Here is a 72,089-nt window from a genome sequence, read left to right on the forward strand (position 1 = left end):
AGCTAGGATTAGACTAACATTCCTAGCTAGGGCTAGACTAACATTCCTAGCTAGGGCTAGACTAACATTCCTAGCTAGGGCTAGACTAACATTCATAGCTAGGGCTAGACTAACATTCATAGCTAGGATTAGACTAACATTCCTAGCTAGGGCTAGACTAACATTCCTAGCTAGGGCTAGACTAACATTCATAGCTAGGGCTAGACTAGCATTCATAGCTAGGATTAGACTAACATTCCTAGCTAGGGCTAGACTAACATTCATAGCTAGGGCTAGACTAACATTCATAGCTAGGATTAGACTAACATTCCTAGCTAGGGCTAGACTAACATTCATGCTAGGGCTAGACTAACATTCCTAGCTAGGATTAGACTAACATTCCTAGCTAAGGCTAGACTAACAACCCAAAAGGCAGACTATTATGTATCAGGCATCTACTATGGTGGAAAATGAAGACAGCAGCTGACAACTTATGATAAGGCTGAGGACTGCTGGCAGACTTAGCAAGACAGAGGAAATGACTATTCATTAGTTAAAGGACCAGTTTAGAAAATTTATTGAGGAAACAGAATGGATGTGATAATGAGGATTCAGGAAGTCAGTGAGAATGGAACGGATGAAGCAGAGGGCCGCAGATGAAGGATCCAGACTCTGTAGAGTTTGGCTTGGAGTCTCAGGTAGACGTCCCCGTCAGGCTGTGGTAGTAAGGCTGCTGTGGTGATGACAATCCCCCCCCAAGAGATCCTCGGAAGAACCTTATAGATACTAGCTAGACGGATGCAAAACCTTGATCAGGCTCGTAACATGCAGTGTCATTCAACGCAACATGCACTAGACTAACATTCATAGCTAGGGCTAGACTAACATAACTAGGGCTAGACTAACATTTATAGCTAGGTCTAGACTAACATTCATAGCTAGGGCTAGACTAACATAACTAGGGCTAGACTAACATTTATAGCTAGGTCTAGACTAACATTCATAGCTAGGGCTAGACTAACATTTATAGCTAGGGCTAGACTAACATTTATAGCTAGGGCTAGACTAACATTTATAGCTAGGGCTAGACTAACATTCATAGCTAGGGCTAGACTAACATAACTAGGGCTAGACTAACATACCTAGGTCTAGACTAACATTTATAACTAGGTCTAGACTAACATTTATAGCTAGGGCTAGACTAACATTCATTGCTAGGGCTAAACTAACATTTATAACTAGGGCTAGACTAACATTTATAGCTAGGGCTAGACTAACATTTATAGCCAGGGCTAGACTAACATTCATAGCTAGGGCTAGACTAACATTCACATAACTGTAAACTCTCAGGCAGAGATTGTATTGCCAAAGAATTCCTTCACATAATTCAAACCAGACGCAAAGAGATTCAGGTTCACAGCCAACAGGTGTGTGTGTGTCTGTGTGTGTGTGTGTGTGTGTGTGCTTGCATTGTGATGAAATTCCTGGCTATCCCCGTCCACAACACCCTAGCAAAACTGAAACCTACTTGAAGGTAACAGTGCTCACTGTTGCCCCTAGTGGCTGATTTCCACGTAATCTCCTGACGTCCTCAGATGGATGGACGTCGAATACTGACTTGTACCGTGAGCTACCGGGCTGGAACAGATACCTACAGAAAGCATCTCTGTGTCATTTTATTGGGGTTGAATGTAATGGTGTTATCTTTCATATTGGAACCTGACACCTTGATTCTGTATCTGTTATGTTGTTAGAGGAAAGTTTCCTATCAAAGATACGTCTCTTATACTTCCTACTGAGATGCATTGTGATCATAACTCATTTCAATCTCCTGTTACACACACACACACACACACACACACACACACACACACACACACAACTCGCCTTTCCTGACACAGTTGAAACAGTCCGTCTCTGTCCTATTCAGACACAGTCGGCAAATTTACCACGGTAACTCTTCCTCTCTGTCCGTTGGTTTATAATGAATCTATACACCAGCCTAGCGCTCCAGTCTCCAGCAGAAACAGACCGGCCGTAGGGCAGTTTGGCAAATGACAGATGGGCTGGTCCATTGTTAGCTGAGTGGGCCTGTCTAAATAGTTTTTTCTTGAGCAGAATTATCATTATTTGGCTAATACTGGGGGCCTTGAAGAAAACAATGGGCTAGTTTGGGGGCCTCAAGGAAAACCGGTGTGTTAGAAATGCCCAGGCCGATTTCTGGTCCCAGTCCGTCTCTGGTCTCCAGCCCATAAAGCATTATATTATATTAGATTATATTATATTACACAAATCTCTCCTGTCATTCTCTCTCCGCAGTCTCTATGGGTTTTTTTCATTACTGGTACCTACTAAAAGAGAATGCTAGAAATTAATGGAATGCCTTCTTATCCTATTAGAACCCAATGGCCTGTGGAAAGTATTGGAGGCACACACACACACACCACTTGCCTCTGTCATCGCAATGCGTCATTAGAAGTTTTATACATTTTTGCATTTCTAGAAAAAAATCATGCCGGTGATTCATAAATGCAGATTTTTTTATACAACCATTTTTCTATGAGTATCTTGTTGTAGCTGGAACCTGATGCACCTGAGGGAGGGATGTGTGTGTTAATGTGTGTGATGGACAACAATCAGCCAGGAGCAGAGAGCTCTTAATGGGATGACATGAATGAAACAGATATTGTGAAGTGGCAAACAGATATTGAAGAGGGCCAACAGATATTGAAGAGGGCCAAGCGTGTCATGATGAATGTATTATTCAACAAATTAGATATTTTCACTCATCTTTGGTAAACTTAAAAAAAAAAAAAATGTACAACATTGCTCCATTTCAACTGACACTATTTTTTGTGCATGTTATGGGGAATAGGGTGCATTATATAGGGAATAGGGTGCATTATATAGGGAATAGGGTGTTATTTGGGGTGCTTCCTAGAATGCAATTCAGGCCCCTAGTCTAGGTCAATATATAGTAGGAGGAAGATAGATAGCCTTACTGTCATAGTCAGACTTACTACCTGTATGGCAGTTGGGATAGAGCCTTGAGTGCCGGTTGGGCCCTAGCCTGTCAGAGATGTCTTCATGGGCCTGTTCACAGTACCACAGTGTAGGAGGAGGATACTAGAGGATAACCTTCCTGTCACAGCCTGTGATTTACTACCTATCTGTCTGAAGGGGGGCTCCAGTCTCTCACTCATTCAATTACCACTGTTTTATGACTCGCAGACCATCCACAGAACACACATGCGCACACGCACACACACAGCATCCCCCAGAGTAAACACAGTAATCTCTGCTCAATCAAATACAGCCAGAGGGCCTCATTCAGATGGGATAACTCACAGTCCTGAAGATGCCATGCTGCCAGGCAGTCCCTACTCCCCACCTTTATTGGTTTGTTTGGGCTTTTACAGCAAATAGCTAATAACTGAGTCTGTCTGGTCTCTACCCGCTGCTGCCACAACACAACAATACAAAAAATGGGTCTGTTTTTTTTACACTCATTTTCTCCTGGCTGTCACTGAGGGAAAGAGCTGTTTGGTTGTTCATCGATAATCTGTTTATCAATATGTTTCCAAGCCCACAACCAAACATAACATCATGTAATGTTCTACCGTCTATGTTGGCGATGAGGACAAAACAACAATCGGGATATTGATGATTCCTCAGACATTTTCTTTTTATTTCCTGGCTGTCACTGTAGAAAGAGCAGTTTGTCTGTCCTTCGATAAACTTGACAAAACCTGCCACCGGTAGTCCAAGTAATCACACATTACAAACATCTCGTAGACCATCTATGTTGGAGATTAGAGCAAAACAACAATTATCACTGTCTAGGCTTCTCCTTATTGGTTCAATGAATCTCAATCACATGCTGGTAAATGATCATAACAATCTCCTTCCACACCTTGCAATAACCCTGATGTAATGTTGGCGCGGTGAGACATCCTCCTCCGGGAGTCTCTGCAAACCTAAGAAGGATGCCGGCAATTGAACCTCTGTCGGTTGCCTGACTGCCTCTAATTTCAACCATTTGAAGCACATCTGTAATCTTTTCCTGTTGCATTACCTTCGGGGTGTGTGTGTCTCTCCAAGGATGAGGAGCTTCTGAAAGAACAAATACTCGTTATTGCTTATCTCCTCAAGCGCTGCCGCGCCGACACCAGCCGGTGACGACGGTGGCAGGCCTGTATAGCCTACAGTACAGCCTTGAGTCCCACTCTCTCTTCCATGTTTGTGTGGTTTTATTGGACGATAGGACAGTGTAAAGAAGACAATAAAGGTATGAGTGTGAGACAGAAGGGGACTGGGTAGAGTTTGATCCCATGCCAAATCAGGCCAATCTGTGTCCTGTCCAGGGGGTGTACTTATACATCAAATTGCCTCAAGTTACAACAAGAGATAAGTTCCTGACCAATGGGCTGTTCTGGCTCCTTTCCTATGGGCCGTTCTGGCTCCTGCCCTATGGGCCGTTCTGGCTCCTGCCCTATGGGCCGTTCTAGCTCCTTTCCTATGGGCCGTTCTGGCTCCTGCCCTATGGGCCGTTCTGGCTCCTGCCCTATGGGCCATTCTGGCTCCTGCCCTATGGGCCATTCTGGCTCCTGCCCTATGGGCCGTTCTGGCTCCTGCCCTATGGGCCGTTCTGGCTCCTGCCCTATGGGCCGTTCTGGCTCCTGCCCTATGGGCCGTTCTGGCTCCTGCCCTATGGGCCGTTCTCAAGCGAGGCTACTTACTTTACTTACTACATCTCAGGCTGCTACGTGTTGTTTTCATATTTCAGCTGAGAGTTCCCACTTAGCCACTTAGCAGGGGGGAGGAGAGGTCCCCAGATGTGAGAGCAATGGAGGGAGGGATGGTGGAGCTGGAGGACGACTGGGGGGGAGAAGAGGGAGAGGGGTTTGTTAGTAAGAGGGACCAGAATAAGCTGGCTGTTTGTTATATTGGCCCCCCAGGGACCCTGAGGATAGACTACTAGGAACTCTGGACAGGCTCCATCTGGCTCCATGCTGAGTGGGTCAGAGAGATAACACACACACACACACTCTGGACCAATCACTGGGGGATGACACATCCAGGAAAACGTTCCTCTCTCTAAGATCACATCCTTAAAGTGGGCTATGGGGTAATGTTTCTGTTTATATATATCAATATGGGATCAGCACTTTTCCTTGACCCATGAGACCTGAGATCAGGAAAATACTCCAGTTATAAGAGAACTAAAAGTGTGTGAATGTTTAAATGAGGCCTCTGACTGGACATTGGGGCGGCAGGGTAGCCTAGTGGTTAGAGCGTTGGACTAGTAACTGGAAGGTTGCAAGTTCAAACCCCCGAGCTGACAAGGTACTAATCTGTCGTTCTGCCCCTGAGCAGGCAGTTAACCCACTGTTCCTAGGCCGTCATTGAAAATAAGAATTTGTTCTTAACTGACTTGCCTAGTTAAATAAAGGTAAAATAAAAAATAAAATAAAAATCCTACTGTACCACATAGTAGTTCATGACAAATGGAATACCACGGACTATCTGCTGCTTTTTGGGGTCATTTTTCATTTCGTGAAAGATTCGATCTCACTATTTTGCTGAGAAAATCCCCCATGGTCTGAGTAATTCCCCATGAAACAAACAAAACTACCAACATGTGAGCAGAGAAAGAGGGAGAAAGAGAAAGAGAACAAGAGAGCGAGAGAGAGTTTAGAGAGTAGAGCAGATGGTTTCCCTCCCCTAAGCTCTCCTCTCCACTTTTCCTGCCGCTGCTCGGATGGACAGATCTGCCTGTTGTGAGGAAAGAAGGATCAAATGATTACTTCATCAGCATTCCACGCAGCAACTCACACGGACAACTGACTCTCTCACTCCTCTCCCTGTACATGGCCCCGTACACACTCAGGTTGTACAACTGACGTACAACACATTTGACACAACTGTTTTAATACAGCAGAGAGTTTGTCTGCACAATTTTACGTAAACAAAGGTTGTCAAGAATCAATGGTTGTGTAATCGCTTTTGTGCAGTGAAGCTCTCCGTTGTCAGACACAACAATACCAGTTGTAACACAACCGTTGTGTCAAATAATTAGCATTTGACCTGCTTTGTGTCTTATTTTTATATTCCCCCATCCATCCATCCATCCTTCCATCCATCCATCCATCCATCCATCCTTCCATCCACCCTTCCTTCCTTCCTTCCATCCATCCATCCATCCATCCATCCTTCCACCCACCCACCCACCCATCCATCCATCCACCCACCAACCCACCCACCCACCCACCCATCCACCCATCCACCCTTCCATCCACCCATCCACCCATCCTTCCATCCACCCATCCTTCCATCCACCCTTCCATCCACCCTTCCACCTACCCACCCACCCACCCATCCTTCCATCCACCCACCCATCCTTCCTGCCATCCACTAACCACTAATAAGCTCTAAGGATATAAGGCTTCTTTGTAAATCAAAAACATGAGGCATATGTCTGCCTTTTTTCTCAGCGATTGTTGATGTAGAAGATGTATTTAAAAACTTCCCATTTGTCTTTCCCTGTGGGAAGGGATTGAGGGAGGGGTGAGAGGATGGAAGGATAAGAGGATAGAGGGCAGATGTGGTTGAAGCGGTAGAGGAGAGGAGAGAGAGAGCATGGAGTTGCTTCAGGGGCCAAGGCTTATTTCTAAAATGCACTCTTTGTTTCTCTCTCTCTCTCTCACACACACACACACACACACACACACACACACACACACACAACTGTATTGATTAACAATGTGTTGCTCAAGAGAGATACAAACAAAGTGACTCCCTGCAGACTCTCTACAAGAGCTTCTCTTTACTATGACCTGTGCTGCCATGCAACCAATACATCGGCATAGTTTAAAAGCCTTTTCTTCCCAAACAGTAAATAAATCCATGGGCTGTAAGTGGGATGGAATACAGTTTTCCACTAGCTGTCAGAAGTATTTGAATATTTAATTTGATCCTTTATTTAACTAGGCAAGTCAGTTAAGAACAAACTCTTATTTATTTTACAATGACGGCTTACCCCGGCCAAACCCGGACGACACTGGGCCAATTGTACGCCGCCCTATGGGATTACAATTCCAGCCAGATGTGATGCAGCCTGGCTAATAATAATGGATGGTTCTGGATACAAGTTGAGCTATCAAGTGGAATAGAATAGTCAAATGTCACTGTGAACAAGTCTATCTGAAGAACAGAACAAAGCCCATGCTTTTGAAAGAAAAGTGAGAGATTGTTTCATTATGGTTGTCTAGTAGGCTTAGAGTTAAGGCAATAGACTACGTAGTTACTGTGGATCAACTATTTTAGAGCATATGATCATCTCCGGTTTATGACAATTGATTATTATTTGATGTGGATTAGGTCCTATTAAACAGTAGCCAACTGTCATTGCTAATTCAATCTAAAGATTGATAAAAGCGTCCAACTGAACCTATTTGCCACCCATTTTCAAGATCAAATAAACGTACAGTATAAACACAGAGAGAGAGAGAGAGAGACAGAGAGAGAGAGAGAGAGAGAGAGTGAGAGAGAGAGAGAGAGAAAGAGAGAGAGAGAGAGAGAGAGAGAGAGAGAGAGAGACAGAGAGAGAGAGAGAGAGAGAGAGAGAAAGACAGAGAGAGAGACACACAGTCTTGTAACAAATGTATATTTGCTAATGCACCCGTTTTTCGTTTTAAGGTCCACGCGACAAGGCTCATTCCCAGCTTAAATATTTGCTCGTCATGTAGGTTTAACATCCGCATTGTTCTTCTAGCTCTCTGAGGTGCATTAAATAACCACCTCTCTTAGATTATGTCCCAAATGGCCAATAGGGCTCTGGTCAAAATAAGTGCACTATGTAGGGGATAGGGTGCCGTTTGGGAAGCATATCTTTCATGCTCTCTCATGTAGCGCAGCACAAAGCAGCACTCCAAAAACCAGCACAAATACAACACCCCTCACTGTTTATATCCTCTTTCTTTGATAGATATGAACATGAAGTTTGTGTACAATAAAAATTATACTAATGCTCAATTTTACATCATATTCATTTATGTTTTGTGATTTTTTTTATATTCTTGTCTACATTTACCCTTTTGTGGATCAGTGAGGTAATTTAAGATCAATCTTATATTACATGTCTGTCTGGTATACTCATAACAGCAATGACATTTATATTGTGTGTTTTCCTTTAATCCTGTAACAGCAATGACACACAGCCTGGTATGTGACTGGTGTCAACGTGAAACATGGTCAGTCGCTTTTTTCCAGGAAATACAATTATTTAGACGATGTACACAGGGTGTGTGTGTGTCACAGGAGGCTGCTGAGGGGAGGACAATGGAATGACATCAAACACATGGAAAACACAGGTTTAATGTATCTGATACCATTACATTTACATTTTCCTTTTTTCAATATAAATTATTATAAAAAGATTTTGCAACCAATAGACTGGTATACGGTATATATGGGGGATACAACAATCCCAGCTCTGCAGATTTTGCTGCAACGAGACAGAATCGTTCGATCTGTTTTGATACTGTCCATACGTAGCTGGCTGTTGGTTGCAGGTCCAGGAACAGATGAAGAATTGCAACACATACCTGGAGTTAACTCTGGAGAGAGGGTGATCTGAAAAGTCAGAGTCAATCGATCAATAATATAATAATACTGTAAGCAGAAATGTTTTTCTTTCATTTATAATTTGTGGAAACTATGAGAATAGAGAGAACTTTTGTGAAACGGCACAGTTGGAAAGATATATGGCAAATAGGAATCAAAACTGAATGGTGTTCAGGGATAGATCAGAGGGGTTGAGTGGAGCTGAAGGATGGGACTAAAACAAAATATAACTAATGTAAAATATAATGTGTCTGTAAAATGTATATAGTGTGAATAAGCTGGAAGGAGAAGCCTAAGTGTTATTGTTCATTAGTTTACTCCAATTAGGGAAGATAGGGTTAGGGGAAAATAATAAAGGAAAATATATATAAATAAATTATAATATATCTACATCTATATTTTTTACATAATATATACACTATATTTATACACTACCGGTCAAAAGTTTTAGAACACCTACTCATTCAAGGGTTTTTCTTTAATCTTTTACTATTTTCTACATTGTAGAATAATAGTGAAGACATTAAAACTACGAAATAACACATATGGAATATGTAGTAAGTGTTAAACAAATCAAAATATATTTTATATTTGAGATTCTTCAAATAGCCACCCTTTGCCTTGATGACAACTTTGCACACTCTTGGCATTCTTTCAACCAGCTTCACATGGAATGCTTTTCCAACAGTCTTGAAGGAGTTCCCACATATGCTGAGCACTTGTTGGCTGCTTTTCCTTGACTCTACGGTCCGACTCATCCCAAACTATCTCAATTTGGTTGAGGTGGGGGATTGTGGAGGCCAGGTCATCTGATGCAGCACTCCATCACTCTCCTTCTTGGTAAAATAGTCCTTACACAGCCTGGAGGTGTGTTGGGTCATTGTCGTGTTGAAAAACAAATCATAGTCCCAATAAGCCCAAACCAGATGGGATGGTGTATCGCTGCAGAATGCTGTGGTAGCCATGCTGGTAAAGTGTGCCTTGAATTCTAAATAAATCACAGACAGTGTCACCAGCAAAGCACCCCCACACCATCACACCTCCTCCTCCATGCTTTACAGTGGGAAATACACATGCGGAGATCGTCAGTTCACCCACACAGCGTCTCACAAAGACACGGCTGTTGGAAGCAAAAATCTCCAATTTGGACTCCAGACCCAAGGACAAATTTCCACCGGTCGCCTCCCAAGTGGTGCAATGGTCAATGGCACTGCATCACAGTGCTAGCTGTGCCACTAGAGATTCTGGGTTCGAGCCCAGGCTCTGACGCAGCCGGCCGCGACCGGAAGGCCCACGGGCGGCGCACATTTGGCCTAGCGTCGTCCGGGTTAGGGAAGGTTTATCCTTGTTAGGGAAGGGTTAGGGAAGGGATATCCTTGTCTCATCGCGCATTAGCGACTCCTGTGGCGGGCCGGGCGCAGTGCACGCTGACACGGTCGCCAGATGTACGGTGTTTCCTTCGACACATTCGTGCGACTTGCTTCCGGGTTGGATGGGCATTGTGTCAAGAAGCAGTGCGGCTTGGTTGGGTTGTGCTTCGGAGGACGCATGGCTCTCGACCTTCACCTCTCCCGAGTCCGTATGGGAGTTGCAGCGACGAGACAAGACTGTAACTACTACCAATTGGATACCACGAAATTGGGGAGAAAAAGGGGTGAAAAATCTACAAAAAAACTATAAAATCCACCATTGGTGGATGTCCATTGCTCGTGTTTCTTGGCCCAAGCAAGTCTCTTCTTCTTATTGGTGTCCTTTAGTAGTGGTTTCTTTGCAGGAATTTGATCACGAAGGCCTGATTCACACAGTCTCCTCTGAACAGTTGATGTTGAGATGTGTCTGTTACTTGAACTCAGTGAAGCATTTATTTGGGCTGCAATTTCTGCGGCTGGTAACTCTAATAAACTTATCCTCTGCAGCAGAGGTAACTCTGGGTCTTCTATTCCTATGGCGATCCTCATGAAAGCCAGTTTCATCATAGCTCTTGATGGTTTTTGTGACTGCACTTGAAGAAACTTTCAAAGTTCTTGACATTTTCTGTATTGACTGACCTTCATGTCTTAAAGTAATGATGGCCTGTCATTTGTCTTTGTTTATTTGAGCTGTTCTTGCCATAATATGGACTTGATATTTTACCACATAGTGCCATCTTCTGTATACCACCACTACCTTGTCACAACACAACTGATTGACTCAAACGCATTAAAAAGGAAAGAAATTCTACAACTTGAACTTTTAGCAAGGCACACCTGTTAATTGAAATGCATTCCAGGGGACTAGCTCGAAGCTGGCTGAGAGAATGCCAAGAGTGTGCAAAGCTGTCAATAAGGCAAAGGGAGGCTACTTTGAAGAATCTCAAATATAAATATATTTGGATTTACTTAACACTTCTTTGGTTACTACATGATTCCATATGTGTTATTCCATAGTTTTGATGTCTTCACTATTATTCTACAATGTAGAAAATAGTACAAATAAAGAAATTAACTTGAATGATTAGGTGTTCTAAAACTTTTGACCGGTAGAGTATATGGGGGATTGGAAATGACGGAGACAATTAAATCTATCTGCAATATTAAAGCTGATCCACCCCATAAAAATAAATAATTAAAATAAAGTGCCACCTCCTGTGGTGTGTCTTTGCCTCTCTCTCTCTCTCTCTCTCTCTCTCTCTCTCTTTCTTAAACACACACACACAGCGTCACAGGTTGTCGAACAGAGAGTGAGCGTAGAGCGTGAGAAAGAGAGAGAGCGTGAGAAAGAGAGTGAGAGAGACAGAGAGAAAGAGAGAGAAAGAGACAGAGAGAGAGAAAGAGTGAGAGGGGAAACAACCCTTACAGAAAAAACATTTCGAATTTCACGTGATCACATGTGAAGTGTTCCAAAAACACATGTTTTCATGTGATCACGTGGTCTTATGTAATGTTTATATGATAATGTGACAACATGTAAACCAACGTGATAACATGGAACTATACGTGTTAATACATGTGATCACATATGAAGTGTTCCAAATTAACATTTTCACATGATTTCACATGTGAAAGTTCATGTGAAATCGTGTGATTTTCCACATGTGAAATTATGTTTTTTCCGTAAGGGAACTTGATGAATACTAGAACATGAAGCTTAAGTGACGCTGAAATGCATTGGTTGGATGTTTTTCTATTCAACTCCATTCTCATTGTCCCATAAGGGGGTGACTAAATTAATATTGTCTTAACAACGGTACACACACACTCACACACACATACAGTACACTAGTTGCGGTCGGTGTTTTTATGAGCATGGCCTTATTTCCATTACAGCATATTGGATGACTGTCAGTCATATTCCATTCGCCCACCTCAATGTAAACATTGATAGGTTTAGGCTACTACAGGATACATTTTCTCTATACCTATCATGAGGTTGCTACAACCTATAACCTATGAATGAAAGTTTACAATGTAGGTGCACAGGTCGAGAGAAACATTTGAGTAATCAAAGTGACAGATTCAATTACCCCTTGCACACACGTGCATGCATCTAGCGTGTAATCATTAGCCCAACAGTTCCAAAATATACCGTGGGGAGAACAAGTATTTGAGACTGCCGATTTTGCAGGTTTTCCTACTTACAAAGCATGTAGAGGTCTGTAATTTTTTATCATAAGTACACTTCAACTGTGAGAGACAGAATCTAAAACAAAAATCCAGAAAATCACATTGTATGATTTTTAAGTAATTCATTTGCATTTTATTGCATGACATAAGTATTTGATACATCAGAAAAGCAGAACTTAATATTTGGTACAGAATATGTTTGCAATTACAGAGATCATACGTTTCCTGTAGCTCTTGACCAGGTTTGCACACACTGCAGCAGGGATTTTGGCCCACTCCTCCATACAGACCTTCTCCAGATCCTTCAGGTTTCAGGGCTGTCGCTGGGCAATACGGACTTTCAGCTCCCTCCAAAGATTTTCTATTGGGTTCAGGTCTGGAGACTGGCTAATCCACTCCAGGACCTTGAGATGCTTCTTACGGAGCCACTCCTTAGTTAGTTGCCCTGGCTGTGTGTTTCGGGTCGTTGTCATGCTGGAAGACCCAGCCACGACCCATCTTCAATGCTCTTACTGAGGAAAGGAGGTTGTTGGCCAAGATCTCGCGATACATGGCCCCATCCACCCTCCCCTCAATACGGTGCAGTCGTCCTGTCCCCTTTGCAGAAAAGCATCCTCAAAGAATGATGTTTCCACCTCCATGCTTCATGGCTGGGATGGTGTTCTTGGGGTTGTACTCATCCTTCTTCTTCCTCCAAACACGGCGAGTGGAGTTTAGACCAAAAAGCTCTATATTTGTCTCATCAGATAACATGACCTTCTCCCGTTCCTCATCTGGATCATCCAGATGGTCATTGGCAAACTCCAGACAGGCCTGGACATGCGCTGGATTGAGCAGGGGGACCTTGCGTGCGCTGCAGGATTTTAATCCATGACGGCGTAGTGTGTTACTAATGGTTTTCTTTGAGACTGTGGTCCCAGCTCTCTTCAGGTCATTGACCAGGTCCTGCCGTGTAGTTCTGGGCTGATCCCTCACCTTCCTCATGATCATTGATGCCCCACAAGGTGAGATCTTGCATGGAGCCCCAGACCGAGGGTGATTGACCGTCATCTTGAATTTCTTCAATTTTCTAATAATTGCACCAACAGTTGTGGCCTTCTCACCAAGCTGCTTGCCTATTGTCCTGTAGCCAATCCGAGCCTTGTGCAGGTTTACAATTTTATCCCTAATGTCCTTACACAGCTCTCTGGTCTTGGCCATTGTGGGGAGGTTGGAGTCTGTTTGATTGAGTGTGTGAACAGGTGTCTTTTATACAGGTAACGAGTTCAAACAGGTGCAGTTAATACAGGTAATGAGTGGAGAAGAAGAGGGGTTCTTAAGGAAAAACTAACAGGTCTGGAATTCTTACTGGTTGGTAGGTGATCAAATACTTAAGTCATGCAATAAAATGCAAATTAATTACTTAAAAATCATACAATGTGATTTTCTGGATTTTTGTTTTAGATTCTGTCTCTCACAGTTGAAGTGTACCTATGATAAAAAATGACAGACCTCTACATGCGTTGTAAGTAGGAAAACCTGCTAAAATCGGCAGTGTATCAAATACTTGTTGTCCCCACTGTAGTTTCTATTGGAGAAATTCAGGTATGTTTATCCCTGTTTCATTCCTTTTGCTTAAATTTAAGAAACGTTTTCCAACCGAAATTGCGGAATGAATAAACCCCTGATCACACGCAGACACGGTTGACTTTCATAGCAGCCACATACAAACAGCAGGATCACTTTGCACGTTGTATAATTCCTTCTCGCATCTACGCGCTCTCCTCCTCTCGCCCTTTGCTTGTGAACTTCAGTGCACAAAACATCAGCTGGTTGTGGCCAGGGGAAAAAAACTTTCTAAACCAAATCTTTATATCATAACCGCTAACCTCTACACACAGCCTACATTGTTGTCACCTAATAAGCTAACATCATATTAGTCAACATAGCTATTGGAACTAACACATTAGGAAACTCACTACAATCATGCAGTACAGTGTAGTCAGCAAGCAGTTTAGCGGTTACACCGGCGGGCCCTGTTGGCAATAAATTAATAAAACCGAAAGATTACCTTAACTTGGAAGAATGCCGATGTTAGATAGCCATAGCCAGCTAGCATCCCTTTCGGGTTGAGCCAGGTGTTTGAGTAGGCTAAACTAGCTAGCTGCATTCTCTAGCTAAGTGAAAGTGAAAAAAATACAACGACATATAGCTAGCTCTCTCTCCTGCTTTTCATTCATTTTAAAATAAATACATTTGTTCAAAACTGTTCAACTATTGTCTTTCTCGCTCTTTGAGTCGACTACTCACCACATTTTATAAACTGCAGTGCTAGTTAGCTGTAGTTTATGCTCTGAGTACTAGATTTATTCTCTGATCCTTTGCTTGAGTGGACAACATGTCAGTTCATGCTACAAGAGCTCTGATAGGTTGGAGGACATTCTTCGGAATGTTGTCATAATTACTGTGTAAGACGTAAATATATTTCGTATAGTTTTATCTAAAAAGGATAATTATTTTAATGTTTCACTATTTTTATGAAATTCACTGAGGAGGATGGTCCTCCCCTTCCTCCTCTGAGGAGCCTCCACTGACACACACACACACGCACACACACGCACACACACACATGTCAGTGAGTAATAACATTACAGTCATCATAGCTGCATTGCATTTCAATGTTTGCGTGTCAAATGGTTTTCTATTCCCTATGGGACCTGGTCAAAAGTAGTGCACTATATAGGGAAAGGTTTCAATTTGGGATGCAAACAATGTTCCTTTTTGAAAAATAAATGTTACTTTTTTAAAGAAAATGTCATTTTCAATGTAATTACTCTTAAGCCATTCGGTTGGTCGGTCATGAACGACCCGAACCAACATTGGAGGATTTTACAGGTTTTTTTGTTACACTTATTGAAAACCCACACTGGTATTTGAGCATGAAGACATTAAAACACATGATCTATGACCCAAATGGCACCCCATTTCATTTTTAGTGCCCTACATTTGACCAGGAACCATAGGGCCTCCAGGCACAATATTGGGTGCTGTTTGGGATGCAGCCATTATCGTTGGCCACAGAAGGTTTTGTTCTCGCTTTTATAAAGGTCATACACTCCTACAGTACCAACATTCCAACGTAATTTACACTAAACGTACCACTCCATAAGCCATTAGACCGATCACAGCCTGCACTTTCACACTATGTGAGTTGTCAGAAGGGCTGGGATGTGCGTGTGTGTGTGTTGCTGTCAGAAAGGAAGGGGAACCATTTGTAATGCTAATGAGAAATAGTGAATTTAAACATTTTGCTGGTGCTAATAAAAGAAGATTAGAAGTTTTACATTTTTCAAAGTAAGTCATGTTTTTCACTTGAAGCGAGAAAGAGACCTGTTTCCTCTACCTTCTTGCTTGTATCCGACTATGGTGATACCTTGTACATACCTTGTATGCCCCTGTTGCATCATTACGTATGCTTGACACTGTGTATCATGGCGCACTGAGGTTTATTACGAACACCAAAACCCTCACTCATCACTGTACCCTCTATGTGACAGTGGCTGGCCTTCCTTAGCTCTTCAGGGAGACAGAGACTATGTCATTGGTATGTTTTCATTTACAAGGCCATACTGAGACAGCTCCCATTTTACCTGTGAATCTACATTGTTCAGCAGGCTAATGGCAATTACCTCCTACACTCACAGGAATGTATCTAAGGCCCGTACAGAGCTAGGTAAAAAAGCATCCCAGTAGCTCACTCTGCCCCCTCTACTTGGAACGAGCTACAAAAAGACTTGAAAGCACAGGAGATCGTCTCCTCAAATTATTTTACAGCTAGGGTCAAATCTATTGTGAGAAATGATTTAGTGGGCTGTCTATGTTTTTACCCTTATTTGAACTCTCCTCCCAAACCCTATGTGCCTGTTCAATGTAAACTGATGTTTTTCAACTGTAGTGCTTTGTGTTTTATGTTGTAAGTTACGGAAACTTTGTGTGCGGTTCTTTTGGCCAGGTCTCTCTTGGAAAAGATTTGTTTAATCTCAATGAACCTGGTAAAATAAAGGTAAAATAATCAATTATATATATATATATTTGTTAGTGCATTGTTCTGTTTGCTCTTTCTCAATAACACACACACACACACACACACACACACACACACACACACACACACACACACACACACACACACACACACACACACACACACACACACAAACACACACACACACACAATCAATATTTAACATTGCATTCACTGTGGACACATGCAAGAACTCTTTGTACAGTGCAGAAACAACAGAATTAGTCAGTCAGGTAAATGAAGACCCATTTCAGTTGAATGGATTCAGTTGTGCAACTGACTAGGTATCCCCTTTCCCTTCCCTGCTCCTATTCTCAGACAGCCACGCTTCACACTATTTGCCAACACTGTGTGTGTGTGTGTGTGTGTGTGTGTGTGTGTGTGTGTGTGTGTGTGTGTGTGTGTGTGTGTGTGTGTGTGTGTGTGTGTGTGTGTGTGTGTGTGTGTGTGTGATATGGTCACGCTTCATAGATCACTATAAGCCAAGCATGGGCAGTGTTCAAACAGTTGTGTGTGTTGATTTATTACTGCTTGTTCAGTCAATTGAATCATCACAAAGTGCTACAGATCCTGCTCTATATCCGGATAGGTTTAGGTTTATCAACCTTATCAACTATGTACAGTTGAAGTCAGAAGTTTACATACACCTTAGCCAAATACATTTAAACTCAGTTTTTCACAATTCTTGCCATTCAATCCTAGTAAAAATGCTCTATTTTAGGTCAGTTAGGATCACCACTTTATTTTAAGAATGTGAAATGTCAGAATAATAGTAGAGAGAATGATTTATTTCAGCTTTTATTTCTTTCATCACATTTCCAGTGGGTCAGAAGTTTACATACACTCAATTAGTATTTGGTAGCATTGCCTTTAAATTGTTTAAGTTGGGTCAAACATTTTGGGTAGCCTTCCACAAGCTTCCTACAATAAGTTGGGTGAATTTTGGCCCATTCCTCCTGACAGAGCTAGTGCAACTTGAGTAAGGTTTGTAGGCCTCCTTGCTCGCACACACGTTTTCAGTTCTGCCCACACATTTTCTATAGGCTTGAGGTCAGGGCTTTGTGATGGCCACTCCAATACCTTGACTTTGTTGTTCTTAAGCCATTTTTCCACACCTTTGGAAGTATGCTTGGGGTCATTGTCCATTTGGAAGACCCATTTGCCACCAAGCTATAACTTTCTGACTGATGTCTTGAGATGCTGCTTCAATATATCCACATAGTTTTCATTTCTCATGACGTCATCTCTTTTGTGAAGTGCAGCAGTCCCTCCTGCAGCAAAGCACCCCCACAACATGATGCTGTCACCCCTGTGCTTCACGGTTGGGATGGTGTTCTTCGGCTTGCAAGCCTCCCCCATTTTCCTCCAAACATAATGATGGTCATTATGGCCAAACAGTTCTATTTTTGTTTCATCAGACCAGAGGACATTTCTCCAAAAAGTACGATCTTTGTCCACATATGCAGTTGAAAACCATAGTCTGGCTTTTTTATGGTGGTTTTGGAGCAGTGGCTTCCTCCATGCTGAGCATCCTTTCAGGTTATATCTATATAGGACTAGTTTTACTGTGGATATAGATACTTTTGTACCCGTTTCCTCCAGCATCTTCACAAAGTCCTTTGCTGTTGTTCTGGGATTGATTTGCACTTTTCGCAAGTACGTTCATCTTTAGGAGACAGAACGCGTCTCCTTCCTGACCGGTATGACGACTGTGTGGTCCCATGGTGTTTATACTTGCGTATTATTGTTTGTACAGATGAACGTGGTACCTTCAGGTGTTTGGAAATTGCTTCCAAGGGTGAACCAGACTTGTGGAGTTCTCCAATTTTTTTTCTGAGGTCTTGGCTGATTTATTTTGCTTTTCCCATGATGTCATGCAAGGAGGCACTGTGTAGGTAGGCCTTGAAATGCATCCACAGGTACACCTCCAATTTACTCAAATTATGTCAATTTGCCTATCAGAAGCTTCTAAAGACATGGAATTATTTTCTGGAATTTTCCAAGCTGTTTAAAGGCACAGTCAACTTAGTGTATGTAAACTTCCGACCCACTGGAATTGTGATACAGTGAATTATAAGTGAAATAATCTGTCTGTAAACAATTGTTGGAACAATTACTTATGTCATGCACAAAATAGATGTCCTAACCGACTTGCCAAAACTATAGTTTGTTAACAAGAAATGTGTGGAGTGGTTGAAAAACAAGTATTAATGACTCCAACCTACGTGTATGTAAACTTCCGACTTCAACTGTATGTGTCATATGAGGACAGGATGGGCTGTGTGTGTGTGTGTGTGTGTGTGTGTGTGTGTGTGTGTGTGTGTGTGTGTGTGTGCGGAGGACTAAAATCACTAATGGAACTCAAAGAAGAGAACTAACCCCTAGAGTCGATTGACTCTAATCTAATTAGCATAATACAAATAATCCTCATCAAAATTAATCCGTTTTAGATAGAGATATCTGTTTCTGCATGGGCTACTGTCCGCGGACCATCAGCGGTGGAAGCTGGTAGAGCTAAACCAGGAGACATCCCGGAAGTCTGTCTTCTCATGCAAATGTCTGTAGCGACCAAACAGTACGCGCTACAAACTAATTACCCCACTGTAGAAAGAGGAGACTCTCACGAACACGTACATGTCAGATTTTGCTCTACGATGCTTACAAGCTTCGTCTGAAGTAACCCTGTACCAGTTTTAAAAACGGAATGAAAGTATGGAGGTACTTTAGTGCCAAAAAAGGGTTAAATATGGGTCAAAATATATGTAATCATTTCCTGAGCTTTCTTATAGCTCTCAGATATAGGACAGACACTTCAAAATATGCTTCCTTTTAATGTATTTTTTGACTATGTTATTCAATGTGTTGTTATTGGCTAATAGCAGGAAAGCCAAATGTAATGTTTCATCAAATTATTATTTTTGTTGGGTCCTAAAATTCAAACAATTACTTGGTATGACCATCTTAAAACAATTACATATGTTAGCTTATTAGAAACCCAGCCCGGGCCCTTAGACTCTAGGGGGTTTAACGGGAAAAGAGCACGCCGCAAAGAACCCACAGCAGTGCCAGTAACAATAAACCATGTCTACAGGATGAACCTGCCCCCACTGAGACAACCTCTGCACGTCACCGATTGGCCTATTCAGCTATCTCCAGACCAATAGCAAGCCAGACCCACACCACAACCCAAACACAGTATACTTGGAAGGAATCATACTGGACTAAAAGGGATCCCAAAGGAAGGTGTGTGATTATGCACACCCACGTGTGTGTGTGTGTGTGTGTGTGTGTGTGTAAAGGGCTTAATTCGTAGAGAGATTAGCTGTACATGTCAGCTTACTCTGAATTTCATGAAAACATGGTACTGAGTGTGCTAACAGGGTTGAAATTTGTCACATTTTACTCAGTGGATACATTATATTTGCATACTCTCTACATTACATTTTAGCATAATTATTTCAAATGGGTAAGATGCTCCACAGCTCCAAGATGAAGGAATCCTTGGATTTGAACACAGCCGTGACATACTATGTTCTTTATGTACGTGACAGGAATGTGAAAAAGGAACGTGACAAAACGTACAGTCACTGAACTCTACAACGGCATAAAGTTCTAGGGGTTTCATTCTCAACTTCAATGTGACGTCTGTAAAGTTCAGGAATATGATTCGTTGACTGTTGGTTGAGTCCAAAACAACAGTCGTTCTTAACAGTGCTTCATACAACTACACTGCTCAAAAGGGAACACTTAAACAACACAATGTAACTCCAAGTCAATCGCACTTCTGTGAAATCAAACTGTCCACTTAGGAAGCAACACTGATTGACAATACATTTCACATGCTGTTGTGCAAATGGAATAGACAACAGGTGGAAATTATAGGCAATTAGCAAGACACCCCCAATAAAGGAGTGGTTCTGCAGGTGGTAACCACAGACCACTTCTCAGTTCCTATGCTTCCTGGCTGATGTTTTGGTCACTTTTGAATGCTGGTGGTGCTTTCACTCTAGTGGTAGCATGAGACGGAGTCTACAACCCACACAAGTGGCTCAGGTAGTGCAGCTCATCCAGGATGGCACATCAATGCGAGCTGTGGCAAGAAGGTTTGCTGTGTCTGTCAGCATAGTGTCCAGAGCATGGAGGCGCTACCAGGTGACAGGCCAGTACATCAGGAGACGTGGAGGAGGCCGTAGGAGGGCAACAACCCAGCAGCAGGACCGCTACCTCTGCCTTTGTGCAAAGAGGAGCAGGAGGAGCACCGCCAGAGCCCTGCAAAATGACCTCCAGCATGCCACAAATGTGCATGTGTCTGCTCAAACGGTCAGAAACAGATTCCATGAGGCTGGTATGAGGGTCCGACGTCCACAGGTGGGGGTTGTGCTTACAGCCCAACACCGTGCAGGACATTTGGCATTTGCCAGAGAACACCAAGATTGGCAAATTTGCCACTGGCGCCCTGTGCTCTTCAGATGAAAGCAGGTTCACACTGAGCACATGTGACAGACGTGACAGAGTCTGGAGACACCGTGGAGAACGTTCTGCTGCCTGCAACATCCTCCAGCATGACCGGTTTGGCGGTGGGTCAGTCATGGTGTGGGGTGGCATTTCTTTGGGGGGCCGCACAGCCCTCCATGTGCTCGCCAGAGGTAGCCTGACTGCCATTAGGTACCGAGATGAGATCCTCAGACCCCTTGTGAGACCATATGCTGGTGCGGTTGGCCTTGGGTTCCTCCTAATGCAAGACAATGCTAGACCTCATGTGGCTGGAGTGTGTCAGCAGTTCCTGCAAGAGGAAGGCATTGATGCAATGGATTGGCCCGCCCGTTCCCCAGACCTGAATCCAATTGAGCACATCTGGGACATCATGTCTCGCTCCATCCACCAACGCCACGTTGCACCACAGACTGTCCAGGAGTTGGAGGATGCTTTAGTCCAGGTCTGGGAGGAGATCCCTCAGGAGACCATCCGCCACCTCATCAGGAGCATGCCCAGGCATTGTAGGGAGTTCATACAGGCACGTGGAGGCCACACACACTACTGAGCCTCATTTTGACTTGTTTTAAGGACATTACATCAAAGTTGGATCAGCCTGTAGTGTGGTTTTCCACTTTAATTTTGAGTGTCACTCCAAATCCAGACCCCCATGGGTTGATAAATTTGATTTCCATTGATAATTTTTGTGTGATTTTGTTGTCAGCACATTCAACTATGTAAAGAAAAAAGTATTTAATAAGAATATTTCATTCATTCAGATCTAGGATGTGTTATTTTAGTGTTCCCTTTATTTTTTTGAGCAGTGTATGTTAAATAACAGGAATTTCAGTCTGTCACGTGTCGAACACATACATCTTGTTGAAAATAACATCTATTACAATGACTCATACAAGTCCTCGACTCTACAGGACACAAAAATAATCATTTCCATCTTAAATTCAGCCTGACAACCAAACACACGTACACTCACTGAACTTGTACATAATCCATTAAAACGCCAAGTCTAATTCATCAGTCTAAAACAACAGCCATTATGGTGATTCATATCAACACACAGCACTGAGGGGGAGAACCAACCATCCATCCATAATGGAGAGGACCTGTAGCAGGCCCATTATCCCCACATTACAACTTGGAGAAATGCCTTATTTGTCATGGTTACGTTTCCTGTCTGTCAGCGTGTTCTAGAACACGCAGCTCCAAATTACCCATGAGAGGGATACTTGGAGGGGTGTAATCACCCAGGTGCTACGACCTCCATTAGGTTCGCTAGTACACACACACACACACACACACACACGCAAGCGCATACGTGCACCTTGCATACAGAACACGTGCGTGAACACACGCAGGCATGTACACATATTTCTCTCTCTATTGTGTACAGTATGTTCCATACTTGAGATATGAGATGACAGTGTGTGTGTGTGTGTGTGTGTGTAATAGTTGTGTTATGTTCAGCTAAGCCTTCCAGCCATTATGTTCAGTAAAGGGAAGGGTGAGGTACATTATAAAGAGAGGTGACAGATGATTCCGACATCAGCGGCTGATTTGCGCTGGGACTTTGTCAGCCTCTTGGACTTCATCCACCTTTAACATCCTCCTCCACTAATGCTAGAGAGGGTTGAAAGGTCACTCGTTCACTGTTGTTGGCATTAGATCATCTACTATTACATTTTCACATTGTTTATCAGTTGATGTAAAATGTGTGGACCTGGTTGGTCATTTGATCTCGTGGTGTGGTTATTAAATATGGACTCACCTGGTGGAATTTTATCATCTATAATTTTTTTGTATTGTTTATTAGTTGTCATATGTGTATCTATGGACCCCGATGACCAGCTGCATTTGATCATATACTATAGATTTTAAGGAAACAAATTCTGAAAATCAAATTAGAGCCTTGTATGGCAGGAGAGGATTTGTACAAAAATCTAATAAGTATCTGGTAAGATGTTGAATGGCTTTCCTGATACAGCGCCTTCAGAAAGTATTCAGACCCCTTGACTTTTTCCACATTTTGTTACGTTACAGCCTTATTCTAAAATTGATTAAATATTTTTTTTTACCACTCATCAATCAACACACAATACCCCATAATGACAAAGCAAAAACTGTTTATCAAATTTGGGAAATGTATCAAAATAAAGAAAGGAAATGAAACATTAACATAAGTATTCAGACCCTTTACTCAGTACTTTGTTGAAGCACCTTTGGCAGCAATTACAGCCTTGAGTCTTCTTGGGTATGACGCTACAAGCTTGGCACACCTGTATTTACGGAGTTTGTCCCATTCTTCTCTGCAGATCCTCTCAAGCCCGGTCAGGTTTAATGGAGAGCGTTGCTGCACAGCTATTTTCAGGTCTCTCCAGAGACATTCGATCTGGTCCAAGTCCAGGCTCTGGCTGGGCCACTCAAGGACATTCAGAGACTTGTCCCGAAGCCACTCCTGCGTTGTCTTGGCTGTGTGCTTAGGGTCATTGTCCTGTTGGAAGGTGAACCTTCAGTCCAGTCTGAGGTCCTGAGAACCCTGGAGCAGGTTTTCATCAAGGATCGCTCTGTACTTTGCTCAGGTAATCTTTGCCTCAATCCTGACTAGTCTCCCAGTCCCTGCTACTGGAAACCATTCCCACAGCATGATGCTGCCACCACCATGCTTCACCGTAGGGATGGTGCTAGGTTTCCTCCAGACGTGACATTTGGCATTCAGGCCAAAGAGTTCAATCTTGGTTTCATCAGACCAGAGAATCTTGTTTCTCATTGTCTGAGTCTTTAGGTGCCTGAAGTCCAAGTCTGACAAAATTACAGCGCAAAACTCTGGAGCTCTGTCAGAGTGACCGTCGGGTTCTTGGTCACCTCCCTGACCAAGGCCCTTCTCCCACGATTGCTCAGTTTGGCCGGGGGGCCTGCTCTAGGAAGAGTCTTGGTGGTTCCAAACTTCTTCCATTTAGGAATGATGGAGGTGACTGTGTTCTTGGGGACCTTCAATGCTGCAGAAATATTTTGGTACCCTTCCCCAGATCTGTGCCTCAATACAATCCTGTCTCGGAGCTCCAAGGACAATTCATTCAACCTCACGGCTTGTTTTTTGCTCTGACATGCACTGTCAACTGTGGGACATTATATAGACAGGTGTGTGCATTTCCAAATCATGTCCAATCAATTGAATTTACCACAGGTGGACTCCAATCAAGTTGTAGAAACGGCTCAAGGATGATCAATGGAAACAGGATGCACCTGAGCTCAATTTTGAGTCCCATAGCAAATTGTCTGAATACTTAAGTAAATCAGGTATTTCTGGTTTTTGGATTTAATAAATTTGCCAACATTTTTAAAAACCTGTTTTTGCTTTGTCTTTATGGGGTATTGTGTGAGGATTGCTGAGGAAATTGTTTTATTTAATCCATTTAAGAATAAGGCTGTAACGTATCAAAATGTGGAAAAAGTCAAGGGGTCTGAATACTTTCCGAAGGCACTGCATGTCAGTGGTGTAGTTGATTATGTGTTAACTTATATGCCTTAAATGACGTACACAATTGATTACATGATTGTGGTGAATTTCCTACATGAACATGGTATGACACATTTGAGACAAAATATATTAATTACATGAATATTATAATACAATTGTATGTTCTGACAAGGTCAATTCTACAAAATAAATGCGTTCGTTATAGGTTTAACATTGTTTTTATAATTTACCATATAAAAAACTATAAGAACATTCCAATATTTGTATATACACTGAGTGTACAAAACATTAGGAACATATTGAGTTTGTCCTCAGAACAGCCTCAGTTCTTCAGGGCATGGACTCTACAAGGTGTCGAAAGCCTTCCTCAGGGATGCTGGCCCCTGTTGACTCCAATGCTTCTCACAGTTGTGTGAAGTTGGCTGGATGTCTTTTGGGAGGTGGACCATCTTGATACACACAGGAAACAGTTGAGCGTGAAATACCCAGCAGTATTTCAGTTCTTGATACACTCAAACTGGTGTGCCTGGCTCCTACAACCATACCCTGTTCAAAGGCCCTTAAATCGTTTGTCTTACACCTTCACCCTCTGAATGGCTCACATACACAATCCATGTCTCAATCGTCTCAGGGCTTAAAAATCCTTTAACCTGTCTCCTCCCCTTCCTCTATACTGACTGAAGTGGATTTAACAAGTGACATTTATAAGGGATCATAGCTTTCACCTGGATTCACCTGGTCAGTCTATGTCATGGAAAGAGCAGGTGTTCCTAATGTTTTGTACACTCAGTGTACATTTTCAGATATGAGTTTCCATGGTTAAAGCTGGGCAACACCTTCTACGGGACAGTTCATTTATCTACGGTCTCCCTAACCTGGCTGGCAGGTTGCATTTGGACATCGTTTTTTATATTCACATAGTGTATCTTGTCACTATTTCCAAGAACAGTATTTTGTCCTTTCTATTTTTTCTAAGAAATGGATTATGATGCATGCAGCAGAGCTCCGATAGTCATGAAAGATGTTCCAATAGGAAGAAGTGATACCCCAAGACCAGAGCCATATAGTGGGATACACCAACATGCATCATCCAATATTACTATTCTTATGTCCAGAATGTACTTCCCACCACCACCACCAGCACAACCAAGGCACAGTAATGCTAGCTAGGCTGCAAAGGCTGTTAGGTTAGCCACGTGGGAATCCAGCAATACCTTATTCCCATGCCAAGGATCTACCAGTGGCGGCAGGTGGGAAGAAATATAGGAGGACGGGCTCATTGGAGTGGAATAAATGGAACAGAGTCAAACATGTGGTTTCAATATGTTTGATACCGTTCCGTTGATTCCATTCCAGCCATTTCAATGAGCCCGTCCCTCTACAGCTCCTCCAGCCAGCCTACACTGGAATCTACCCACGACCCAAACCACCCCGAGTCCCCAGTAATGTTATGCAGCAAAGGCTCTTGGCCTCATCAATTGGGTTCAATCATCCAGCAATACTGGTCTTATACCCAAACACGGGGACGCAGGCATGCACTCATTCTCTCTCACACACACACACACACACACAATTAGACAAAAGAGATGAGGGAAGTTGAATGTGAATATGTGTAACGGGATTCTTCCTGGGAAGGAGAGGCGGACCAAAACGCAGCGTGGTTATTTTTGATACATCTTTAATAAAGATGAAAATAGAACAATATACAAAACAAGAACCGTGAAAAAACGAAAACAGCCTTATCTGGTGTAACAAACACAAAGACAGGAACAATCACCCAAAAAACCCAACACCAAACAAGCTACCTAAATATGGTTCCCAATCAGAGACAATGACTAACACCTGCCTCTGATTGAGAACCATATCAGGCCAAACACAGAAACAGACAAACTAGACACACAACATAGAATGTCCACTCAGATCACACCCTGACCAAACAAAACATAGAAACATACAAAGCAAACTATGGTCAGGGTGTGACAATATGTCAATAAGTAGTTCTCATTAACTTAAGTTAATTATGATTACCATACATTTTCATCACATTCGGTAGGTGGACTACTTGACCTCAAATAGGCAAATACTTTTTGGGGGGGAATAGGTGTATTGTGCCTATTAGAAAATACCACTGGTCACTAGATCACTGTACCAGACAGAACATTTAGAATGTTACATCTCCTCTTCTTTACTCTTCTCCTCCTCCCCTCTCCTCTCCTCCCTTCATCTCTCCCCTCCTCTCTGTCGCCTGTGCTGTCCTGTCCTCATCTCCCTCGCCTCTCCTAAATTATTGATCTTCCTGGCAGAAATACTGAGAGAGGAGATGTATTGGGTCTATGGGTGAAGGTTAGAATGTGCAAATGAGGTGCGATGCGAGTCGCACTTCGTTAAAGGATGCCAGTCATTAACAGAAGTGTGTGTGTGTGTGTGTGTGTGTGTGTGTGTGTGTGTGTCAATCCCAATAACAAATGCATTGTCTGGATGGTACATTGGGTTCTTTAGTTTGTTCTCTGGACTGACATGAAAGAGCACAGAATATATTATCATAAATATCCATGTGTCTTTATGCTACTGAAAATGTGATCCAAGTTTTGGCACGCCTGCTTTCTCCGTGAAATGACGAAACAACAGTTGAAGAATGTCTGATCTGTCTGCACAGACAGGTCATACAGCCTATTCTGTCTCTCTGCAAACTCTCTTTCTCCCATAAACTGTTTTCAAAAATGATATCAAAGTGATGGTGCTATTTCCTGGAGTGTGTTTGCGCCGGCTCACGCACAGCAGCGCAAGGAAACCCACAGCGGAATCACAATTCTCCACAACCTCCAATTTCATGTGAACGGTAACCAAGCAACCCACAGAAACACAATTATCATTCATGCGGTGTGAGCATTCAGTTTTTATACCATTTTCCTTTCCTCCCTTCCTCCCCCCACTCAATTTACAGGGTAGTATCCTAAATGGCACCCTATTGCCTGTATAGTGCACTACTTTTGACCAGAACCCTGTGGGCCCTAGAACACCATATAGTGAATAGGTGGCCATTTGGGCCGAAGTCGAACATAAAAGCGGTATTTGAATAAAGGGAGAGGTATTGTCAATACTCGTGGGGGAATGCCGGTAAATGTAATTTCCTGCAATTTACACCTAGCAGCATCAAACAGACAGATAGTCCTACCTGTCTGTCTTGTCCTGAAAGGGGGGTGGAATCAACAATGTTCTATGGTGAATCAAGCGACAGGAGACACTTGTCCTCAGATTTGAAAGACACATTTCAAAGTCTATATTGGAGAGAAAGACAACGAGAGAATGGGAGAGTAAAATAGAGAGAAATATGGATGGGGAAGGAGGATAAGAGAGAGACTGAGGTAGAGAAAGAAAGAGATGGGTAGAGAGAGAGAGAGAGATACGATAGAGAAAATATAGCAAGAGAACAAAAATGGGCGAGAATGTAAGGGGAACCCCCCCTAGCATTGTAAGCGCAGCTCATATAGATTAGCCTGATTCTGCTGGCTCATTTGGCAGCTCTAGTAGGTCTAGTACACATCGTACATTAACACACACATATACACTGCTTCATTTGGCAGCTCTAGAAGGTACTCTGTACTCCTGTTCTTCTGGGTCTGGTTCATTATGCATCAAATGTTTCAACAACAAAAAAACAGACAAATGGGAGGTCTTTACCTGAACTTGTCCAATAAGAAATGCTCGTTTTAATTTCCGGTTGCAAAACATTTTGCTACAGTGTGCCAAATGAATTTGAACCTGTACTCCTGTCCCCATCCCCAGTTCCAATCCGTGGGTGGTCACTTCCTGATTAAACAGATTGGGTAAACACTGGCGAGCTAGGAGGAAGGAGGCGGACTCCCAATTGGCACCCTATTCACTACACAGGCCCATGGGGCTCTGGTCAAAAGAAGTGCACAATATAGGGAATACGGTGTCATTTGGGATGCATCCCCTGCTCCATGATTAGGGTTAGGATGTTCTGTACATAACGTGACACATGGTGAAGAGTTTCGAGAAGAGTAGGGTGTCTAGACAGCTCACTCTCTCTTTCCTTCTCCCTTTCTTTTGCTCACTCACTATCACTTTCTGTTGCTCCACCTCTTGCCTTCTAAAACCAACAACATATTTTGTAAGGGAGGAGACTTGGGCATTAGACCAATTTTAGAATCAGAGGAGGGGTGGTAGGAATATATTTTTGTTTGGGGAGATATCTACAGTATCACAGTGACATGGAAGGAGCAGCTTGTTCTGTCCTTGTGAGTGGAGTTACAGAAAGAAAGAGAAAGAGCAAGAGAGAGGGCGATAGAGAAAGAGGTACTGGGACTCACAAACAAAAACAGACCCCACAAAGCCCCAGGACAGCAATACAATTAGACCCAACCAAATCATGAGAAAACAAAAAGATAATTACTTCACCCAAAAACTGAGCAAACTGGAAATCTTTTTGGCACTAAACAGAGAGTAGACAGTAGCAGAACACCTGACAACTGTGACTGACCCAAAATTAAGAAAAGCTTTGACGATGTACAGACTCTGTCACCCCCTGATCTGTTTCACCTGTCTCTTGCTTGTCTCCACCCCCCACAAGGTGTCTCCTATTTTCCCCATTATCCCTTGTGTATTTATACCTGCGTTTTCTGTCGGTCTGTTGCCAGTTCGTCTTGTCAAGTTGTCCCAGCGTGTTTTTCCTTCTCTTTAGTCTTCCCGGTTCCCTTTCATCCCAGTGGGTCAGAAGTTTACATACACTCAATTAGTATTTGACATTGTTGTCCTTAAGCCATTTTGCCACAACTTTGGAAGTATGCCTGAGGTCATTGTCCATTTGGAAGATCCATTTGCGACCAAGCTTTAGCTTCCTGACTGATCTGGGTTTCATCCTGTGTCGTTGTAGACTCAGTGAGCATAGCCTCTTATCGATAGAGGCTGCTGTAGGCAGACCTGGCTCTCAAGAAAAGACAGACTATGTGCACAAATTAGATGGAATCTGAGCTGCACTCCCTGACCTCCTGCCAAATGTATGACCATATTAGAGACAGATATTTCCCTCAGATTACACAGACCCAGAAAGAATTTGAAAACAAATCCAATTTTGATAAACTCCCATATCTATTAGGTGTGCAAGCACAGCAGCAAGATTTGTGACCTGTTGCCACAAGTAAAGGGCAACCAGTGGAGCACAAACACCACTGTAAATCCAACCTATTTATATCGGTTTATTGATTTTCCCTTTCGTACTTCAACTATTTGCACATTATTACAACACCGCACATAGCCAATAATATCATTTGAAATTATTATTTCAAAACTTTTGTGAGGGTAATGTTTTAATTTCTGATGGTTTATTTTCCTTTTGTTCATTATCCATTTCACTTGCTATGGTAATGTAAACATATGTTTCCTGTAAAGCCCTTTGAATCAAATTGAATTAAAGGACAGTGTGTGTAAGAGAGATAAAGACTGTGAGAGAGAAAGAGAAGCAGAGAGAGAGAGAGAGAGAGAGAGATAGATAGAAATACGACATTATAAAATTAATGTACACAAACAAGTGTGTGGTTAAAGTTGGCAAAAAACACACATTTCTTCCCACATGGCCGTGGGGTGACACAGGGATGCAGCTTAAGCCCCACCCTCTTCAACATATATATCAACGAATTGGAGAGGGCACTAGAACAGTCTGCAGAACCCGGCCTCACCCTACTAGAATCTGAAGTCAAAGGGTCTACTGTTTGCTGTTGATCTGGTGCTTCTGTCACCAACCAATGAGCGTCTACAGCAGCACCTAGATCTTCTGCACAGATTCTGCCAGACCTGGGCCCTGACAGTAAATCTCAGTAAGACTAAAATAATGGTGTTCCAAAAAAGGTCCAGTCACCAGGACCACAAATACAAATTCCATCTAGACACCATTGCCCTAAAGCACACATAAAACTATACATACCTTGACCTAAACATCATCGCCACAGGTAACTTCCACAAAGCTGTGAACGACCTGAGAAACAAGGCAAGAAGGGCCTTCTATGTCATGAAAAGGAACATAAAATGTGACATACCAATTAGGATCTGGCTAAAAATACTTGAATCAGTTATAGAACCCATTGCCCTTTATGGTTGTGAGGTCTGGGGTCTGCTCACCAACCAAGAATTCACAAAATGGGACAAATACCAAATTGAGACTCTGCATGCAGAATTCTGCAAAAATATCCTCAGTGTATAACGTAAAACACCAAATAATGCCTGCAGAGCAGAATTAGGCCGATACCCGCTAATTATCAAAATATAGAAAAAAACGTAAAAGATTATACAACCACCTAAAAGGAATCGATTCCCAAATCTTCCATAACAATGCTATCACCTACAGAGAGATGAACCTGGAGAAGAGTCCCCTAAGCAAGTTGGTCCTGGGGCTCTGTTCAAACACAAACACACAGAGCCCCAGGACAGCAGAACAATTAGACCCAACCAAATCATGAGAAAACAAAAAGATAATTACTTGACACATTGGAAAGAATTAACAGAAAACCTGAGCAAACAAGAATGTTATTTGGTCTTAAACAGAGAGTACACAGTGGCAAAATACCTGACCACTGTGACTGACCCAAACTTAAGGAAAGCTTTGCCTATGTAGAACCTCAGTAAGCATAGCCTTGCTATTGAGAAAGGCCACTGTAGGCAGACATGGCTCTCAAGAGAAGACAGGCTATGTGCACACTGCCAACAAAATGAGGTGGAAACTGAGCTGTACTTCTTAACCTCCTGCCAAATGTATGACCATATTAGAGACACATATTTCCCTCAGATTATACAGATCCACAAAGAATTCGAAAACAAACCCAATTTTGATAAACTACCATATCTATTGGGTGAAATACCAGTGTGCCAAAACAGCAGCAATATTTGTGACCTGTTGCCACGAGAAAAGGGCAACCAGTGAAGAACAAACACCATTGTAAATACAACCCATATTTATTTTTATTTATTTTCCCTTTTGTACCTTAACCACTTGCACATCGTTACAACACTGTATATACAGTATACACATAATATGACACTTGTAATGTCTTTATTCTTTTGGAACTTCTGTATGTGTAATGTTTACTGTTCATTTTATGTTTTATTTCACTTTTGTATATTATCTACTTCACTTGCGTTGGCAATGTTAACATATGTTTCCCATGCCAATAAAGCAGAGATAGTTAGTGTGAGAGAGAGGGAGAGAGAGAGAGAGTCAGCCCAAATGACCACTTCAACTGTAGCCTTCCCAGGGGTTTCCAGGCTAACCAAGAGAGTAAGGATTTTGTGGTTTCCCTTTGTCATCAAGGGTTCAGGATCTGCCAACTGCTCACATGGACACTAGAATGCTATCCACTCGAAGGCTGTCCCATGATCTACAGTCCCAACAATGTTGTGAATCTCTAGTTTACACTGAGTGTCTGTGAATCCTATCAGCACAATCTTCTTCTCCTCATTTCTCTCTTTCACCTTCATCCCCAGAAGGGAGGAGCAGCGTATTGATTTCTGCAGGTCAGACCCTGCCAGACACACCTTCTGTACAGGATCATTGGGAGGCTGTTCTTTGTCCAGAAGAAGCGATAACCTCCTGGGGCCTCAGCCAGAGGCCCTTTTCAACCTCAGTGAGGGGCCAACCAAGCCGCTTAGCATTGCTGACAGCCTGGCTAGACTGCAGAGTTAAACCGAGGATGTCATTGCCTAGGCGATATCCTTCCACTCCATAATTGTAGATCAGTTCAGCCATGAAGTCATCATCCTCTGGCCCAAAGCCGACCATTGTCTTGGTCCATTTTCCATCACAAGGGCCCTTACAAGATGCCTTCTTTAAACTCTTTGTAACGCAAATATTGTGACGCAAAATCTTCATGCTGAGCACATCTGGGTAAAAATGTGGCCGTTTTGCTTCTGTCCCCCACTTTGAAAACGAAATGCAAGGCTCGCCTCAAAGCCAATGTAATCCAAGTTTGCTGTGTACTGTACAATTATATATCACGCTCAGTTTGTCTACGTTGATTGAGGGTCCTTGCAATTGATTGCCGTATAGAGAAGTGAAAGGGAAAAACAGAAGAAACCACAGAGAAATGAGAGAAAAACACCCTATGACGCATGATCATCATCATTGTTTTAATTTTCTCTGAACCTGACTACGTTTCCCATTACCCTTTGCTGCCGTGACAGCAGTAACACATTTCCTCAAATGGAAACGCTTCTTCACACTCAGCTGGTCTAACCCCACCGTCACCTGGAACACAACAGCTGACCTCAAGAACTTATCAACATCAAAGGAATCTGCCAATTTGACAGATTTCCCAAAAGTCTGATCCAGGAACCCATTTACATCCTCTAAATTGTAAATTGAGTCGTCACCAGCTGCTATCATATCAACAGAGATGTCCATATCCTTCTCCTGATCCTCCTCAACTGAGGCCACAGACCACTGACTCCCCTCAGCCACATCCCTCTGAACACTCCCCACTTGCACCCCATCACTCGTACCGGGCATCTCCTCCACTACCTGGGAGACTAGCCCCACCTGAACCCCATTACCCGTACCGGGCATCTCCTCCACTACCTGGGAGACTAGCCCCACCTGAACCCCATTACCCATAGTGGGCATCTCCTCCACTACCTGGGAGACTGGCCCCACCTGAACCCCATTACCCATAGTGGGCATCTCCTCCACTACCTGGGAGACTAGCCCCACCTGAACCCCATTACCCGTACCGGGCATCTCCTCCACTACCTGGGACACTAGCCCCACCTGAACCCCATTACTAGAAGTGGGCATCTCCTCCACTACCTGGGAGACTAGCCCCACCTGAACCCCATTACTCGTACTGGGCATCTCCACTACCTGGGAGACTAGCGCCACCTTAACCCCATCACTCGTACTGGGCATCTCCTCACCAGTCTGGGGAATTGCCTCCCCAAATCCATCCTTACCTCCTACAACAATACTTTTCTGCTGCATAACAGACTACGTTCTCCTCTGGTACAAGCTCCAAGTCCGTACCCTCAACACGGACAGCTTGTTCCTCAGCAACAGGTGCTTGTGATTGCTCAATCACTGTCGGACCACCTGTCCCTACATCAGTGGACCCAGGCCAACATCTCCACACTCAAAACATCGTTGACTACCCGTACTAGCATAAGCCATACACAGTCTGCTGTCATACTTTAAAACAATAACTCCAAAGTCTGCTCCGGTGAGTCCAAAAACAAACACCTGTTGCCGAAACGACATAACCTGTTTCAGAGCCGGGTGTTTGAAACGACATAACCTGTTTCAAAGCCGGGTGTAAAAGACATAACCCGTTTCAGAGCCGGGTGTGAAAGACATAACCCGTTTCAGAGCCGGGTGTAAAAGACATAACCCGTTTCAGAGCCGGGTGTGAAAGACATAACCTGTTTCAAAGCCGGGTGTAAAAGACATAACCCGTTTCAGAGCCGGGTGTGAAAGACATAACCCGTTTCAGAGCCGGGTGTAAAAGACATAACCCGTTTCAGAGCCGGGTGTAAAAGACATAACCCGTTTCAGAGCCGGGTGTAAAAGACATAACCCGTTTCAGAGCCGGGTGTAAAAGACATAACCCGTTTGAGCCGGGTGTTTGCAACCCAAAGGGACCATTTTAATTCAACTTGCAAACTTCCCAAAATGCAATAACTTTTTAAAGTACTGATAACCTTAATCATGCCTAGAAAAAGGAAAACCACCAGGAAAATGATTTTTTAAAATAAAACACAGGTGATGTAATTTTTGTATTGTTTATCCATTTCACTTGCTTTGGAAATGTAAACATATGTTTCCAATGCCAATAAAGCCCTGAAATTGAATTGAGAGTGAGACAGAGAGAGAGAGAGAGAGATAGAGATAGTTAGAGAGAGAAAGAGACAGAGATAGTTAGAGAGAGAAAGAGAGAGAGCGTGAGCGAGAGAGAGTGAGCGAGTGAGAGAGAATGAGAGACAGACCCTGAGAGACAGACCCTGAGAGACAGAGCCTGAGAGACAGAGCCTGAGAGTGAGAGAAAGAATAGAGAAAGAAAAGAGAGAAAGAGACAGAGATAGTTAGAGAAAGAGGGAGACAGAGAGAGAGAGACAGATAGTTAGAGAAAGATGAGGTGGAAACTGAGCTGCACTTCCTAACCTCATGCCAAATGTACGACCATATTTCCCTCAGATTACACAGAATCCACAAAGAATTTGAAAACAAATCCAATTTTGATAAACTCCCATATCTATTGGGTGAAATTCCACAGTGTGCCATCACAGCAGCAAGATTTGTGACCTGTAGCAACAAGAAAAGGGCAACCATTGTAAATACAACCCATATTTATGTTTATTTCTTTTCCCTTTTCTACTTTAACTATTTGAACTTTGTTACAACACTGTATAGGCATAATACGACATTTGCAACATCTCTATTATTTTGTGAGTGTAATATTTACTGTTGAAATGAATTGAAAGAGAGAGATAGTTAGAGAAAGACAGAGACAAAGAGAAAAATAAAGAGAAGCAGAGAGAGAGTCAGACAAAAAGAGAGAGATGGGTAGGTAGAGAGAGAGAGAGAGGTAGAGAGAGGTAGAGAGAGAGAGTCAGACAAAGAGAGACGGGTAGGTAGAGCGAGAGAGAGGTAGAGAGAGAGGTAGAGAGAGAGAGAGAGGTAGAGAGAGAGAGAGGTAGAGAGAGAGTCAGACAAAGAGAGAGACGGGTAGGTAGAGCGAGAGAGAGGTAGAGAGAGAGGTAGAGAGGTAGAGAGAGAGAGAGGTAGAGAGAGAGTCAGACAAAGAGAGAGACGGGTAGGTAGAGAGAGAGAGAGGTAGAGAGAGAGAGAGGTAGAGAGAGAGAGTCAGACAAAGAGAGACGGGTAGGTAGAGCGAGAGAGAGGTAGAGAGAGAGTCAGACAAAGAGAGAGAGATGGGTAGGTAGAGAGAGAGAGAGGTAGAGAGAGAGAGAGGTAGAGAGAGAGAGTCAGACAAAGAGAGACGGGTAGGTAGAGCGAGAGAGAGGTAGAGAGAGAGGTAGAGAGAGACGGGTAGGTAGAGAGAGAGAGAGGTAGAGAGAGAGACAGGTAGAGAGAGAGAGGTAGAGAGAGAGACAGGTAGAGAGAGAGAGGTAGAGAGAGAGAGAGGTAGAGAGAGAGAGAGAGGTAGAGAGAGAGGTAGAGAGAGAGAGAGAGAGAGAGAGAGAGAGAGAGGTAGAGAGAGAGAGAGAGGTAGAGAGAGAGAGATAGAGAGGTAGAGAGAGAGGTAGAGAGAGGTAGAGAGAGAGAGTCAGACAAAGAGAGAGACGGATAGGTAGAGAGAGAGGTAGAGAGAGAGAGTCAGACAAAGAGAGAGATGGGTAGGTAGAGCGAGAGAGAGGTAGAGAGAGAGGTAGAGAGGTAGAGAGGTAGAGAGAGAGAGAGTCAGACAAAGAGAGAGACGGGTAGGTAGAGAGAGAGAGAGAGGTAGAGAGAGAGTCAGACAAAGAGAGAGACGGGTAGGTAGAGCGAGAGAGAGGTAGAGAGAGAGGTAGAGAGAGAGGTAGAGAGAGAGAGAGGTAGAGAGAGAGTGAGAGAGAATGTGGGGGATTCTTGAGTAAAACACTTTCCATCCATCCAGGAACAGTCGTGCCAAGCTTGTAAATAATGAGCTAAAGCAATGAGGTAGAGGCCCGAGCACTAACGTCTTAAATTCGTTATTGATTTGGACGGATCGGCCAGAGCTGCCTCCCGACTCTCAAAACCAGAGAGTTGTTTTTTTTAATATATATATGTATTGACATATTTTCAATTTCGAGAAGAACACATTTTATTACACTTCAACAGAGTGAGAGAACAAACATAATAATAAAATGTAGGCATATAGGTGTAATATAGTGTATTTATGTGTCAGAACATGTCATCAACTCTGGGGGTTGGCGTTTGTGTACAATATCATGGTGGCTGGACTTGTGACAGTCATTATTGTTTATTTAGTAAAAGAAATGTGTCACATCCCACACACGTGCATGCTTATGGGCAGGCACAATAGGCACGCTCTCACACACACACCCCTCACTGTCCCATCCCGTCCCCCCATCACACACTCCACTATACGACATCACACACTGCAACAAGAGCAACCGGAAAAATGATGCCATTATCCCTGCAACACAAACATTAATAACGTTTCCATTGACACCGTCGCCAGCCATGACCGCCCGCCAGGCCAGATAACACCCCCCCCCCCCCCACACACACATTTAACACGGATGGTGTAGTGAGCCATTTTGCACCATTTATCTTGGTGCCTGTTTATTTTGGGTATATCACTCACACAGTGCAGCTGTTGGGAGGGTTAATGACATCTCACAACCTCCCCGCCTGGCCACACCACACGTCCGTCCGTCCGTCTGTCTGTGTGTGTGTGGCTGACCCGTATTGTGTGGCTAATGTGGTTGTGGTGGCCATTAGCCCAGGGCATGACCTCTCACTCTTTTTTTCTCACCTTCGTTTTTTACTCTCTTTTTCTCTCTCTCTCTCCCTTTTTCTCTCTCCTTGCTCTCTCACTCGTTTGCTCTCTCGCGCTCTCCCCCTCTAGCTTTGTCAGGATTTCTATCCCTCTTCGGTCTTTCTCTTGATCCATCTGTCTCCTTCTCTTCTTCCTTCTCACTCATTTTCTTTTTCTCATAGACACTTTCTCTATTTTCCTCTTTCATATTCCCTCTCACCCCTCCTCTCATCAGAACCCTTTTACAGAGCTCACCAACAACATCTCACGGTTTGACTTCAGTATTCAACGTTTGTCAAGGGGGGAGGGGATAACCGCCCCTTTTTAACAGTTAAATATAGGCATTCATTCTGAATGGTTGAGTTAAGGGTTAAGGTTTGGGATAGGGTTCAAGACCTGCCTAGCACTGGCATTGAACACATGACCCTCGGAGCCCCGAGCTCGCAGCTTATCCGCCATCCACATCGCCCTTGCCGCAAGTCTACTTGATGGTAATGGAGCTCACCGTTGCCTCTAATGGCCGGTTTTGAAGGCATCTCCCGACATCCTGGGGACATGGATGAACATCGAATATCGCCTTGGATCTCGAGTGACCTGACTGCCCTCACACTCCGTCTCTCCTCAGAACCCTTTTTTTTCCAGATCACAGGGCTTTAGATGGATTTTGTTCTCCTTTCATCTCTCTCTCTCCCTCTCTTTCTTCCTTTAACTCTCCCCCTCTCTCTCCCTCTCTTTCTTCCTTTAACTCTCCCCCTCTCTTTCCATTTCTTTCTCTATAGACGTGCGTACACCCACGGTGTGGAAGGCTTTGCGGAAAAGAAACCTATTTTCACTCCATATTGTTTTTCTCAATACCCAGACTTACTCAGCCCTAAAGGTCCACATATCTATTACCGAGAAGGGAGAGAAGGCTAGTGCTCAAAGTGGGATTACAACCCTGAGTCAGAACATTAATAAAGTCTCAAAGTTTGAGAAATAAAAGTCAACTTTGGTTCAAGAGCACAGATGCATGTTTTAGCATAGCTGCTCAATCAAGTAGAAATCTTAATGTCTTAAAAATACCATTATACTCTCTTCTCTCTACGGATGTGTTTTTCTATTTCACCCTCTGTTGCTACCTACCAGAGCGATTGAGTGGAATTCATTCATAATGGGTAGGCTTGCAAAGCTACTGGCTATTTAGCAAAGTTACCGCAATCTTCAGTAATTTTGGTAATGAACAGAAAATCTATGGCAATCTATCAGAACTTGGGTCATTTATAATTGAATAACAAAAACATATATATTCATATATAGTAGTAATTTATTATATCTGTGTCCATATTATCCATGACTTTCTAGTACATAGATCACACTATTCAAGAGAAAATAGATGATTATTTTCATTAATGATGCTAATCAACAATGACATTATTGTCAGTTAACTCTGCAACTCTGCAACTAATGACTTTTTTCACAACTGACACCAGTTTGACACCAAAACATTTACAACAAATACATATTGATATAGTAAAAAAGTTTGTGTAAAAACATGTAGGGATATTTCATACTGAAACCCTCAAATTAAACACCAATCACTAAGTTGATGGTTTATATTTCAGATAACGTTTTACAGCTTTGTCAGCTTTACAACTTTTTTATCTTATTCAATTATTTTATATATTTTACATGTGATAAGGCCACACATATTTACATACCTGTGACACTGTGAAGTACCCTAAAGAGCCACTAGATGTGATGTGATAGATTAGATCAAATCCTTATAGTTTAGTGCTAAACTTTGAAGGTCTCCAGTAATATACCCTCCTTTTAAAATCCTAGTTATGGGTCTCTGGGATATTGCGGCTGAAATATTGTCACATTAAGCCTCCTCTTCCTCGTCGCATTTATCCCATCACCATGGAAACCATCTCCCAGAAGTCCCCTCTCTGTACAGAGAGAAGAATGATAATTGTGAGCTAGACTCGGCTGGAAGTAAAGAACACCCCTCTCCACGTTTCCCAGACTCATAAAACTAACTTCAGGGTTTCATTTGATTAGGTGAGTAGTGTTGTCTTTTGTCAACATTCTTCCCCAGCGTGATGATCCATAGGCTACAATGACTGTGGGGACTTTATGCTGTTTCGCTTCCTCTATCTACACTACCGTTCAAAAGTTTGAGGTCACTTAGAAATGTTCTTGTTTTTGAAAGAAAAGCACTTTTTTGTCCATTAAAATAACATCAAATGGACCACAAATACAGTGTAGACATTGTTAATGTTGTAAATGACTATTGTAGCTGGAAACGGCTGATTTTTTTATGGAATATAAGGCGTACAGAGGCCCATTATCAGAAACCATCAATCTTGTGTTCCAATGGCACGTTGTGTTAGCTAATACAAGTTTATCATTTTAAAAATGCTAATTGATCATTAGAAAACCCTTTTGTAATTATGTTAGTTAGCACAGCTGAAAACTGTTGAAAACTGAAACTGGCCTGAAAAAGCTGAAAACTGGCCTTCTTTAGACTAGTTGAGTATCTGGAGCATCAGCATTTGTGGGTTCGATTACAGGTTTAAAATGGTCAGAAACAAAGAACTTTCTTCTGAAACTTTCTTCTGAAACTTCTTGTTCTGAGAAATGAAGGCTATTCCATGCGAGAAATTGCTCCCTTCACAGAACAGTGCAAACTGGCTCTGACCAGAATATAAAGAGGAGTGGGAGGCCTCGATGCACAGCTGAGCAAGAGGACAGGTACATTAGACTGTCTAGTTTGAGAAACTGTCCTCAACTGGTAGCTTCATTAAATAGTACCCGCAAAACACCAGTCTCAACGTCAAGAGTGAAGAGGCGACTCCGGCATGCTGGCCTTCTAGGAAAAGTTGCAAAGAAAAAGTCATATCTCAGACTGTCCAATAAAAATAAAAGATTAAGATGGGCAAAAGAACATAGACACTGGACAGAGGAAGATTGGAATAAAGTGTTATGGACAGACTAATCTAAGTTTGAGGTACTCAGATCACAAAGATGAACATTCGTGAGACGCAGATAAAATGAAAATATGCTGGAGGAGTGCTTGACGCCATCTGTCAAGCATGGTGGAGGCAATGGGATGGTCTGGGGGTGTTTTGGTGGTGGTAAAGTGGGAGATTTGTACAGGGTAAAAGGGATCTTGAAGAAGGAAGGCTATCACTCCATTTTGCACCGCCCTGTGGGCGGTGCTTAATTGGAGACTATTTCCTCCTACAACAGGACAATGACCCAAAGCACAGCACCAAACTATGCAATAACTATTTAGGGAAGAAGCAGTCAGCTGGTATTCTGTCTATAATGGAGTGGCCAGCACAGTCACCGGATCTCAACCCTATTGAGCTGTTGTGGGCGCAGCTTGACCATATGGTACATAAGAAGTGCCCATCAAGACAATCCAATTTGTGGGAGGTGCTTCAGGAAGCATCAGGTGAAATCTCTTCAGATTATCTCAACAACTTGACAACTAGAATGCCAAAAGTCTGCAAGGCTGTAATTGCTGCAAATGGAGGATTCTTTGACAAAAGCAAAGTTTGAAGGACACAATTACAATTAAAAATCATTATTTATAACCGTGTCAACGTCTTGACTATATTTCCTATTCATTTTGCAACTAATTTCATGTACGTTTTCATGGAAAACAAGGACAATTCTAAGTGACCCCAAAATCTATCTATCTATCTATCTATCTATCTATCTATCTATCTATAGCATGACAGCAAATAATGACAAGGAAATGGCATAAAAACAGCCAGCTGGCTGTTTAGATAGCAACCCCACAGATAGTAACTTATGTTATGTTCATAGGTCCTTTGAGGTGAATGCTGTCTGTCGTGTTCCTTTATGATGCTAGTTGAGAAACATATGGCCTTCATAAAGATATTCCTGCTACCAAAATGCACTCACTTCTGGGTTAAAAGCATCTGCTTAAATGGCATATATTATCTTCCCTTCCCTGAAGTAGCTATGTTGAAGTAGGAAGCACGCAGTGTTAAAAGCATAACTGACTGGTGATGAATATGAGTTATATTTCATGATCTCTCGGGTAGGGACAGTATGTGCAAAAGGCATCCGTCAACATTTAAGTGAAGATATACCTTCACTTAAATGTTGACGGATGCCTTTTGCACATACTGTCCCTACCCGAGAGATCATGAAATATAACTCATATTCATCACTACTATTAACCTTTCACCTTTCCGTCTGGTGTTGGATCTTAATGTGATCACCCTGTTGCAGGAGAACGTTCCTGCAGTGCAGGACATTTAAAACTCGTAGTGTATTTGAGGTTTAAGAAGGCTTCTGAAGTTTGTAATTTCCACTTTGACATTTCAGACTTTATTTTCCGTTAAGAAAAATATATCAACCCCTACAGAAATGTCCCTGAATTATAATCCACATAATAATTCACATTTCCTGTTGCTGTGGAAATATTTTCCTGTTGTAGCAAACTGGAAGGAATATTACGAAGGAATATTATCAATACATGTGAACTTGGGCTTTCCTGCACATGGCCCTCTGGAGAACAAATGAACACTGTGTGTGTGTGTGTGTGTGTGTGTGTGTGTGCGTGTGTGGGTGTCACACAGCTATCAGTCAATATCTTAGATTATTATCACTAATGACCTTAATGATAAAAGAGAAACGGAATCATAGAATCATAGAACATGCAAATGACTCACAGTGGAGAGAATGGCAATGAAGAGGTCAACTCTCCCCCTCTCTCTCTCCCTCCCCCATCTCTCTCTCTCCCCCATCTCTCTCCCTCTCTCAGTAATGACGGTGGAAAACAGGCCTTAGAAAAACAGTCAAATGTTTGAGAACATTTTTCACTTAGTTTAGTTACAATCACATTTCGTAAGATCGCACCAGTGACCACGTGTCGCTAATGGCAACCAACTGGTACCCAAGGGAGTTGGGAATAGCAAAAACCTTATTCGAATGATGTAGAGTCATATTTATAAGCCATTAGCACTCCCTACTAGGGAGAACATTTGAGAAAATAAACACCAAATACAAGGCAACAGATTTCAGTACCTGTGGAGCCTTTCAGGAGTTTTAATCAGCATTTAATTTATTGTTGATTCGCCCAAATCATTCAGGCTCGGCCTTCAGATAAACATACTGTACTGGTAGTAGGCAAGTCATTTTTAATATACTCTACCGTTCAAAAGTTTGGAGTCACTTAGAAATGTTCTTGTTGTTGAAAGAAAAGCCATTTTTTTTGTCCATAAAAATGACATCAAATTGATCAGATCTACAGTGTAGACATTGTTAATGTGTAAATGACTATTGTAGCTGGAAACGGCTGATTGTACATCTATCTAGATATTCCATAAACAGAGGCCCATTATCAGCAACCATCATTCCTGTGTTCCAATGGCACGTTGTGTTAGCTAATTCAAGTTTATCATTTTAAAAGGCTAATTGATCATTAGAAAACCCTTTTGCAATTATGTTAGCACAGCTGAAAACTGTTGTTCTGATTAAAGAAGCAATAAAACTGGCCTTCTTGTGAGAAATTGTGAGAAATTGCCAAGAAACTGAAGGTCTTATACAACGCTTTGTACTACTGCCTGCATAGAACAGCGCAAACTGACTCTAACCAGAATAGAAAGGAGTGGGAGGCCCCGGTGCACAACTGAGCAAATGGACAAGTACATTAGTGTCTAGTATGAGAAACTAATGCCTCACAAGTCCTCAACAGACAGCTTCATTAAATAGTACCCGCAAAACACCAGTCCCAACGTCAAGAGTGAAGAGGCGACTCCGGGATGCTGGCCTTCTAGGCAGAGTTCCTCTGGCCAGTGTCTGTTCTTTTGCCCATCTTAATCTTTTCTTTTTATTGTCCAGTCTGAGATATGGCTTTCAGACCCCTTGACTTTTACATTACAGCCTTATTCTGAAATTGATTACATTGTATTTTTTCCCTTATCAATCGACATACAATGCCCTATAATGACAAAGGAAAAATGAGGTTGACAAAAAAAACCTGAAATATCACATTTACATACGTTTTCAGACCCTTTACATAGTACCTTGTTGAAGCACCTTTGGCAGCAAGTACAGCCTCGAGTCTTCTTGGGTATGGCGCTACAAGCTTGTATTTGGGGAGTTTCTCCCATTCTTCTCTGCAGATCCTCTCAAGCTCTGTCTGGTTGGATGGTTGGATGGGGAGCGTCACTGCTCTGGGTGGGCCAGTCTGAGGTCCTGAGTGCTCTGGAGCAGGTTTTCATCAAGGGTCTCTCCGTACTTTGCTCCGTTCTTCTTTCCCTCAATCCTGACTAGTCTCCCAGTCCCTGCCCCTGAAAAACACCCCCACCTCATGATTCTGCCACAACCATGCTTCACTGTAGGATGGTGCCAGGTTTCCTCCAGGCGTGACACTTGGCATTCAGGCCAAAGAGTTCAATCTTGGTTTAATTAGACCAGAGAATCTTGTTTCTCATGGTCATAGAGAGTCTTTAGGTAACTTTTGGAAAACTCCAAGTGGGCTGTCATGTGCCTTTTACTGAGGAGTGGCTTCCATCTTGCCACTCTACCATAAAGGCCTGATTGGTGAGAGATGGTTGGACAGAGATGGTTGGACGGACAATTACTTCGACCTCATGGCTTGGTTTTTGCTCTGACAGGCACTGTCAACTGTGGGACTTTATATAGACAGGTGTGCCTTTCCAAATCATGTCCAATCAATTGAATTTACCACAGGTGGACTCCAATCAAGTTGTAGAAACATCTCAAGGATGATGAATGGAAACAGGATACACCTGAGCTCAATTTTGGGTCTCATAGCAAAGTATCTGAATATTTATGTAAATAAGGTATTTCTGTTTTATACATTTGCAAACACTTCTGAAAACCTGTTTTCACTTCATCATTATGGGGTATTGTGTGTAGATTGCTGAGGATTTTTATTAATCCATTTTTAGAATAAGGCTGTAATGTAACAACATGGAGGGGAAAATCAAGGGGTCTGAATACTTTCCGAAGGCACTGTATATATATATATATATTATTGGCCTTCAGTTAATAAAAAGTAAGTAGGTCAAATAAAATATTCACAGTGGAATATGTAGCAGTTTATTCAAGGGCACTCATCCAAATGTATAAAAGATATCTAGACATTATGGTTAAATGATTTAAGTTGCCTTGTACCACCTGAATTCAAATCGCTATCAAGCTCTGTAACTGAAGTTGGAATGTAGATTATCGAACTGTTGACTGTTCAGTGAAAGTTATATATGAATCCTTTATGGTGGAACACACACACACACACACACACACACACACACACACACACACACACACACACACACACACACACACACACACACACACACAGAGAGAGAGAGACACTTTGATACTGGTAGTGACAGCTCAGGGATTCTTATATCTCTCTTTTCGGTTTCCAGGTTGAGGTTTGGGGTTGGGTGGGAGACTAGGGTGGAGGGACATTGTAGCTCACCTTTTCTTGTTGTTCTCAACTTGACTTTTATTAAAACAAACTTTATTGGGTTTAAAAGGTGTAAAGAATAATGAAGATATTGACATAAAAGTGAGGGTAAGGTTGTGTTGGATATAGGATACAAACCCGGTTTAGGGTTTAGGTTTGGGGGTAGGGTTGGGTACATGATATGAACCCAGTTTAGAGTAAGGGTAAAGGTTTAGGGGTAGGTTATAGCATACTAACCCAGTTTAGGGAAAGGGTAAAGGTTTTGTGTAAGGTTGGGTGCAGGATACGAACCATGTTCAGGGTAAAGGTTTAGAGGGTAGGGTTGGGTACAGGATACGAACCCGGTTTAGGGTAAGGATAAAGGTTTGGGGGTAGGGTTGGGTACAGCATATTAACCAGGTTTAGGCGAAGGGTATAGTTTGGGGGTAGGGTTGGGTACAGGATACGAACCCGGTTTAGAGTAAGGGTAACGGTTTTGGAGGGTAGGGTTGAGTACAAGATACAAACCCAGTTTAGGGGAAGGGTAAAGGTTTGTGGGTAGGGTTGGGTATAGGATATGAACCCGGTTTAGAGTAAGGGTAAAGGTAAAAAATATCAGAAACTTTGAACATCCCACGGAGCACCATTAAATCCATTATTAAAAAATTTAAAGAATATGGCACCACAACAAACTTGCCAAGAGAGGGCCGCCCACCAAAACTCACAGACCAGGCAAGGAGGGCATCAATTAGAGAAGCAACAATGAGACCAAAGATAACCCTGGAACTGCAAAGCTCCACAGCGGAGATTGGAGTATCTGTCTATAGGACCACTTTAAGCCTTACACTCCACAGAGCTTACACTCCAAAAAGCCATTGTTTAATGAACAGAATAAGCAAAATATTTTGGTGTTCGCTAAAAGGCATGTGGGAGACTCCCAAACATATGGAATAAGGTACTCTGGTTAGATGAGACTAAAATTGAGCTTTTTGGCCATCAAGAAAAATGCTATGTCTGGCGCAAACCCAAAACCTCTCATCACCCCGAGATCAACATCCCGACAATGAAGCATGGTGGTGGCAGCATCATGCTGTGGGTATGTTTTCATTGGCAGGGACTGGGAAACTGGTCAGAATTGAAGGAATCATGGATGGCGCTAAATACAGGGAAATTCTCGAGGGAAACCTGTTTCAGTCTTCAAGAGATTTGAGACTGGGACGGAGGTTCACCTTCCAGCAGGACAATAAGCCTAAGCATACTGCTGAAGCAACACTCGAGTGGTTTAAGGGGAAACATGTACATGTCTTGGAATGGCTTAGTCAAAGCCTAGACCTCAATCCAATTGAGAATCTGTGATATGACTTAAAGATTTCTGGAGCTGGAGCAGTTTTGTCTTGAAGAAAAAAATCCCAGTGGCTAGATGTGGAAAGCTTATAGAGACATACCCCAAGAGACTTGCAGCTGTAATTGCTGCAAAGGTGGCTCTACAATGTATTGACTTGGGGGGGGGGTATGCACACTCAAGTTCAGCTTTCCTGTCTCATTTCTTGTTTGTTTCAATATTTTGCATCTTCAAAGTGGTAGGCAGGTTGTCTAAATCAAATGATACAAGCCCCCCCAAAATCTATTTTAATTCCAGGTTGTAAGGCATCAAAATAGGAAAAATGCCAAGAGGGGTGAATACTTTTGCAAGCCACTGTATATATAGGTGTGCATTTTTATCTGCCTGGAGTGGAAGTCTCTATTGCCTAGACAAAGAGAGAAGTATTTCACTGAATGTATTTCCCTATGACATATCCCTGAAGAGGTTACAAGAGGTGTAGTGGAGAAGACAATGGCTGCATCTTAAATGGCACCATATTCCCTACATAGTGCCCTACTTTTGACCAGGAACCATAGGGTGCCATTCGGGCCACACTCTGCCATCCTCAAATACTACACAGCTGGTGGTGTTCACACATACACACGCGTGTTTGCCTCTGTTATCCACCCAGTGAACTACAGCTGGACACTTCACATCATGAAATGTCAAGTGATGATGAGGTGTTTAGAGGGAGAAAAGAGAAAATATGGTGTGTGTGTGTGTGTGCACGCGTGTGTGAGTGTTGTTGTTGTTTTCTTGTGTCTCGGAACTGCGAGTTAAACTTGGAAACAGATCAAGTAAGATAACCATGATGGATGTTAGATCTTGACACATTAAAACCCAACCCTGTGGGTAATTCACAAGAACAGAACAGCCCGCTAGAACTGCCTGTTCAATTCCTAGAACTTTTGCTCAACCCCCCTGCTGATCCCCTATATGGTGCACCCGGTGTGTGTGCGCGCGTGTGTGTACGTACGTGTTAGTGTGTGTGTGCACAAATGTGTTAGTGTGTGTGCACATTACAACAGCCTCTTCAATTCAATTTCTCCTACAAGAAGAGCCTCAGCTCAACCCCCACTGATCCTCCTTGATGGTGTCCTCCCCCGCTAATCACCACAACAACAAATATTGGCAGATCATGCTACCAGACAATAACCAGCAGATCATGCTACCAGACAATAACCAGCAGATCATGCTACCAGACAATAACCAGCAGATCATGCTACCAGACAATAACCAGCAGATCATGCTACCAGACAATAACCAGCAGATCATGCTACCAGACAATAACCAGCAGATCATGCTACCAGACAATAACCAGCAGATCATGCTACCAGACAATAACCAGCAGATCATGCTACCAGACAATAACCAGCAGATCATGCTACCAGACAATAACCAGCAGATCATGCTACCAGACAATAACCAGCAGATCATGCTACCAGACCATAACCAGCAGATCATGCTACCAGACAATAACCAGCAGATCATGCTACCAGACAATAACCAGCAGATCATGCTACCAGACAATAACCAGCAGATCATGCTACCAGACAATAACCAGCAGATCATGCTACCAGACAATAACCAGCAGATCATGCTACCTTCAGGGCCATTTGATGCTTGAAAATCCCAGCCAGACGTGAGGGGACACGAATGGGAAGGTTTTTTGAAAATGCATTAGAACTCATGAAACAAAGATGAACCGGCGAACCGGTGACCTCGACCCCCTCCGTTCATCCATCCCCCTCCTGATCGATTTGAGACACACACATGCCCGCCTGCATGCACGTAATCTCTCTCTCAAACACACACACACACACACACACACACACACACACACACACACACACACACACACACACACACACACACACACACACACACACACACACACACACACACCAGGTTGCCCATCCACTCTCCGATCTCAGCAGGGTACATACTCCAGTCGTCTGGCATAACATAAAAAAAAGGTTGTCTGATAGCGTTTATATCATGGATAGTGGATATAGGGCTACTTAATGGCTGAATCCCTATGGGCCAGGTCAAAGCTAGTGCACTTAATAGGGAACAGAGTGCCATTTGGGACGTAGACCATGTCTATTCTGTTTGTTTCAGACTTTGCACTAATGTCATAGCATTAACAAAGGCCCTACTTTGCGTAAATACAGATACCTATAGATCACCTAAAGACTGATAGTCCCCATCGGCTAAACCCACGGCAGACATTGTTATTTTCGGTTTTGTTTACTCATTGAAAGTGAGTGCATGTCATAGCATTAGTAAAAGGTTACGCTACTCGAAACCTGATATGTTAATTTCAAATCTTCCACTAATGTCATAGCATTAGTAGCAAATGTTCTACTTCGACCGAAACAGCCTATGCTCTGACACTCCCCATGGGTTAAAAGCACGGCACTGTTATTTTCTCTTACCGCTTGATGGAAGTGTGTTTTTAAATGCCTTTTTTTATTGATGCAGAATTATTGAAGCACACATGCATCTGCTCTGAATGCATATTTCAATGGTGATATACACTACACAGCCAAAAGTATGTGGACACGGGCTCGTCGATCATCACATTCCAAAATCATGGGAATTAATATGGAGTTGTTCCCCCCTTTTGCAGCTATAACAGCCTCCACTCTTCTGGGAAGGCTTTCCACTAGATGTTGGAACATTGCTGCGGGACTTGCTTCCATTCAGCCATAAGGTCATTAGTGAGGTTGAGCACTGACTGGCTCGCAGTCGGTGTTCCAATTCATCCCAAAGGTGTTCGATGGGGTTGAGGTCCAGTCAAGTTCTTCCACAACAATCTAGACAAACCATTTCTGTATGGATCTCACTTTGTGCATGGGGGCATTGCCATGTTGAAACAGGAAAGAGCCTTCCTCAAACTGTTGCCACAAAGTTGGAAACACAGAATTATCTAGAATGTCATTGTATATTGTAGCGTTAAGATTTCCCTTCACTTGAACAAAGGAGCCTAGCCCGAACCGTGAAAAACAGCCCCAGACCATTATTCCTCCCCCACCAAACTTTACAGTTGGCACTATGCATTGAGGCAGGTAGCGTTCTCCTGGCATCCGCCAAACCCAGATTAGTCCATCGCACTGCCCGATGGAGAAGCGTGATTCATCACTCCAGAGAACACGTTTTTCACTGCTCCACAGTCCAATTGCAGTGAACTTTACACCACTCCAGCTGACGCTTGCCATTGCGCATGGCGATATTAGGCTTGTGGGCAGCTGCTCGGCCATGGAAACCCATTTCATAAAAGCTCCCAACTAACAGTTCTTGTGCTGACGTTGCTTGCAGAGGCAGTTTGGAACTCGGTAGTGAGTGTTGCAACCAAGGACAACGCTTCAGCACTCGGTGGTCCCCTTCTGTGCGCTTGTGTGGCCTACCACTTCACAGCTGAGCCGTTGTTGCTCCTGGATGTGTCCACTTCACAATAACAGCACTTACAGTTAACCAGGGCAGCTCTAGCAGGGCAGACATTTGACGAAAGGTGGCATCCTACTGTATGATGGTGCCACATTGAAAGTCACAGAGTTCTTCAGTAAGGCCATTCTACTGTCAATGTTTGTCTATGGAGATTGCATAGCTGTGCACTCGATTTTATACAACTGTCAGCAACGGATGTGGCTAAAATAGCCGAATTCACTCATTTTAATGTCCACATACTGTTGGCCATGTGTGTATTTCCACATTGTAATTTTCAGATTCTACACTTGTCTCCAGTATATTGATTAGCTTCATCTTATTTAATAGATTTTTGCTAACCATGGAATTTAATGGCATAGATTAAACTATGAAGTCATGAAAAACTAACGTTTTATTTACTTTCATCTGATTTTGGCATCAGCCTGAAATCAGATCCGGCTTCAAATAGTGTTTGAAACTATTTCAAACACTTGATCTGGGCTTGATTGAACTTGCTTGGCGCAATGGAACCAATAGAAGTCTCAAAAAAGCACACCAAGGTCATCTGGCACTCCAGGCAGGCTAAAGCAAATGCAAAACGTTTTGAACCCAGGTCTGCCTCAAATCCAGATCAAGTTTGTTTAATAGTAGTGACACAGCAGTGACACACATGTTCAAATCAAATAAAGGAACGTGTGAACCCCTATTTACAGCCATCACGTTTCTCAGAGGGCAGTCATTCACTACACATGACACATGTTATGTATCTTGGTCAAACATTTAATAATAAACAGACAGCTAGCAGAGCGAGGGGAGATACAAAGGTTGGTTTGTTGACACGGTGCAACAGGAAGTAGACTGTCTGTCCACTGACCAGACATTGGTAAAGATAGTTGGTCAAATACCTCCATAAGTGGAGAGCCTTTGTTGCTGCATTATCATTTTATTTCATGTATTTAACCTTTATTTTGACAGGAAGACATGCTGAGACCAAGGTCTCTTTTACAGATGAGCCCTGAATATACATCAATACACTATACACATCAATACACTATACACATCAATACACTATACACATCAATACACTATACACATCAATACACTATACACATCAATACACTATACATATCAATACACTATACATATCAATATTCACATCAATACACTTTACACATCAATACACTATACACATCAATACACTATACACATCAATACACTATACACATCAATACACTATACACATCAATACACTATACACATCAATACACTATACACATCAATACACTATACACATCAATACACTATACACATCAATACACTATACACATCAATACACTATACACATCAATACACTATACACATCAATACACTATACACATCAATACACTATACACATCAATACACTATACACATCAATACACTATACACATCAATACACTATACACATCAATACAATATTCACATCAATACACTATACACATCAATACACTATACACATCAATACACTATACACATCAATACACTATACACATCAATACACTATACACATCAATACACTATACACATCAATACACTATACACATCAATACACTATACACATCAATACACTATACACATCAATACACTATACACATCAATACAATATTCACATCAATACACTATACACATCAATACACTATACACATCAATACACTATACACATCAATACACTATACACATCAATACACTATACACATCAATACACTATACACGTCAATATTCACATCAATACACTATACACGTCAATATTCACATCAATACACTATACACGTCAATATTCACATCAATACACTATACATGTCAATATTCACATCAATACACTATACACGTCAATATTCACATCAATACACTATACACGTCAATATTCACATCAATACACTATACACGTCAATATTCACATCAATACACTATACACGTCAATATTCACATCAATACACTATACATATCAATATTCACATCAATACACTATACACGTCAATATTCACATCAATACACTATACACGTCAATATTCACATCAATACACTATACATATCAATATTCACATCAATACACTATACATGTCAATATTCACATCAATACACTATACACGTCAATATTCACATCAATACACTATACATATCAATACACTATACATATCAATACACTATACACATCAATACACTATACATATCAATACACTATACATATCAATATTCACATCAATACACTATACATATCAATATTCATATCAATACACTATACACGTCAATATTCACATCAATACACTATACACGTCAATATTCACATCAATACACTATACACGTCAATATTCACATCAATACACTATACACATCAATATTCACATCAATACACTATACATATCAATATTCACATCAATACACTATACACGTCAATATTCACATCAATACACTATACATGTCAATATTCACATCAATACACTATACATATCAATATTCATATCAATACACTATACACGTCAATATTCACATCAATACACTATACACGTCAATATTCACATCAATACACTATACACGTCAATATTCACATCAATACACTATACATATCAATATTCACATCAATACACTATACATATCAATATTCACATCAATACACTATACACATCAATATTCACATCAATACACTATACACGTCAATATTCACATCAATACACTATACACGTCAATATTCACATCAATACACTATACACGTCAATATTCACATCAATACACTATACACGTCAATATTCACATCAATACACTATACACGTCAATATTCACATCAATACACTATACATGTCAATATTCACATCAATACACTATACATATCAATATTCACATCAATACACTATACATATCAATATTCACATCAATACACTATACACATCAATATTCACATCAATACACTATACACGTCAATATTCACATCAATACACTATACATGTCAATATTCACATCAATACACTATACATATCAATATTCACATCAATACACTATACATATCAATATTCACATCAATACACTATACATATCAATATTCACATCAATACACTATACATATCAATACACTATACATATCAATATTCCCACCAATACACTATACACGTCAATATTCACATCAATACACTATACACGTCAATATTCACATCAATACACTATACATATCAATATTCACATCAATACACTATACACGTCAATATTCACATCAATACACTATACACGTCAATATTCACATCAATACACTATACATATCAATATTCACATCAATACACTATACATATCAATATTCACATCAATACACTATACACGTCAATATTCACATCAATACACTATACATATCAATACACTATACATATCAATACACTATACACATCAATATTCACATCAATACACTATACACATCAATATTCACATCAATACACTATACACGTCAATATTCACATCAATACACTATACATATCAATATTCACATCAATACACTATACACGTCAATATTCACATCAATACACTATACATATCAATATTCACATCAATACACTATACACGTCAATATTCACATCAATACACTATACACGTCAATATTCACATCAATACACTATACATATCAATACACTATACATATCAATACACTATACATATCAATACACTATACATATCAATACACTATACATATCAATATTCACATCAATACACAAAGGCAAAATACAGTCATAGAAAATAAACACATTCTTCAGTAAAAAGGTTTTCAATCAGCCTTCTGAATTACCCTAGAGACACCAATTCATACAGTTTCAGAGCGAGTCTGAGATTATTCCAGTAAGGTGAAAAAAGTAGATTTACCTAACTCAGTGTCGATTGAAGGGATACATGTACAGTTAAAGTCGGAAGTTTATATATACTTAGGTTGGAGTCAATTAAACTTGTTTTTCAACCACTCCACAAATGTCTTACTAACAAACTGTAACGATTTTCCTCCTCTTCTGAGGAGGAGTAGGAAGGATCGGACCAATGCACAGCGTGGTATGTGTCCATATTTATTTAATGAACACCGAAATAACAAAATAACCAAAGTGAAATAAATGAAAATCGAAACAGTGCTGTATGGTGAAACACAGACACAGAAAACAACTACCCACAAATCATAGGGGGAAAACAGGCTGCCTAAGTATGGTTCTCAATCAGAGACAACGATAAACAGCTGCCTCTGATTGGGTACCATACCAGGCCAAACACAGAAATACAACAGAATACAAAACAGAATGCCCACCCCGACTCACGCCCTGACCAAACTAAAACAGAGACATGAGAAAGGAACTAAGGTCAGGACGTGACACAAACTATAGTTTTGGCAAGTCTGTTAGGACATCTACTTTGTGCATGACAATTATTTTTTCCAACAATTGTTTACAGACAGATTATTTCACTTATCATTCACTGTATCACAATTCCAGTGGGTCAGAAGTTTACATACACTAAGTTGACTGCCTTTAAACAGCTTGGAAAATTCCAGAAAATTATGTCATGGCTGTAGAAGCTCCCGATAGGCTAATTGACATAATTTGAGTCAATTGGTGTATTTGTTGATGTATTTCAAGGCCTACCTTCAAACTCAGTGCCTCTTTGCTTGACATCATGGGAAAATCAAAAGAAATCAGCCAAGACCTCAGAAAACAATTTGTAGATCTCCACAAGTCTGGTTCATCCTTGGGAGCAATTTACAAACGCCTGAAGGTACCACGTTCATCTGTACAAACAGTAGTACGCAAGTATAAACACCATGGGACCAACTCAGCCGCCATACCACTCAGGAAGGAGACGCGTTCTGTCTCCTAGAGATGAACGTACTTTGGTGCGAAAAGTGCAAATCAATCCCAGAACAGCAGCAAAGGACCTTGTGAAGATGCTGGAGGAAACGGGTACAAAAGTATCTAGATCCACAGTAAAACGAGTCCTATATCGACATAATCTGAAAGGCCGCTCAGCAAGGAAGAAGCCACTACTCCAAAACCGCCATAAAAGCCATACTACGGTTTGCAACTGCACATGGGGACAAATATTGTACTTTTTGGAGAAATGTTCTCGTCTGAACAAAAATAGAACTGTTTGGCCATAAAGACCATTGTTATGTTTGGAGGAAAAAGGGGGAGGCTTGCAAGCCAAAGAACATCATCCCAACCGTGAAGCACGGGGGTGGCAGCATCATGTTGTGGGGGTGCTTTGCTGCAGGAGGGACATGTGCACAAAATAGATGGCATCATAAGGGAGGAGAAAATTATGTGCATATATTGAAGCAACATCTCAAGACATCAGTCAGGAAGTTAAAGCTTGGTCGCAAACGAGTCTTCCAAATGGACAATGACCCCAAGCATACTTCCAAAGTTGTGGCAAAATGGCTTAAGGACAACAAAGTCAAGGTATTGGTGTGGCATTCACAAAGCTCTGACCTCAATCCAATAGAAAATTTATGGGCAGAACTGAAGACGCGTGTGCGAGCAAGGAGGCCTAAAAAACCTGACTCAGTTTCACGAGCTATGTCCGGAGGAATGGGCAAAAATTCACCCAACTTATAGTGGAAGGCAACACAAAACATTTGACCCATGTTAAAACATTTAAAGGCAATGCTACCAAATACTAATTGAGTGTATGTGAACTTCTGACCCACTGGGAATGTGATGAAAGAAATAAAAGCTGAAATAAATAATTCTCTCTCCTATTATTCTGACATTTCACATTCTTAAAATAAAGTGGTGATCCTAACTGACCTAAAACAGGGAATTTTTACTGGATTAAATGTCAGGAATTGTGAAAAACTGAGTTTCAATATATTTGGCTAAGGTGTATGTAAACTTACGACTTCAAGTGTATGTACATATAAATAGGAATAAGTGACAGTTATGCAGACAGTCCAGGTAGCTATTTGTTTAACTATTCAGTCTTTTGGCTCGGGGGTAGAAGCTGTTCGGGTTCCTGTTCGCTCCAGACTTGGTGCATTGATACCGCTTGCCATGCGGTAGCAGAGAGAATAGCCTATGACTTGGGTGGCTGGAGACATTTTTCAGGGCCTTCCTCTGAGGTCCTGGATACCAGGGAGCTTGGCCCCAGTGATGTACTGTACAGTAATTCCCCTGTGCCACAGCCAGGAGGGGGGCAGCTTGCCGTTTTAAGAGTGGCAGTAAGTCTCCTATACCACAGCCGGCGCTACAAGGATGAGTGATGAGCCTTTTGGAGCTGTCAGTGTGGGAGCTTGAGGGGACAATGCTATTCAGTTGACTAATTTGAGAAATATAGGGAAATACAGAGAAAAGAAATAGGCCGACACATACAGTACCAGTCAAAAGTTTGGACACACCTAGAAATACCTTATTTAGGCTGAGCACTTGTTGACTGCTTTTCGTTCACTCTGTGGTCCAACTCATCCCAAACCATTGCAATTGGGTTGTGGTCGGCTGATTGTGGAGGCCAGGTCTTCTGATGCAGCACTCCATCACTCTCCTTCTTGGTCAAATAGCCTTTACACAGCCTGTAGGTGTGTTGGGTCACTGTCATGTTTAAAAACAAATGATACTCCCACCAAGTGCAAATCAGATGGGATGGCGTATCACTGCAGAATGCTGTGGTAGCCATGCTGGTTATGTGTGCCTTGAATTCTAAATAAATCCCTGTCAGTGTCACCAGCAAAGAACCCCCACACCATCACACCTCCTCCGTGCTTCACGGTGGGAATCACACATGTGGAGATCATCCGTTCATCTACTCTGCGTCTCACAAAGACTCGACGGTTAGAACCAAAAATCTCCGGTCTAATGTCTAATTTCACCGGTCTAATGTCCATTGCTTGTGTTTCTTGGCCCAAGCAAGTCTCTTCTTTTTATTGGTGTCCTTTAGTAGCGGTTTCTTTGAAGAAATTTGACCATGAAGACCTGATTCACTCAGTCTCCTCTGAACAGTCAATGTTGAGATGAGTCTGTTACTTGAACTATGTGAAGCATTTATTTGGTCTGCAATTGTTGAGGCTGGTAACTAATTAACTTTACCTCTGCAGCAGAGGTAACTCTGAGTCTTCCTTTCCTGTGGCGGTCCTCATGAGAGACAGTTTCATCATAGCACTTGATGGTTTTTGCGACTGCACTTGAAGAAACTTTAAAAGTTCTTGAAATGTTCTGTATTGACTGACCTTCATGTCTTAAAGTAATGATGGACTGTCGTTTCTCTTTGCTTATTTGAGCTGTTCTTGACATAATATGGACTTGGCCTTTTACCAAATAGTGCCATCTTCTGTATACCACCCCTACCTTGTCACAACACAACTGATTGGCTCAAACACATTAAAAAGGAAATAAATTCCACAAATAAACTTTTAACAAGGCACACCTGTTAATTGAAATGCATTCCAGGTGACTAACTCATGAAGCTGGTTGAGAGAATGCCAAGAGTGTGCAAAGCTCTCAAGACAAAGGGTGGCTACTTTTAAGAATCTAAAATGTGTTTTCACTGTCTTCACTACTATTCTACAATGTAGAAAATAGTAAAAATAAAGAAACACCTGTGAATGAGTAGGTCTGTCCAAACGTTTGACTGGTACTGTACTGTACGGCAGGTAGCCTAGTGGTCAGAGCATCGGGCTAGTACAGTACAGTAGAGCATAGGAGAGTAGAGTACAGTAGAGTAGTAGAGTACAGTACATTAGAGTACAGTAGAGTAATAAAGTACAGTAGAGTAGTAGAGCACAGTACAGTTGGAGCCTTCCTGCTGGCTACTTTTCCACTATAGCTCATTTGATAGAGCATGGCACATGAAACTTTAAAATGGAGATAGCCTCAATGGCGCTGCCCATGCTGTCACAGATGCCAATATATATATAGTGTTAATTGTTTCGGTTGTGCTCGTTCAGTTTAGACAACTGACTGATGTTGGACGTGTGTGTTTTGGTAGTGACATCAACAGGTGGGACATCTTTTTTTAGATTTCTTTAAATAAACAATACTACTAATTCGATCAGTAGCTTTCAATGTAATAATACAACAACTCAAGATGTAATAGAGTTACGTTTTTTGGTTTTACAAAAAACATGAATTACTTTACAACACAAAGTTTAGGAGTGAGGGTTTGGGACAGCCAGCTCTCAATAAAATAGGTGTCTAAACAATACCTTTGTACTACTACATTAATTCACCAATATGTTTGTAATTGCTTATAGTATAGTGTAGATACTCATTATACCATCTAAACCACTGTGAAGTATATTTCCCATAACCCAAAATATAGTATTTTCAGCTGTTTGAAGCTGGTGTACAAAACCGAAAGTAAAAGACGCAAAAACAAATCTTAAAAACGAAAAGCATAGAACTAGCCCACATAGAACAGATCAATCACTTCTTAGACTTGCTTTCAACGAGAATGACAGATCTATAACTCACAGTTCTAGGTTAATTCTGTCAGGTTGCTCACAAAGTTACATAGTGCTGCTTTAACGGTTAAAAAAAAATATGCTTTTATGGGTGGGAAAGCAATGTTAGCCACTTATGCAGAATCACCATATACGGCTTGTCTTGTATAAAAAATAATTTCACAAAAGTAGTCCTCGACTCACACTGCATAATTCAATATACTTGGAATCAGGGTCGGCGGCTCTGTGAAATAATAGAGGTGAAACAATGATGGTGGGTGTTGGACAAGGTTCATGTTTCAGGTGTTATCTCCCCAGTTTTGAGAGCTCTTGGCTGTGAGAGATAAATATTGACATCAATTGGGTAGAACACACACACACACAGGTTGAAGTACAACAAGATCTCTGTTTGTTTGGAGCAGAAGTGTTACAAAAAACACTAAATTGCTGAATTAGCTTGGTGCCCTTGGATAAACTTTTCATAATCCGTTATCGGTCTTCCCCCGATGTGGAGAACAACACACACACACCTCTCTGTACATTACTCCGTTCATCTTTCCCTCGACCCTGAGTATTCTCCCAGTCCCACTATTCTCCCATGGTCTAAGAGTCTTTTAGGTGCCTTTTGGCAAACTCCAAGCGGGCTGTCATGTGCCTTTTACTGAGGAGTGGCTTCCGTCTGGCCATTCTACCATAAAAACCTGATTGGTGGAGTGCTGCAGAGATGGTTCTCCTTCTAGAAGGTTCTCCCATCTGCACAGAGGAACTCTGGAGCTCTGTCAGAGAGACCATCGGGTTCTTGGTCACCTCCCTGACTAAGGCCCTACTCCCCTGATTGCTCAGTTTGGCCAGGCGGCCAGATCTAGGAAGAATCTTGGTGGTTTCAAACTTCTTCCATTTAAGAATGATGGAGGCCACTGTGTTCTTGTGGACCTTCAATGCTGCAGACATTTTTTGGGACCCTTCCCCAGATCTGTGCCTCGACACAATCCTGTCTCGGCGCTATACAGACAATTCCTGGTTTTTGCTCTGACATGCACTGTCAACTGTGGGACTTAAATATAGACAGGTGTGTGCCTTTCCAAATCATGTCCAATCAATTGAATTTACCACAAGTGGACTCCAATCAATTGCTAGAAACATCTCAAGGATGATCAATGAATTTCGAGTCTCATAGCAAAGTATCTGAATACTAATAAGGTATTTCTAAAAACCTGTTTTCCCTTTGTCATTATGGGGTATTGTGTGTGGATTGATGAGGATTTGTATTTATTTAATTCATTTTAGAATAAGGCTGGAACGTAACAAAATGTTGAAAATGGCAAGGGGTCTGAATACTTGCGGAATCAACTGTATAGGAATCAACAGTACAGGAATCAACAGTACAGGAATCAACAGTATAGGGAATCATTGTGCTGTTTGGGTAGCAGATGGTGTGATAGTACAGGTGCATGTTTTGACATACAGTACAGTATGTGTGAATGAATGTGTATATATGCATATACTTAACTCTGCACCTGTTTTAGGATTTGAGACATTTGTACTGATGCCATTTGGAATTTGAAAGGCTTCTGGAATATTTCCATATGTTTTATGAGCTCTGTTGTTTTGTTTGCTCTAGGAAAAGAAACAAATGAACTTAGTTTATTGGATCCTTTATGAGGAAAAGAAACACAGACACGAAAGCTGCAGCTTCCCACCAGTTCAAAGCCTATTATTCTCTCAGAAAAGTGTTCCCAAATGATAGTTTATCAATTGATTGTTTATCAAATTAGCTCTGTTTCTCGCTGAGTCTCTAACCTGGCAAGCAAGGTAGGCGACGGAAAATTAATTGTCCACACACACGCACGCCCGCAGCGTACGCAGCACACACACTAGACACATAGTCCCTGATTGCATATAGTGCAGCTGGTGAAAATGAATTCTCTCTCTCTCTATCTCTCTCTCTCCAATTCAAGGGGCTTTATTGGAATGGGAACCGTGTGTACATTGCCAAAGAAAGTGAAATAGATAATAAACTAAATTGAAATAAACAAATTTACATTAAACATTACACTCTCTCTCTAGCTCTCTCTTACATTCCTCCCCTCTCTGTCTCACCATCTCCCTCTCTCTCTCTCTGTCTCTGTTAACTTGCCTTGTTATTCAGTGTGAAGGAGGCTACCATTTTGCCAACTAAACAGACGCTTCTAAACTGGGTTCAAATACTATTCAAAATAATTTCCGATACTTTATCTGTGCTTGATTGAGCTTGCCTGTAGAAATGGAACCAATTACAAAGCCTCACATGTGCAAACCCCACCCACCTGGCACTTGAGGGCAGACTAAAGCAAACGCTCAAAGTATTTGAATGATTTCTAATCGTATTTAAACCCAGGTCTGAGTCACCAAGCCCCAATCCTCTTGCTGCTTGCCTTCATTAATTTGACTAAATGTCAATGGCTCCTGGCGATTAAAGACGGCGATCATTTACCGGTCATGATTTTGATAAGGGCAATTAGCCCACAAGCTGCTAGAGAAAATCAATGTGGTACTTTCCACAAGGCAAGAAAGAGAAGCCAGGATGAGGAGAGGAGAGGCAGGATGAGAAGAAAGAAGACAGGATGAGAAGAAAGGAGAGGCAGGATGAGAAGAAAGGAGAGGCAGGATGAGAAGAAAGGAGAGGCAGGATGAGGAGAGGAGAGGCAGGATGAGGAGAGGAGAGGCAGGATGAGGAGAGGAGAGGCAGGATGAGGAGAGGCAGGATGAGACGAAAGGAGAGGCAGGATGAGAAGAAAGGAGAGGCAGGATGAGAAGAAAGGAGAGGCAGGATGAGAAGAGGAGAGGCAGGATGAGAAGAGGAGAGGCAGGATGAGGAGAGGAGAGGAAGGATGAGGAGAGGAGAGGAAGGATGAGGAGAGGAGGCAGGATGAGGAGAGGAGAGGCAGGATGAGGAGAGGAGAGGCAGGATGAGGAGAGGAGAGGCAGGATGAGGAGAGGAGAGGCAGGATGAGGAGAGGAGAGGCAGGATGAGGAGAGGAGAGGCAGGATGAGAAGAAAGGAGAGGCAGGATGAGGAGAAAGGACACACAGGATGAGGAGAGGAGAGGTAGGATGAGAAGAAAGGAGAGGCAGGATGAGGAGAGGAGAGGCAGGATGAGGAGAGGAGAGGCAGGATGAGGAAAGGAGACACAGGATGAGGAGAGGAGAGGCAGGATGAGAAGAGGAGAGGCAGGATGAGAAGAAAGGAGAGGCAGGATGAGGAGAGGAGAGGCAGGATGAGAAGAAAGGAGACACGGGATGAGGAGGGGAGAGGCAGGATGAGAAGAAAGGAGAGGCAGGATGAGAAGAAAGGAGAGGCAGGATGAGAAGAAAGGAGACACGGGATGAGGAGAGGCGAGGCAGGATGAGAAGAAAGGAGACACGGGATGAGGAGAGGAGAGGCAGGATGAGAAGAAAGGAGACACAGGATGAGGAGAGGAGAGGCAGGATGAGGAGAGGAGAGGCAGGATGAGAAGAAAGGAGACACAGGATGAGGAGAGGAGAGGCAGGATGAGAAGAAAGGAGACACAGGATGAGAAGAAAGGAGAGGCAGGATGAGGAGAGGAGAGGCAGGATGGGGAGAAAGGAGACACAGGATGAGGAGAGGAGAGGCAGGATGAGGAGAGGAGAGGCAGGAAAAGGAGAGACAGGATGAGGAGAGGACAGGCAGGATGAGAAGAAAGGAGACACAGGATGAGGAGAGGAGAGGCAGGATGGGGAGAAAGGAGACACAGGATGAGGAGAGGAGAGGCAGGATGAGGAGAGGAGAGGCAGGATGAGGAGAGGAGAGGCAGGATGAGAAGAAAGGAGACACAGGATGAGGAGAGGAGAGGCAGGATGAGGAGAGGAGAGGCAGGATGAGAAGAAAGGAGACACAGGATGAGGAGAGGAGAGGCAGGAAGAGGAGAAGCAGGATGAGGAGAGAGAGGAAAGGCAGGATGAGGAGAGAGAGGAAAGGCAGGATGAGGAGAGAGAGGAGAGGCAGGATGAGGAGAGAGAGGAGAGGCAGGATGAGGAGAGGAGAGGCAGGATGGACAGCAGAAGAACAGCACACTCCTGGATGGCCTGACTGCCAACACTAAGGCCACATACTGTACATAACAAGCTTATTGGGATATTTCTACAGAATAGAAGAAAGAGATGAGGCTAGATACTATTTGTGTGATTTCATTTGTATGTCTGCACTGTCTTTATAATATAGGCAAATCAATGTGTCAAGGATGAGAAGGCAAGGTAGCACAGCAGACTCCCGACCTGACTAGAAACTCCTATTCCAAGGCATATAGTGTGAAAGAGGCTGGGGATTTTCTACAACAAAGACACAGCTATATGTGATTTCTAGGGGGTTCTAGGTTTTTACGGCTATAGGCGACTTGTTTCTATCTGATTAAATCAATATGGGAAGTCAGGGAAGGCAACACAGCAGCGTACTCCTGGGTTGACTGGAAACCCCCTAAACCGACTACCTACAGGCCACACAGATAATACTGTATCTATAAAGTTGTGATTGGTTTATTAGGATCCCCATTAGCATGCAGCAGCTACTCTTCCTGGGGTCCACGTACAATACAAATGCATTAAATTCCCCAAATAATATCAATAAAAACACACACAGTATTTAGACACCAAGAGACAGCAAACATGCTATTTACACACTATTCATACGGTATTTACATATTCTTATATACAGTAGTTTAATTAGATCTTTAGAAAGAGAAGAGGATACATTGTGTGTTGTTATTTTTAAAGTTAAACTTGTTAACCTTTATTTAACTAGGCAAGTCAGTTAAGAACAAATTCTGATTTACAATGACGGCCAAACCTGGACGACGCTGGGCAAATTGTGCGCCGCCTTATGGGACTCCCAATCACGGCCGGATGTGATACAGCCTGGATTCGAACCAGGGACTGTAGTGGCGCCTTTTGCACTGAGATGCAGTGCCTTAGACCGCTGCGCAACACAACTGAGCAACTCATTAAATGTGTTTTTGGTTTGGGTACTGTGAAGAAACCCATAGTGGTGTGTCTGGTGGGGTATATATGCATTTCTGAAAGTCCATCATTGGCGAGATTTTAGATTTGATACAGAATAGACACTGTTACTATGATTTTGTACTGTATGCCATTGCTTTCTTTGGGAATCCGTGTGGAAGGCAGGGCAGGCAGCACAGTGTTGGTCTGGAAACCCTAACAAGGATGCCAAGTGGCAACACACATCACATGTGTCATTTTGGATTTACACAATATATAGTTTTCCATCTTGTATCCATCTGTTTAATGTCCCTGGAATCCCTCAATACTGACAACTTATTAAGACATCCCCAAGTGTAAGGTGTCAAGTATCGCACTGTGTTAGTACTGCTAACCTTGGCCATACAGCATACACACACGCCTTCTGTGAAAGATCTCTACAGAATACAATAAATAGACAATAGCTGAGGTCTGTTTGACTTCTAAGTGTTTTATTAACTTTATTTAACCAGGGGAACCCATTGAGACCAGGGACTCATTTCCAATGATGCCCTGAGAATAACAGTTCAAGCAATGTAAGCAAAAAATAATCAAGTTTTTAGAGAGACCTGTAGTAATTCCAGGCCTGAGGGGCAAAGTAACTGAAAGCAGTGTTTCACTAACTCAGAGGAGACCCGCAGAACCTCTAGAACCAACCAGTCTAGAGAGTCTAATAGTTACTAGATTTCCCATTTTAGAAGTGAGGTGAGGTAGTATGGGAGTTTCCGGAGAAGTGCTTTATATACGATAACAGCCAATGTCGGGGCCCTTCTGGTCGTCATAGACTCCCAGCCAACAGAACTATTTAAGAGACAGTGATGCGTACAGACATTATCACCAGTGATAAAACGCAAGGCTGAGTGGTAGACTAAATCTAGAGGTTTTAACACAGAGGCTGAGTGCTAGACTGAATCTAGAGGTTTTAACACAGAGGCTGAGTGCTAGACTGAATCTAGAGGTTTTAACACAGAGGCTGCATGTAGATTGAGTCGCCATAGTCAATTACTAGGAGGAGTGTTGCTTCCTCCTATTTTCAAAAGTGAGACAGGACTTATTTCCATACAATAAACCAATCTTTACTCACCACTGTTTAGTCAGCTTATCAATGTGTGTTTTAAAGGACAGCTTCTCATCATTCCAAATACCTAGATACTTATAATGGGGTCCAGCTCAATTTGGTCTCTACTCAAGGTACAGATAGGCAGGTATTTAGCATAAAAACATATACTATTATATCATAGTATATAAACATAGTATATCAATATTTAGCAATAATTTAAGATTGGTGATCAATTCTTGAATTGATTCAAAGCCAAGCTGAAGGTTGTGAATGACCTTATCTGCAATATACACTGAGTATACTAAACATTAGGAACACCTTCCTTAATATTCAGTTGCAGCCCCCTCCCCCTTTAGCCCTGAGAACAGCCTCAATTCGTCCAGGCATGGACTCTACAAGGTGTTGAGAGCGTTCCACAGGGATGCTGGTCCATGTTGACTCCAATGCTTCCCACAGTTGGCTGGATGTCCTTTGGGAGGTGGGAATTCTTGATACACACTGGAGACTGTTGAGTGTGAAAACCCCAGCACCGTTGCAGTTCTTGACACACTCAAACCGGTGTGCCTGGCACCTACTACCATACTCCGTTCAAACGCACTTAAATCTTTTGTCTTGCCCATTCACCCTCTGAATGGCACACACACACAATCCATGTCTCAATTGTATCAAGATTTAAAAATGTGTCTTTAACCCGTCTCCTCCCCTTCATCTACAGTGATTTGAAGTGGATTTAAGAAGTGACATCAACAAGAGATCACAGCTTTCACCTGGACTCATCTGGTCAGTCTGTCATGGAAAGAGCAGGTGTTCTCAATGTTGTGTATACTCAGTGTATGTCTAAACATTCTTCAACTGGTGTCATCTTGTATCTGTTTCCGAGTCAACCTTGTGAGCAGTGGACACAATGGGAATGTAACAGTGCAACAGTAACAGTATCTCACAAGATATTGTGAAGTTGTTTTCAGAATTGAATATTGGCATCAACAGACATGGGGATAGTTGACATATAGGCCTACATGGTCTAAAGTAGACAGATACACAAATAGTCTTTGAAAGCCTCAAACGTTTTCTTTTTACAACAAATTGCGCTCAAGCTAGATAAAAACACACAGTAAGTAATCATGGTCTGGTTCCTATCCACCATCCAGCCCTTTTTAAACATGTCTCTCCCTATCATTACAATTGGTTTTGTGTCTGACTGTAGTTACATGAAACAATAACTGTTTCACTGTTCTGGTTTTATTTCGACAACTAAAACATATACATTTCAGAGCTGACTTCCAGTCATCTCCTATCCAACTGCCATCCTCCCCCTTTCTTTCCTTCATCATCCCCCGTTCTTTCCCTCATCATCCCTTCTTTCTTTCCCTCATCATCCCCCGTTATTTCCCTCATCATCCCCCTTTCTTTTCTTCATCATCCCTTCTTTCTTTCCCTCATCTTCCTCCTTTTCCCCTTCATCATCCCCCTTTCTTTCCTTCATCATCCCTTCTTTCTTTCCCTCATCATCCCCTGTTCTTTCCCTCATCATCCCCCTTTCTTTCCTTCATCATCCCTTCTTTCTTTCCCTCATCTATCCTCCTTTTCCCCCTCATCATCCTCCTTTTCCCCTTCATCATCCCCCTTTCTTTCCCTCATCATCCCTTCTTTCTTTCCCTCATCATCCCCCTTTCTTTCCATTATCATCCTCCTTTTTCCCCTCATCATCCCCCTTTTTCCCCTCATCATCCTACCTTCCCTCATCATCCTCCCTTTCTTTCCCTCATCATCCTCCCTTTCTTTCCCTCATCATCCCCCTTTCTTTCCCTCATCATCCCCCTTTTTTCCCCTCATCATCCCTTCTTTCTTTCCCTCATCATCCCCCTTTCTTTCCATTATCATCCTCCTTTTTTCCCCTCATCATCCCCTTTTTTCCCCTCATCATCCTACCTTCCCTCATCATCCTCCCTTTCTTTCCCTCATCATCCTCCCTTTCTTTTCCTCATCATCCCTTCTTTCTTTTCCTCGTCATCCCTTCATTCTTTCCCTCATCATCCCTTCTTTCTGCTTTTATATCTCCATCATAAGGATTATCTGAGTGCAGCTGCCTAATTATATGAAACAAAAGCTATTTCATGTTCTGGATTTGTTTCAACAATAAAAAAAGAATCATACTTTCAAAGCTCACTTCCATCCACCCCCTCCCAGTCTTCTGCCTATCATTATGACTACCTCGGTGTGTGACTGCCCAAAACACAGACACACACTCACACATACAATGCACACACACACCCCCCCATACACACCTGCCGACCCCCCCCCCCCCCCACACACACACCATTCTAAATATGTATCAATGTGATTGCTTCTCTCTGAGTGACTGATTCACATCAGTGATTCACAGAGCTGATAACCCAGCCCAGGGTAATGAAATACTCACCGGCTGACAAATTACATTTTTCACACAGCAGCCCTTATTCGATTTGGCCCCCTATTAAAATGTCTTCCACTCTCTGTGGCTTGTGTTGGTTTGGTTCACTCCTGCTGTTGTTGTGTGTCTCATATGCTTCAACTATATAATAAGGTTTCAGAGATGATTAACTGGTCTTGATTGACATTTTGCTTGGTCCTGCATGCTCATCACACATTTTCTGGATAATATTTGGCTCACTCTTAAATGTCTCCCTCCTCTCTGAGGATTGGCTTTAGCCTGGTTAAACCAACGTGAATGGTGTTCTCATAATGGTGAACACAGCATTCCGTTTGGTTTAGGCTAGCTTGGCTCAGCCTTCCGTTTTCCACTGCTGTTCAGACAGATTTGGTCTCCCTGTTTAAATGGCTTCTTCTGTGTTTTTGATTGGCTAAGACCCAGGGTTAAGACCCATATACACCCACAGGCCACTCCGTCTGTTTATTAAGGTTTAAAGGGAGAAGGAATTAAATCAACAATCTGGAGTTGAATTGCAGGGGTATCTTACTGTATTTTCACCAGCAGGAAACATCCCTGTTACTTTAATGGGAGTAAAAAGGTTAATGATACCAATCTACACATGTCGTTCCAAATTTCACTCATTTATGGATAAAGACTTTAATCCAGTTAAACTTTGTGAAATCTGTTCTGTTCCGCAGTGTGGTGCATGGTGGGTATTTTTCTCTGATAATTCCAGGAAAAGAGCACAGTGTTTCCACCCAGGAATTGCTTTCTCTCACCTTTTGTACCCACTAGTCAGCAGCAATGACACGTGAGCACTGATTTTGCAGATGGTAGCTATCTTGCAGAAAGTTTTACTTGCAATGATTGTGGTATGTGGTTATACTACCTATAGTCGAATGCACTGATTGTCAGTAGTTCTGGATAAGAGCATCTGCTAAAGGACTAACATATAAATGTAATGACTTGCCTAAGGATTGCCTCTGTAAGAGCTAAGTGACAATCAAGGGAAAAGTGTGTTTTTTATATTCTGTCCATGTGCTACTTGGTTCTACTTAATTATCGCCTGACACAGTAGCAGCAGTACAACTTAATGCACTACACACAGACACGGACACACACACCAGTGGAGGCTGCTGAGGGGAGGACGGCTCATAATAATGGTTGGAATGGAGCAAATGGAATGGCATCAAGCCATATGTGTTCGATGTATTTGAAACCATTCCACTCTATTACGCTCCAGCCATTACCACGAGCCCATCCTCCCCAATTAAGGAGCCACCAATCTCCTGTGACACACAAACACACACACTAATGTACAGCATGTACCGTAGGCACTCCCTCACGTAAGGTGGAAGAGAGGAGAAAGAGATTTCTGCCCTTGGTAAGGTGGAAGAGAGGAGAAAGAGATGTCTGAACTTGGTAAGGTGGAAGAGAGAAGAAAGAGATGTCTGAACTTGGTAAGGTGGAAGAGAGAAGAAAGAGATGTCTGAACTTGGTAAGGTGGAAGAGAGAAGAAAGAGATGTCTGAACTTGGTAAGGTGGAAGAGAGAAGAAAGAGATGTCTGAACTTGGTAAGGTGGAAGAGAGAAGAAAGAGATGTCTGCCCTTGGTAAGGTGGAAGAGAGAAGAAAGAGTCTGAACTTGGTAAGGTGGAAGAGAGAAGAAAGAGATGTCTGAACTTGGTAAGGTGGAAGAGAGAAGAAAGAGATGTCTGCCCTTGGTAAGGTGGAAGAGAGAAGAAAGAGTCTGAACTTGGTAAGATGGAAGAGAGGTGAAAGAGATGTCCTTGGTATGTAAATAAAATGATGACCGTGCACTATTTACACACTGACGAAGATGTAGTGTGTGTGTATGTGAGCATGAGGGTATACGTTTGAGCGTGTGTCTCCGCGTGCGTACGTCTGTGCCACATAGACTGAGACACTCAGCGACCTGATGAGGTGTGCTACTGCCCATTAGCTTGTTGTTTAACCTCCCTTGCTGAGTAGCGAAGTCATTTCCCCCCGCACGTCGCCTGGGATTACGACATCACCTCAGCAGGTGCTCGTCTACATTACAGGAACCCGACAGCGAGGCCATCAAAAAGAGCAGCATCGCATTAGTGGAAACCAAGACTGTTCTCAGGGCAGGCCTGGTTGTATGTTCAATTGTAGCATTTAAGCTAACCCTTTCCCTAACCTTAACCTAATTATCTTAACCGTCCACGTTAATTGTCCTAACCTGCCACGTTAATTATCCTAACCTGCTATAAAAAGTCACTTCTGCTAATCAAAACCGGCAGACCTGCCCTGAGAACAGTCTTGATTTTCACTACAGCTCAAAAACAGAGGGGGGAGAGGGTCCACTAGAGAGTGAGTGCACCTGACCCTCGAGAGGGGGAGAGGAGGTTGGGGGGAGGGAAGACAGTCCACTTAGTAGCGGTGTCATCCCCTCCAGCCCTCCTTCTTAGTTCCATACACACAGTGGTCAATTACAAAGGGATGGAGTGGGGGGAACTAGAGAGATAACAGGGGGAAGAGAAGAGTGGGGAGCGAGGTAGAGGTAGAGGCAGAGAGAGAGAGAGGCAGAGAGAGAGAGGGAGGTGAATGAGACAGAGACAGCACAAAAAAAAGAGAGACACACAGAAGGAAAACAACCCCTCTGGTTTGTCTAAGAGGGTGATTGGTCTACAAACCATTATCAGAGAGGACCATAAAGACCACATACACAATCTAGGAGGATCAGAGGTCAACATGACTAACGACGCTAATGCTCCATGAGTATATCCTCATGGTTACCACCGCTCTCTCACACACACACACACACACACACACACACACACACACACACACACACACACACACACACACACACACAACACAAGGCTGCTAGCCGTGTGCTAACCACTGCTAACTAATTAGCACCCATTGAGGGGGACGTGTCGTTCCGTTGGATGAAATTGGAACGTTCAAGTGGGAACAACAAATTAATGTAGGTTAATAAATGATATCACTCATCATGGTGGTTGGTGTAATTAGGAAAGGGTTAATAGTTTGACATGTTGCACTATCAGAGTGAGAAGAGAGAAAACATGAAAAGAGACTTGAGGAGAAGTGTGTTCTTTCAGAGATGACATCCTGTGACATGGTTATAACCACTAACATATCTGGACTGCAGGTAAATTAGGCTACATTAAATCTAGATGCCACCGCGTAATCCCAACAGCGAGGCCATCAAGAGGGAGGAGGAGGCGGGGGAGGAGGAAGGAAAGGGACCACTTAGGAAAGGCTGTGTTTTTTGTTGTTGTACCATGTTAACATTCGCTTGAATACCGACCTAAGTGATTCGGTCATGTGTACGTACCTACAATGGGATTTATTTTGTGTGTGAAATATTTGTTGTTCACAGGGGCCGACGTGTGCGAACACACACTAAGCATCTCCTTCAACAGAGTGACATTGTTGTTGTCACTCATGTTCAAGTTTCAGGTTTTATTTGTCACATGCACAAATAGGAAAATGCTTAATTAACATGCAAGCCCTTGAGTTAGACCAGTAAAATGGAAGACTGTTGCTGCCATCCTCCGAGTGTAGGGGTACTGCACTAAAATAATAGGCATACAACCCAGGGATACAGTGGATGGGACTACAAATCCCACGAAGCCCCGCATGAGGCCCACGTCAGCGATTCCGCGCCAAAATTGACTGACCACCAGACAAGAACATCAACAACACACGGGGTGAGTGGGGATTGTATGGGCTTATCTTTCCTTTTCACTTGCTAAACGGCGTACATTATTCATCTAAACGCAAGTAAGAAACTAAAATGTTTCTAACATGCATTAAATAAACTGCTTAGCTAGACAGTTAGCCCTAGATCACGACTCTCAGTTCCATTACTAGTACACAAGTCATTTGACGAAGGCGTCTTCTGTATGGGGTGAAGTATATATTCAATAAACTAAAATATAGTTTTTTCCAGGTGTTTGAAGCTGGTGCACAAAACCGAAAGTAAAAAAACGAAACTCAAGCACGGGAAGCATAGATATCGAGCACACAACAGGTCTACATGTTACTAGGGTAGCCTAGTGGTTAGACTGTTGGACTAGTAACCGGCAAGTTGCAACCCCCGAGCTGACAAGGTACAAATATGTTGTTCTGCCCCTGAACAGGCAGTTAACCCACTGTTCCTAGGCCGTCATTGAAAATAAGAATTTGTTCTTAACTGACTTGCCTAGTTAAATAAAGGTCAAATAAAAATAAATACCGCTAATTTGACTTGCTTTAATGAAAGCGACAGATCTATAACTTACAATGTCTATGTGAATCTGGGTCACCCAAAAAGTTACATAATGATGCTTTTAAAAGGTGCACTATCGCTCTGCCATTTTCTCGTTGCTAAAATGAATGGTTTGCATTGTTTGTTTGTGACACACAAGCAAGTATAGTGCAGAGAATCAATGTACATTTTAAACTGCTGTAAAATATAATTTTCCATAACCAAAAATAATGGTCGCCTAAAAAGTTACATATTGTAGTTTTAAGAGCCACGATGCTTGGTCTGAACATGAACATGCATGCTTGAGGTACGGTTTTGGAATCATAAGGACTTTCTTTCTTACCAGCAATAAATACTTTTCAGAAAACTAATTGATACGACTTTTTTATAGGGTTAATGTTCCCACAAGGCCACATCTCCATGTTACAGCGCTTGTTTATGGGACATTTATGGAAGACAGGCGACCACCTGTACTAATTCGCTATCTAGCATGCTCGGAACCCCTATGTGTAACCGTAACTCGGGGGGTGTAGTTTCTTTGGATGGAGGCACCCATAGTTGTATAGATCTGTGCAAAACTGCTACAGTAAGTGTATATTTTTTTCTTTGAAAGATTCTTTATTGCTGATGAAAAATAAGGGTAGGATGTCTGTCCACCCACGAGGTTTGGTGATGAAATGTCACTTATTTATGGTATAAAATACCTTTTACCAAGACACATGATTATTCGTGTTCTGAATCGTCCAGTGGGGTCTTTCTTTACCATACCATTAATATTATATCCAAAAAGTCAGATTTCGTAACCTAATAGATCCGGTAATAAGCACCGAGCTCTGTTAGAGCGTGCAGCTTTCTCGCAGCGGTTTTAGAGGATTTACATGTTGTTGTGGAATTCTGCAAAGTTGTTTCCACTGGTCACAAAAAGCTAAATTAACATGACACAAGCGGAATTAAATGTCAAAGGCTTTGAAAATAGAAAGCTTGCGGGTGTTCCGTTGACATTTCAGAGATACGCTTGTTTTTGTGAAAAATCTTAGAAACATTGAATTTCGCATTAATATGAAAAGCGTTTACTAAAATATAAAAAATGCATGTTGTCTTAAAAACGATATCTATCTTACCTCTATTGTTTTATGCCCCCGGATGTGAGAAGAAGGATGACTAGTTCAACGGCGAGCCTGTTAGTTAGCCTTAATTCTCGCACAGCATCCAGCCTAGTTGACGCAGTGCGATTTCCAGATTCTTTGCCACTTTTTATCTCATGCCTCCATTGAATTATTCACCCTAATTTTGGCCCTCCTAAAGGGTAAAAACTCCAATAACTTTTGAATGAATTATGATAGAGACATGAGGTTTGGACCATTGGTTTTCTTAGAGGTGAAATTATGCGTTTTTGTTTGGACACCCTAATAAGGGCCATATATTTCGAAAGCTGTATTGCAAGCGCTGATTGACGTTTCTAAACGTTAAAACACAGCGTGGGGGTTGTATACTGAACAAAAAAATAAACGCAACATGCAAGAATTTCAAAGATTTTACTTAAGTACAGCTGCACACTCCCTCAAATATTGAGACATCTATGGCATTGTGTTGTGTGACAAAACTGCACATTTTAGAGTGGTCTTTTATTGTCCCCAGGACAAGGTGCACCTGTGCACTGATCATGCTGTTTAATCAGCTTCTTGGTATTGCACACCTGTCAGCTGGATGGATTATCTTGGCAAAGGAGAAATGCTCACGAACAGGGAGAAATAAGCTTTTTGTGCGTATGGAACATTACTGGGATCTTTCATTTCAGCTCATGAAACCAACACTTGAAATGTTGCGTTTATGTTTTTTGTTGAGTATAGTTGACATGGGCCAGTCGTGGGCGAAGCTAACCGCTGAAAACTGAAAGGCAGAATGCCGCCTAGAGTTTGAGAGCTAGCTCTGACCCAGGCCGTCGTTCTGCTGC

General features: G+C 42.3%; 1 protein-coding gene and 1 pseudogene across 4 annotated transcripts in view; one reads left to right on the forward strand and one right to left on the reverse strand.

The window, feature by feature from the left end:
* Positions 1-4,779: 4,779 nt before the first annotated feature.
* Positions 4,780-32,132, reverse strand: LOC110487266 (glyoxalase domain-containing protein 4 pseudogene; annotated as a pseudogene).
* A 37,387-nt stretch (positions 32,133-69,519) lies between these two features.
* LOC118938208 (ribonuclease H2 subunit A) overlaps positions 69,520-72,089 on the forward strand; it is an 8,033-nt gene continuing 5,463 nt past the window's right edge. The window contains exon 1 of one of the 4 annotated variants that reach the window (XM_090194417.1): positions 69,520-69,596. The gene's annotated coding sequence lies outside the window, so the exon portion shown is untranslated. Of the gene's footprint in view, positions 69,597-69,838; positions 69,999-72,089 lie in introns of those variants that run through there. The other 3 variants (XM_090194420.1, XM_090194418.1, XM_090194419.1) reach the window with 3 other exon arrangements.

This window comes from Oncorhynchus mykiss, chromosome 13 (genome assembly GCF_057628025.1).
Source record: "Oncorhynchus mykiss isolate SJ-2025 chromosome 13, ASM5762802v1, whole genome shotgun sequence".
NCBI classification, from domain to species: Eukaryota; Metazoa; Chordata; class Actinopteri; order Salmoniformes; family Salmonidae; genus Oncorhynchus; species Oncorhynchus mykiss.